At 43.8% G+C, this 62,194-nt stretch overlaps 4 protein-coding genes across 4 annotated transcripts in view; all 4 read left to right on the forward strand.

The window, feature by feature from the left end:
* Window positions 1-508, forward strand: part of WFDC9 (WAP four-disulfide core domain 9) — a 1,433-nt gene extending 925 nt beyond the window's left edge. The window contains exon 2 of the mRNA XM_049650688.1: window positions 127-508. Coding sequence (XP_049506645.1) covers window positions 127-278 — 152 coding nt within the window. The 3' untranslated portion in view covers window positions 279-508. The remainder of the gene's footprint in view (window positions 1-126) is intronic.
* A 20,180-nt stretch (window positions 509-20,688) lies between these two features.
* On the forward strand, window positions 20,689-29,027 carry WFDC8 (WAP four-disulfide core domain 8). Its single transcript, XM_049650391.1, has 6 exons — window positions 20,689-20,723; window positions 21,677-21,873; window positions 24,138-24,278; window positions 25,566-25,733; window positions 27,708-27,848; window positions 28,829-29,027. The coding sequence occupies exons 1-6, from the start codon at window positions 20,689-20,691 to the stop codon at window positions 28,966-28,968; spliced, it is 822 nt and encodes a 273-aa protein (XP_049506348.1). The 3' UTR covers window positions 28,969-29,027.
* A 7,700-nt stretch (window positions 29,028-36,727) lies between these two features.
* LOC125936540 (eppin-like) lies at window positions 36,728-43,873 on the forward strand. The gene is made up of 4 exons (XM_049650689.1): window positions 36,728-37,010; window positions 38,703-38,834; window positions 42,902-43,069; window positions 43,553-43,873. The coding sequence occupies exons 1-4, from the start codon at window positions 36,926-36,928 to the stop codon at window positions 43,558-43,560; spliced, it is 393 nt and encodes a 130-aa protein (XP_049506646.1). The 5' UTR covers window positions 36,728-36,925; the 3' UTR covers window positions 43,561-43,873.
* Window positions 43,874-45,797: 1,924 nt separating this feature from the next.
* LOC125936541 (WAP four-disulfide core domain protein 6B-like) lies at window positions 45,798-50,327 on the forward strand. Its single transcript, XM_049650690.1, has 4 exons — window positions 45,798-46,235; window positions 47,427-47,558; window positions 49,193-49,360; window positions 50,011-50,327. Coding segments are annotated over exons 1-4 (393 nt in total). The 5' UTR covers window positions 45,798-46,144; the 3' UTR covers window positions 50,013-50,327.
* Window positions 50,328-62,194: the final 11,867 nt, after the last annotated feature.

Raw genomic sequence — 62,194 nt, forward strand, 5'->3', positions numbered from 1 at the left:
AAACGCAGAGAAATGTTTTGTTTGTGACTTCAAGCTCAGGTTCCAGAGCTTGGGGATAGTTAAGCTTGAGAAGGGTTTCTTCTCTAAGTTGTGGGTGGATGGATCTGCCAACATCTATCGTCTCAGTTTCAGTTGGAAGAACAGTGGTCGAGCAGTGCTGGATACAGCCTCTGTTACAGTACTGTGAGAAGAGGTGCACTAAATTACATGAGTGTTTATCTCCCAATCATACATGCTGCTGGACCTTCTGTGGAAACATCTGCTTGGACAATGAGTGAGTTGTTTGGGGTGGCAAGGTCGGGCCTAGATATGCTTCCTCACTACTGGTCACCCTCGTTCAGAAGGTGGGACCTGGAACAGAAGTCACCCAAGTCCCGGACAAAGAAACAGGCAGCATAAGTCGATGCCCTACTATCTCTGTACCTAGGCTGACATTCAGGGCAAAATAAATCAAGACACAAACATGGGGGGCTCCACTTTTCTCCCTTCTCATTCAGTTCCCCCAAAAGGTCACCCATCAGTTATTCATCCCTCCTTTGTCCAAGGCCCCGATTATGGACTCCTTAGTCCGGCCTCTGTGTGGGCCCCTTGTCTCAGGCAGGCCCACGAGGCCCAGCCTCCACCTGTGTGATGAATTGGCAAACTTCTTGGGAGAAATTGCTTAAAAGTGGGTAACCCCTGAATTACAGAACAAATTCCTTTTCCCATTAACTGGGGCCAGGGGTGTTGTTAAGTTTGGGAATGGGTGTTCCCTGACTTTTAACCACCTGACTTTTCTCTTCCAGAGAACCCTTTAAATCCATGCTAAACCTCTAGGCTCTAGCTGCCCCACCACTGATGTGGGCTAGAGGACGCCTATGTAGTCTAAGAAGAGTGCTGCCTGGCTACCTGTTGAGTTATTCCCTTGCCCTGGCTGAGGACCATTCTATTCTCCCCTTGATCTCTCTGTCCTGAGAAGGTTCAAGTCTCAGCCAAATAAACTGACAACCAACCCGAGGGCTCTGCAGTGTGTTTTACTCCATTCCTGTGGTTCCATTTGTCTCTTCACAGTGATCGAACTGTTCTTCCCACCCCACGACGGGTTATAGACAACCCAGTTAGTCTGCCTTCCCACTTATTCAGTAGACTCACGGCTGTAGCAACAATGCAGAGATTTAGAAAAATGTCAGTAAACACAAAGCTTATTCTCATTCACAATAGATTTCACTGCGGGTGGTTGGCGAACACCCCCATGCCATGCATGATTCAAGCACCATACATCTTTCTATCTATAGCTCCATCATCTCGCAGAGCCTCCTCTGCATCCAGCCAACAGATGGGAGAAGGTTGCGTGGAAGCTCCTGCAGAAGGTTTTTAAGAGCCAGGCCTAGAAGTGGAGCTCTGCTCCATCCACATGCTATTTGCCATAATGTGGTCATGCGGTCCCTTATTTGCAAAGGAGACTGGGAAATATAGTCTCGCTGTATGCCCAAGGAGAACAGAAAGCAGGAGTTGGTGAACACAGGGTGGTCTCCGACCTGTCTACTTAGGCAAAGCCAAACTCCTCAAGCAAGACCCAAGACCTTGGCCTCCACATCACTGCAAAATGGAACAAGCGCCCCCTGGAAAGCTGGTGGCTCCTCTCATTAGAGAAGGTGGTCCTGCCCTCAAGGCGGGCACTCAGCTTCCAGAATCGTCCCTCCTTCTGCCTCCTTACATCCTCTTATTCCTGCCTGTTGTGTCTGCATGGTAGTTTTACGTGGGTAATATGAGTCATATCCTGACATGTCTGGTAATGCCAGGCAGGCTTCCGGCCCATAGTGTTCCCTTAGATTAAATTCGAATATAATATATGTCATATTATATTCTGCCATTAGTATCTTGAAGACCATTTTAATGTTTATTTATTTATTTCAGGGTCGGAGAGGGACAGAGAGAGAGAGAGAGACAATTCCAAGCAGGCTCCCCATTGCCAGCAAAGAGCCCAAGGCAGGGCTCGATCTCACGAACCACAAACTCATGACCTGAGCCAAATCAAGAGTCGGACGCTTAAACGACTGAGCCATCCAAGCTCCCCTTGAAGATCGTTTAGAGATATAACTTCCCTTGGATGAGGGGATTATAAAGTCCCTAGGATGTATTCATATCTGTGCCTCTTCCTGATCCAGAGGACAGTATATATTCATTTAGAGGGGCTGAGTCAGCAGATCACACTTATCAGCGGTGGAGCCCAAGGAAAGGTTCCACGATGTGATACAGCAAAGACCGAGGCCAGCAAGGATTAAGGCCTAACAGAACACTGGTTAGTGCCTTAGAGCTCAGAGTAAGGAAAAGGTACAAGGACTCAGCGGCTCAGGCAAACATCCTTCAGAAGTGGGGCTTTGTCTTGACGTTCAGGGATAAGGGTGACCTGGAGCTCGATTGAGTCAAAGTGGTTATTCCTTCAGGACAAAAGAAGTCAAGAAAAACAAGAGGTTAGGGACACCCAACAGAAGGATGAGGGAAGGAAGAAGGTATTGTCCTCTTGGGTATCCAGGATAGTATAGGGAGAAAAAGTGCCTTTTCCTCTCCCCTTCTGGGTTCTTGTCTGAGACCCCCCACAACCCCCCCGCCACTGCAATCAAAGACAGATTAGCAGGAGAAAAACAAACTGAAGTTTCCCAACATGTATACCTCCAGTATACCTGGGAGAGACCAGGAAAACTTAGGGCCCCAAGTGGCCCAAGCCATCTCCTCCAATGACATCTTCAGCTGAAGACAAAAGATGTGGAAAGGAAAGGGAAGGCCCGTTATGGGAAGTCACCAGGAAAGGCACAGTGGACAAAGGCATGGTCGTTATGCAGATTTCTGCTGCAGGCTCCCTTGATAAAGACTTTCTAGGGGCTGAAAGTCATCCTTCTCTTCCACATCCAGAGAGGAGGACAGGCTTACAAATGGAGACTTCCCTCATGCGTGTAAATGTCTCTTCTGAAGGGGAGAAATTTTTGCCAACTGAAAGATCTGCCTCTATGGCATATTCGTTATTTTAAACTGGTTCTTTTTAAGAAACAGCAGACACAGGTGAAGCTCTGAAAACTGAATAGAAGTTACCTTTTTGCAAGAGATTGCTTAATGCAATCCTGAGTCGTGGAGAGGCGGAAGGGAGAGAAGATGTGTTGCCCCAGGCGAGCAGTTGCTTACATTTGGAGCTTTGGCTTTCATCTCCTATTTTCCTCCCTTTGACTACTGGAAGGGATTTCATTCAGTTCATCTGGGGCATTCCAAAAAGGAAATCCTTTTAAGAGGGACAGTTAGCTCCTTGACAGTCAGAATACCAGAACTGTATACTTTTTGTCACCTTTTCCTCTTTCTACTTGGGACAGAATGGGAGCACATCGGGCGGTACAAGGGTAGAGCCAAAGAATGCACCCGCGGCTGAAGCCACTCGTCCTAAGCATCCTGGAAGTAGCAGCTTTTCCTCCGTGGAAACTCCGAAAGTCTTCAGCCTCTGCACCAGCATGCTGTGCTCCAGGGCCATACACAGCAGCACTGGGGACTTCTCTTCACCAGCACGGTGGCACTTCAGTTCCTCCAAGATCAGAGCACCCAGTTCCTAGATCCGACCCCTCCCTCTTTCTTAACGACCTCATTTTGGTAACATACAACTCACCAGGCTTCCTGAGAGAGCACGTGAGAAATAAAAAAGATAGAGACTTCTTAAGCCACCATTCTCCATTAATATGCACTTCGGCTGGTGTTTCAGTTCGGATTCGTTTCGAATGCATGATGACAGCAACAACAAAGAAAATAGCGGCTTAAAGTAGGACGGGTCAATATTTGTTCATGTGGAAGACTGAGGATTAGGTGTCCCGAACCAGTGTAGGGACACCACAAACCATAGGAGATCCAGGCCGCTTCACCTCTTTGCTCCATTGTCCTTGACATGAAGTTTCCACTTCCAAGATCACCTCACGACCCACAAGGACTAAGCAAGATATGAAACACCCCCCTCCCCCAAGAATAAAATTCAGACAGTTACTTCAAATGTCAAATCCAAGTAAGAACATTCGAACCATAGCCAAACTAGAGGAAAATGGAATGCTGTATTGCTCAAAACTGGACGAGGAAAGACTTTGTGGCCTTAATAATAAAATGGTGCTGTGGTGCAGCATTTTAAAAAATATTAACCAAGTCGCAATTTTTCTTCCTCTGCAGTTCCTTGTTTTTCCATCAAGCCCTTTGACCATGAAACCAGAACATGCAGGTGAGGTTTGCTTCCCCAGGGAAAAGAGGTCACAAAATTAACCAGCAAGTACAGAGTCACGCTCAGGAATCTGAGGGCTGGAGTATTTTGAAAGCCATTACTGGTCATTGAGAGAGAAAAGTTGTTTCTCCGAGTTTGTCTTGTGTTTGGGATGACAAAGCTTCTGCTTTGGCTCTCACGAGTGTGGAGTTCATTCCACAACCTCAGAATTAGGAATAAAGGTAAATATGTAAGAAGGGCTCTCGTCCACTGCGAACGTATAAACACTTGGAGGGCAAGGTGAGCGCTGGAGGAGTGGGTTAGGATAGAAACAGAAACATCCAGATAGGCCGGATATCCCAAATATCCGAATTGGGCCTGCCAGTTAAACAGGGTATTTGAATATGAATATCTGTTTCCCGTTGCTGCTGTAATAAGTCATCACGAATTTAGGGGCTTAAACCACACAAATCATTACCTTACAGCTCTGTAGGTCGCAAGTGCCCCACGGGTCTCTTCCAATGACAATCAAGATGTCAGCAGGGCAGTGCTCCTTTTTGCGTTTCCTCTCTAGACGGAAGGACCCATGTCTGCGTTCGTTCAGATTGTCGGCAGAATTCAGGTCCTTGAAGTTATGAGCCTGAGGTCTCCATTCCCTTGCCAGCTGTCAGCTGAGGGCTGTTTTCAGCCTCTAGAGGCCACTCACATTCCGTGGCGTGGGCCGCGTTCTTCCATCTGCAGAGCCAGCAAAGGCCAACTGGGTCCTCATGCTTCGCGTCTCACCTCGTTCTGTGGGTCTCTAGCCCACTGCAGTCAGGAAACATCCGTGCTTTCATCCACTCATGGTCACACTGGACCCACCAGCCTCCCCATCTCAAGGTCACTACCCTTCATCTCATTTGCAAAGCCCCTTCACCGCTCCAGGTCAGCTAGTTCCGGTTCTTGGAACTAAGACATAGGCATATCTAGAGGGACCTTTATCCTTTTTCTCTCTGCTTACACTTAAAACCTCACTAGAATGACATAAAAGAAAAAACTCACCCTAATATGCAAGGTTGAAGAGAATAGGAGAGGAAATGGGGAATAAGCATTTTCAAGAAATTGAAAGCTGGAAAGCCACGGCTTAACTAGTAAGTATCTTAATTCATTAGAAAAGATAAACCCAAACTGCCTGGAGGATTTGTATGGATTCCTGAGAATTTGGGCGGGGCTGGGTGAGGAATGTAAATAGAGCTGATTTAGCCAAAGAACCCAAAAGAGAACTGAAGCCATTTTGCCAGCATTCAAAAATATCATGCCATGCTCCGGTGACTCACCTAGCTTTCTAGAGCCTACAAAGCTTTCATAATTTATTTTCTTGTGCACAGAAGAATCATGTGGTCTCTTATGTGCTCATCATTCTCAAGTGCTGAACACTTAGCAACTTTTCTCCTAATACGGTGGGCTTTTCCAGTCCCCCTTGGCTCATGCCAACCTCATTCATAAGGTTTAATTTGTGTAGAAGATGTCTTCACTTAGTAACGTGCGGAAGATGAGTCGATAATGCACAATATGTGTAAATAATGTGAGCGTGGAACAAGCAGAAGTGTGCCGCAGGGACTGTATTATACTTCCTCTTGCCTGGGTTCACGGAGGACATTTCAACATTCTTGCAGGCACAATTCCTTAGAGGATTTTTTTAAAAAATCTGGATGGATGTGATGCAGGTAAAGTCAAACTGTGACTTGTAACCTCTCCAATGTGTCCACACTTGGATTGCTTTTTCTCTCCAACAGTGTGATGGGACATCTCTGTTTCACGCCTGGATTTCCACAAAGCTTGTCATGTGTGGGTGATGGTCTAAATGAGGCTTCTCCCCTGGCTCCTGGACTGTGGCTGAGGAGGGAATACAGCCAGTCCACAGGCCACTTCAGAGTCCCCGGTAACAAGACTGAGTTACCTATGGCCTATGACCCAACGCGTGGGGGATATTCCTCCCAGGTCCCCTGGTGCAAGGAGCTGGATCCTGAAGCTTCCACAGGGGTACTTTTGTGTGTGGGTGGATGCCAAATTGTCGTAGAGGGAGGATTCAAGCAGGGGGCTCTTATTCAGCCATCTTGCTGCTCTCACTCCCCAAAATCACTGTAATGGAATCGAGTGATAGAAAGTTAGTGCATCTACAAAAATTGTAAATTAATTATGCTTTAAATAGGAAATATGCTGGTATCATTAGGACCTAATTCTTATGAAAGACAGGAAATATTCGGGAAATTCAGGCTTAGGAAAAGTTGTTCCACTTCAAATTTTGTGATCAATTTATAAGTCTGGAGATTAAAAAATTTTTTTACTAATATTTACTGATTTGTTTTTGTTGTAATTTTTATGGAGGGGGGTGGGGGGGGAGGGGGAGGGAGAGAGAGATGATATTAAGTGGCTCCATGCCCAGGGTGGGGACTGACTCCCAGCTCAGCCCCACAACCCTGAGATCATGACCTGAGCTGAAATCATGAGTGGGACGCTTAACCAACTGAGCCTCCAAGGCATTTCCATGTGCTTATGTTCTTAAATGGCTTTTTTTCCCCAGTCCTTTTATTTATTTATTTTTTTAAATATGAAATTTATTGTCAAATTGGTTTCCATACAACACCCCAGTGATCATCCCAACAGGTGCCCTCCTCAGTGCCCATCACCCACCCTCCCCTCCCTCCCACCCCGCATCAACCCTCTTAAAAATTGAGAACAAACTGGTGAAATCCTGGGTCTCCTGCCAGGCTCACACTCAGACATCCCGAGTTCACATCATGAAGGGGTTTTTCTCCAGATGTTCACACTGTATTGTGTGGTGATCATCATGTCAGTGGCAGGAACACTGAGAGAAAAATCTGAGACTCAGTCTCCTTATTCAGGTAGGTATTCTGGTTGAGCTTCAAAACGAAGAAGGGGTATAAAACAAAAGGAACAAAGGGACTGGCTGGCATCTATAAAAGCATTGGTTCCTTTTTAAAGCCAGGATACGAGGAAAGTTGAATGTGCACTTCTCAAGTTTGAGGGTCTCCTGATGTTACAAGTAATGATGTTTTTATGTGTGTTGTGGGGACAGTGGTGGCTACGTGGCATTTTTTTTAAAAGAGGATCTTAGCAGTGGAAACCTCCACAGGTTTCAAAACCCAGGTGGAAGGTGCTTAGGCTGAGCCACTAGGAGTTTATGACTCCAGTTAGGAGTTCCAAGCATGAGCACCAAATTGGGAATGGGGTACTAATCATTTCTTGAAATATGCCCTTTGTCAAGGGCATTGGGTATTTTAGACCATTGGGCATGTAGAGGAGAAGTTAAATGTGTGCTTGACCAAGAGAAGTTTGGAATCACTGGGGTAAAAAATTGAAATCAGCAGAATTGAGGGGGGAGTTGTGGGTCCATAACTGGTGGCAGAGGTTTCTGGGGAGCAGCTAGGTTTGGAGGGCTGTCTCAATGAGACAGGGAAAAGTACAAGACAGTTCTTCCTCTTCTCTGTGATCCATTCCCCCTACCCTGTAAATGAGGGCAAGAGACAAGAGGATCTCTTGGGACTCTTTGTTCTGGGAATTGGGTTGCAGGACTCAGGTCCTGTGATGTTAAGTTGCATGCAGGTGATTTTATGGTTGCTGGATTTGTTAGGGGTGGGAGCTGGATTTTGACTCCAGGAACAAAAAAGCCCACCCAGATCCCTAGACACAGAGAAGAAGAAGAAAAACCAATGGAGTGAGTCCTGTGTCTTTAAAGGGGTGGATAATAGTGAGAAAAAGTGGTCTTGGAGCCACTGCTCATGTGTTCCTTCTCAGTTGTAGTAGAACTGAAACTGAGACACTGCCCGAGGCTTCCCAGTAACTACGGGTGCGGCAGAAGGTGCAAGTATGCCTGGCAATGCGGTGCGGGCTACGAATGCTGCTGCTATTCTCTCTGTGGTCCTATCTGCATGACCGTCAGAAAACATGGTAGGACCTCAGAAGCACCCCTCTCTTGCCGTTTGGTTTTTAAGACCGTGGACTCCCTACTGAGGGGACAGACAGAATATGTCTTCCTAGTCCTGGTACCCAGTCCAACTTGAGGTACCCCCCCCCTTCCTCCCATCCCAAATCCCTGTCCTCCCTCCATTCCAAGTCACTTGCAGGCCCACCTGATTTACCCAAACCCCATAGGTCTGACATTTATGTGTCTTTACTCATTGGGCTTAAAACATCTATAGTGTGCCTGGGTAGCTCATTTGTTTAAACATCTAACTTTTAATCTCATCTCAGGTCTTGATCTCAGGGTCGTGAGTTCAAGACCCACATAGGGCTCTGTGCTGAGCATGAGGCTTGCTTAAAGCAAACAAGCAAACAAAAAACATCTTGAGAGAAGCGTGGTGTGTGAATATCCTAAATCACAGAAAATATGCCTACCACCAGAGTTTGGGAGGATCTGTTATACTTAAAGAAATGTTTTTCACCAGACTGTGTGGCCACTGAATACCTACCCATTCTCTCTTCCAGAGGCTGACACTGAGGACTATACACCCGTCACTACCACCACCACGCCAGCGTTTACTTTTTCCATGACCACCACCCTGACTGGTTAATAAATGGATATGGGGCATCAGAATAATACTACTTGATGTCCAGTGGGACCATCATCTTGTCCCAGCTGGAAAGGAGGGGGAGGGAGGAAGAGGGGTCCCAGGGCAATTTCTCCTACCTGACAGCCCTCTTCCCTGAACCATTATATTATCAATCTCAATTCCTTGACAAATAAACTGTGGAAGTAATTCAGAAGCTCTGTCTCTTCTTCTATAATCCCAGGACCATTCACTGTCTCCACCTTTCCCTAAGCCCCCAAACCCTGTCTCCCAGTGCATTTCCCTGATTTCTCAATGTTTGGAAGTTTGTTCTTCTTAGCCAAGACTCCTGGACTCTCTTGGTTCACTGACTAACATACCTGGGGAAAACTGCTTATGTGTGGGATGTTCTTATGGTTACAGGAAACACCATCTCTCTGGGTTCCCCATACCTTGGTGCAGCCTTTCTTTTCTTATTTCTGGCCTGTGATTCTAGCAGGTTCCCACAAGTGGCCTCCCTTTTAACTAATCCAGGGAAGTACAATCTTCCTTAAAGGTGGCAGCACCCATGGTCTACAACTGGAAAGAAATGCCATTGACCTCTCCAAGCTGTCCTCTCAGACAATGCCTCTTTTGTTATCATTATTTACTCAGTCACTTGGAATCTGGAGGAATTTTCTCAAATATAAATACTCCTAGAAAGAATAGGCAAGCTTTAGAGGGTTATAGAGCCTACACTGTGCTCAGGCTGTGGCAAGGGCCACTCCTCATGAGTGCAGGTGTGGCTAACTCTATCTTTTGGCAGATAGTCCAAAGAAGGGTTAAGTCTTATGATCCAAGCAAACAGAAACCAGATGGGAAAAGGCAAGAAGGGATGAATGAGACAGTGCCTTAAGTTATAAATATAGAGGGGTTGCTACATGTCCGTGTCATGGTATCATTTTTCTGGAAGAAGAGATGCTTGGTCCTTGAGGGATAGAGAGGAATTGGGATAGCTCAGAAGGAAAGTTAGTTTTCCTCCATGATGGAATTAAATACAGACTGGGGGAAAAAGAATGAGAACTTGAAGGAAATAAAAGGCTGATATCCTACCTTCTACTATCCCAACACCAACAGATGAAGTTGCAGACAAGGTTGGGTTATCAATTTGGTATTAAGCTCTATGACCCTCGCATATTCTAATTTGCCAACTCTTCCTTTTGGGTCCCTGTTGTTATACCCATAAAACCTGCAGAGCACAAGTATTGTTTACTAAAATTAACAAAGGAAAACGAACAGGCACAGACAGGTGGCTGAAACTACCATAGTCCACTCAGCAGGTTATTACAAATAGATATGTAGACTTCATTGTCTAAAAGCCCCTGTGCCAATTTCCTGAAATACATACAAGTTAAGGGCCAGAGATATACTTAAATAGGGGTTCTAGTAGGGAATAGGGTTGGGAGGGGTGCTTTGCAGAAAGAGTATTAGCTGAGATGGATGAAGGAGGACAGGTCTGTAGTTTTCTTCTGGACTAGCAGGGGGTGATTGTCTTAGGACAAAACCAGTGAACTGTTTCCTGCTAAGAAATTAGCATAAAAAAGGGGTTGAGAAAAACTCTGGAACCACCAAGCAATAGGACACTCTTAACCTGCAGGTGCATTAAGGAACATGATGAGCTTTTGCTTGTGGGTGTCTCACTTCAAAGCCCAGAGCTAACCTACTCTGAAAGCAGAAGCGGGAGGTGATTTGTATCCCAAATGTTGCTGGACAATCCTCAAGGAATGGTATTTTGCTTTCCTGGAAGGATCTCAAGGTCCCAAGTAAACTGGTCTGCCATTGCCAGAAGCATTATGGACCAAGAGACAATTTGAACATACTTCCCAGTAACTTATAGAATAGGAAGAAAAAACAAAACAAAATACAGCAAACCCAGTAACGATCTAAAAGATTTGAACAACACAAATAATAAGTGACTAATGTCTATCAAAAAGAATTCAGAATTACTGTGGAACATACATTCTTAACAAGAGCAAATGGAACATTTTTTTTTTTAATTCTCAACAAATGTCAAGAAATTGAAATCAAACTGACCACGGTGGAATTAAGCTAGAAATAAATAAACTAAAACGGCTAGAAAGATTTTACATATGATTAAAAATTAAGCAAAGCAATTCTGAGGGATCGTGGGTCAAAATGAAATCATGATAGAAAATAGAAAATATTTTGAACCAAAAATGAAAATATGACATTTCAAAACATATGCATACAGAGGGATGTTCACCAAATGACAACATATGAGACCCCAGCCTCTGTCCCACAACAAAGATCAACAATTACACAGGTGTAATTGGGCAAGCTCTGGAGTCCACATAGAAACTTCAGCAAAATGGAACATACACCTGAGAATAATTGCATACGAAGAGAAGAAAGGGCAGCTACATTCGCCTGCATCATCCCATCCCTGCATGCTCCATGCCAAAGGGAAGTCTCCCATTAAAGTCCCCTCACCATGGAAGGAGAGAGCAGGATGGGTCAGTGCCCCACCAGCTTTCTGGGGTATCACACAAAGGGTGGGCTTCTGTTTCACCCCACACAGACCAACTAAGCTGAAACATATAGAGACAACTACTAACAGGAAATAAAAACAGTAGCAGCCACACAGTGGCATTGATTGTGGCAAACAGTGACCTGCTCTAATGTACAGCATGTTGATTATAGTCAATAATAGTGTAGTGCATACTTACAAGCTGCTGAGTCAATCTTACATGTTCATCACAAGCTTTTTGAGTCTATAGGCTTGTGTCTTCCAACATCCTTGGAAATTTCAAGTCATTATTTCCTCAAATGTTTTTTCAGCCTTGTACCGTTCTCTTCTCTTTCCATGACTGTGACAGATGTCAGGACTTTGGTTATTGTCCCTGAGGCTCTGTGTATCTTTTTTAAGTATATTTTTTGTTGCTGTTGTTCAAATTAGATAATTTCCATGGGTCAGTCTTCAAGGTCACTGCTCCTCTTTCTGTCATGTGCATTCTGATATCAAGCCAATCCAGTGAGTGTTTAATTTCAGTTGTTATGTTCTTACCAAATTTCCTTTTCCTTCTTCTTTATGTCTTCTGTTTCTTTGCCAAGACATTCTATTTTTCCATCAGTTTCAAGGGTGTTCATGATAACTTGCTTCAGAATTGTTATATGGGCACCTGGGTGCTCAGTTGGTTAAGCATCCAACTCCGGCTCAGGTCATGACCTCACAGTTTTTGAGTTCGAGCCCTGTGTCAGGCTCTGTGTTAACAGCTCACAGCCTGGAGCCTGCTTCAGGTTCTGTGTCTCCTTCTCTCTGCCCCTCCCCAGCTCACACTCTGTCTCTCTGTCTCTCTCTCTCTCACAAAAATAAATATTAAAAAAAAAAGAATTGTTATAATAGTTGCTTTAACAACTTTGAAAGATAATTCCAACATGTATTTCATCTCAAAACTGAAGTCTGTTGGTAGCTTTTTGCCATAGGTTGATATTTTGCCATAGGAGTTGATGTTTTCCTTTTCCTTCATAGGCTACATAATTTTGGATTATATCCTGGACACTATGAAACTTACAAGACTCTAGGTCTTGCTTACACCGAATGGAGAAGGTTGATACTGTGTTTTGAAAAGTAGTTTAAATGATTAGGTTCAGGCTGAAAAGTTCAATCTGTCTTGGGTGGGTTGTGTTCCAATGTCAGTTTAGCTTTTCAAAGCCTCTGTTTGCAGTTCATTTGGTGCCTCCTTGCATATGCACCACCAAGTGACTAGTCTGGGACCTAGGTCATGGTGTATCTGTTAGTTCATTTCTCGATGCATGTCAGCATGCACAGCTTGGAGGTGAACCCAGGAATAACCCAGTTGCTTTCTCAACTCCTTCCCTTGGTGATCTCCCCAGTGCCTTCTGTTTCCCCAAGTCTCCAAACAACTTAGGCTTTGTTTACCCTGCATTGCCAGGCCCTTCCGCAACTTCAGCTCCATATCCAGAGCCAAGTGGCGGAGAACAAACCAAAGAGAGAAAAGAGAAACAAGGACAACAGGGGTCCACCGACTCTCTTAGAATTACAGTTGACCCCCTGGATGGCTCGGTCAGTGAAGGGTCCGACTTTGGCTCAGGTCATGATATCATCGCTCTTGGGTTCAAGCCCTGCATCGGGCTCTGTGTTGACAGCTCAGAACCTGGAGCCTGCTTCAGATTCTGTGTCTCCCCCTCTCTCTACCCCACCACAACTTGTGCTCTGTCTCTCAAAAATGAATAAACGTGAAAAAATAAAAAATAAAAAAAAGAATTACAGCTGACCCAACGGAGGAAGATTTCACTTCTCTCAGAGTTTTGGCTCCTTCCAATCTTATTCCAGCTGCTGCCCATCACTACTAGAGATTTTGTTAGGGACTAGGAAGCAGAAGAATTTAAGAGGCACCTGGCTGGCTCAGTTGGTAGAAAGTATGACTCTTGATCTTGAGGTTGTGAGTTCAAGCCCCATGTCGGGTGTAGAGATTACTTAAAAATAAAATCTAAAAAAAAAAAAAAAATCACCAGAATATTGAAAAAGTACCAAGTAGAATAGCTAGAAACACAACATATACCTGATGTAAAAAGCAAAAAGAAAGAGATTGTTTGATTCACCGAGGATTACTCAAGAGTAGCACCAGAAGCATAGAGAGAGTAGAAATAAATTTTTAGGGGTGCTTGGGTGACTCAGTTGGTTAAGTGTCTGACTTCAGCTCAGGTCATGATCTCACAGTTTGTGAGTTCAAGGCCCGTGTTGGGCTCTGTGTTGACAGCTCAGTACCTGGAGCCTGCTTCGTATTCTGTGTCTCCCTCTCTCTCTCTGCCCCTCCCTTGCTCATACTCTGTCTCTCTCTCTCAAAAACAAACAAACATTTAAAAAAAATTTTTCAACATGCTGGCTTAAAGCAATTAATCTAGTTCTGAATACCCTTTGGAACCTTCTTTGTATTTAAAAAAAATCTCTAAGCTTTTATTGAGGTACATTGATGTGTAAAAATTGTGTATATTGAAGGTGAGTATAATAAATTTTGATATAGGTACATATTGTGAAATGATCAACATAATCAAGCTAGTTAGCATATTTATCACCTCAAATAGTCCCCCCCCCTTTTTATGTGTGGTGAGAACACTTAAGGCCTACTCCCTTAGAAAATTTCAAGTACGCAACACAGTATTATTAATTATAGTCACCATGCTATCCATTGGATCCCCAGAACTTACCCATCTTTCAACAGAAGGCTTGTCCCCTTAGACATCCCCTAGTCTCTGGCAACCACTATTCTACTCTCTGCTGCTATGAGTTCCACTTTTTGAGGTCTTGCAGTAGTTGCCTTTCTGTGTCTGGCTTCTTTCACTTAGCATAATATCCTCCAGATTCATCCATGTTGTTGCAAATGGCAGGATTTTTTTTTAAGGCTGAATCATATTCATGTATATCACATTTTCTTTATCCGTTCATCCATCCATGGACACTTAGATGGTTTCCATATCTTGGCTATTGTGAATAATGGTACAGTGAACATGGGGGTGCAGATATCTCTTCAGTATTGCTTTCATTTCCTTTGGATATAGTATACCCAGAAGTGGGATTGCTTGATCATATAGTAGTTTTGTTTCTTATTTTTTTGAGGAACCTCCAGACTGTTTTCCACAGTGGCTGCACCAATTTAAATTTCCACCGAACACACACAAGACTCCTCATTCTCCACATCCTTGCCAACACTTGTTATCTTATGACTTTTGGATGATAGGCATTCTAAGAAGACACGAGGTGATATCTCATTGTAGTTTTGGTGTTTACTTCCCTGATGATTAGTGGTGTTGACATCTTTTCATATATGGTTGGTAATTTGTATGTTTTCTTTTGAGAAAAGTCCACTCAAGTCCTTTGTTCATTTATTAATCAGGTTATTTGTTTTCTTGTTATTGAGTTGTTTGACAAACACACAAAACCAATTTGCAAATACAGAATCTGCAAATAATAAGGATAGATAATAGAAAACTCAAAATAAGATTGTAGAAATGAACCCACATGTCATTAAATCCCATAAATATCAATTAATAGGTAAAGATTGTAGATTTTTAAATGTAGATTTTTAAAATGTAGATTTACACTGTTTCAAAAATGAAACACAAGTGCATGGAAAGGTTGAAGCAAACTGAGGGGGAAAAGTCGAGGCAAATGCAAACAAAAAAAGAGATGGTATAGTTAGATCAACATCAGGAAATACAGAACCGTAAGAGGAGTTTATTCTCAGGATGGAGGAGGAGTCACTGTATAACGATAAAAGATTCCATTCACCAGGAATGTTTGCATTTACCTAAATCAATAGAATCAAGATCTATTAAACAAACACCGATGCAATTGCAGACATAAATTGAGAAATCTTTGTAGTGAGAGCCCTCCACACACCGTTCCGAATTATTGACAAAGAGACAAAAAATTCCAAAGATTTAAGATATTTAAACAACACACTGTGGAGATAGGCAGTGCTCTGCATGCCACACTTAGCAAGATTCAGTATCGGAATGTAGATCACTGGATAGGAGTTATGTAGAAGATCACATCTTTGGAGGAAGCATCTGCTTACTGTGCCCAAGCGTGGGACAGGGTGTATGAAGGAGATCCATGGAGCTAATCGTCCTCCTCAAGGTCTGCCAAGTGACTGAGGCAAAAGGCACATTGTTGGTTGAGTAGCCAAGCAGGAGACGTGCCGTGCCATTGAGAGGAGGAAGATGTGAGGAAGGAGCTCTGGGCCATGGAAGTGGGACCTGAGGCTGGGTGTACTCCCGGCATGGGTTGGGAGTGGGGGGAGCAATAGCGGGTTATGGGATGTGATAGAATCATAGTGAGGCCTTACCTGTAGTTTCTGGAAATGGTAACCTGGAAATTCAACTGTTCCCCTAGCTGCTGACCACCTGTGGACCTTTCGGTTGCAAAACGCTCCTCCATTCGCTGCAAAGAGCAACCTCTGCCATGTGGGGAAGCTGGGCAAAGAGGTAGGTTCGACGATGGGGTTCTGGGGAAGCTTCTGACTACCCAGGCTCAAGAAAGGAGGAGCCCACTGGGTTTGGAACATTGTCAAAGGGACAGCTGGGAAATAGGGAAAATATCCCCACCATCGTTTTAAGTGACTTAGAATCTTATGGTCCCAGAAATTCAAGCAAATTGCCTTAATCTCTTAAAATTTCTCACAGTTGCACCACTACGCACGTGTTAGAACGACTAAAGTAAAACATCTGCGATCTTAAATGCTAGCAAGTAAGTGAGGCAAGCGGAGCTCTCCTGCACCACTAGTGGAGATGCAAGGTGGCACAGACACTTTGCAAAGCATTTTGGTGGCTTCTTGCAAACATATACTTATCACACAACCTAACAATCCTACCCCCTGGTACTTTCCCAAGAGACATGGCGACTTATGTTCATGCAAAAACCTGTATGAAACTGTTTGTAGGGAGTTAATTCATAATCACCACAAACTGGAAACAACCCAAGTGCGCGTTAACTAGTGAACGGATAAACAACCCGTGGTGCCTCCATACGATGAAACATAACTCAGCAACAAGAAGGTCCAGACAACACACAACAGCATGAGGGAATCTCGAATGCATTATGAAAACATGTTGTGAACGTTAATATTTTAAACACTGCAACATTTTATTTTATTTTAATTTTTTTTAATGTTTATTTATTTTTGAGACAGAGAAAGACAGAGCATGAACGGGGGAGGGGCAGAGAGAGAGGGAGACACAGAATCGGAAGCAGGCTCCAGGCTCTGAGCCGTCAGCCCAGAGCCCGACGTGGGGCTCAAACTCACGGACCGCGAGATCGTGACCTGAGCTGAAGTCGGACGCTTAACCGACTGAGCCACCCAGGCGCCCCTGCAACATAACTTTTAAAACAAATCCTTTGGAGCCAAAATACCATCCTAATTTGATACCCACAATCATCCACTTAAAAAGTATATGGGGGAGGGGCGCCTGGGTGGCTCAGTCGGTTAAGCGGCCGACTTCGGCTCAGGTCATGATCTCCTGAGCCATGGGTTTGAGCCCCGCGTCGGGCTCTGTGCTGGCAGCTCAGAGCCTGGAGCCTATTTCGGATTCTATGTCTCCCTCTCTCTGACCCTCCCCTGTTCATGCTCTGTCTCTCCCTGTCTCAAAAATAAATAAAACATTAAAAATTTAAAAAATATATATATATATATGGGGGAGGGGAAGGGAAATAAAAGCTAGAGAGAGAGGGAGCCAAACTATAAGAGACTCTCAAAAACTGAGAATAAACTGAGGGTTAATGGGGGGTGGGAGGGAGGGGAAAGTGGGTGACGGGTATTGAGGAGGGCAACTGTTGGGATGAGCACTGGGTGTTGTATGGAAACCAATTTGACAATAAATTTCATATCAAATATATATATATATATATATATATATATAATCTCCTGAAATCATTGTTGTACTATATGATAACTAATTTGGATGTAAATTTAAAAAAATAAAATTTTAAAAATTTAAAAAACAAAGAGGAAAAAAATATGGAAAGCATTTCTTTAAGAGTTGGACATTTCAAAACACTTCTCCTTCTCGTAGAACTCATATTTCCATTCTTATTGCCCCACAGACTCACAATCTAATGTAATATAATCTTATGCTCAAAAGCCTTTTAATCACGACCTTTTCATACTGCTATGCCATAAACACATGTATATAGATTAAAATGTAAAGTTTTCAATTCCTGGGACCATAAGACTCTAGGAATAAAATGTTTTCTTACGGACTGATTTTTCATTCCATTTGTTACTTCGATAACATTATAATAGTGACCATATAAGTAAATACATTGAAATTATCGATTGGCAAAATTTTATTGATAAACAAAATTCTATAGGTAATGCATCTCTTGGTGATATGTAAGTGCATGGGAACAAAAGGAGTTTTAGTATACGTATGTCACGTGGTTCTTCAAACTTCCAGATCATTGCCCCCCAATCATGTAATATTCTATAATAAAAAACTATTTTTAATGATCTAATCTAAATATTCATATAAGCTTACTTAAATCCCCTTTCTATGTTTACAAGGCATAGAACTGGAAACCTTATACTTGAAAAGAATTTGTTTCCTAGGAATTAGGATACTGATCACAAATCACACGTGACTTTCTCCATTTCTGGAAAGTTTACCAAAAAGGCTTTACCAGTATTTACCAAATGATCAATAATGTTATTAATTAGACTTGTTACTCTTTTATGTAGACATATTGTTTAATCTGATACACTGTAAGCACTGGAAAGTTTGAATACTACTAGCTTCCATAGACCTTCCATAATATATATTTTATAAAATGCTTTTATCTTATTGCATGCTTTAAATACATTTTAAAACTTGGGGGGGGGCACCTAGATGGCTCAGTTAAGCATCCCACTCTTGATTCTGTCTCAGGCCATGGTCTCGTGGGATTGAGTCCCACGTCAGGCTCCAAGCTATAAGTGCAGAGCCTGTCTGGGATTCTCTCTGTCTCCTCTCTCTGCACCCCACCCCTGGCCCTCTCTCTCTCTCACTCTCTCTCTCTGTCTCTTAAAATAAACAAATAAGCATTAAAAAAAAATTTATGCCACAGATTTAACTCACTTTATTTATGGAAAATGTTAAACAAATCAACTAATTGACAAAGTCAGTCCTCAATCGGCCAAATCAGGCCACTTTCTCCCACAATACAGCTGACTTCATTTTTCAACTGAAATTAATGTTTTCATACACATCCCTGTGGATATGTGCCATCACTCTTGGGGTTTCTAACTCTAGAAGAGGGAGCTAAAGGCACAGTGACATACTATGACTTTGTCACCTGAGTGAAACAGGGTACCGACCAACCTCTTAGTATTTCCTACCCACACATTTTTGCTTTGCTCTTTGGGAAGCGTCCTCAGGAAAATGCACTCTCAAAGTGTTCCTTTGTTTGTAACTCAGTTTTTACACTTTGGACACATGCAAGAGATAGGTAAGGAGTATGGTCCCTACCCCTCCTTTTTTGGAAGCAGCACGGGGCTTTGTGCGAGACAGAGAAGGAGAAAGGCAGACTGCAGGCTCTTCCTCAGGCAGACCAACTTCAGGAAGAAGTAAATGCGGAATTTGAGAAGCAGGACATCATGTCCTTAAATCTGTCCGTGCCTGTGTACCCTCTGGAAAACCTTCCTGTGCCCTCAGGGGTACGTGTGCGCCAGCATGATCAGGACTGACTGAGTCGAATCTCGTCATTTTCACATGGGTAGACTGACATAGGAGGAGCCCCAAATGGCATGGCTTCAAAGTCTCTTCGTTCCTGGTTCGTTGCTGTTGCTACAGCACCCTAGTGCCCATGTCTCCCACGTCTGTCCCGCTGCCTAGGGCCACTGGGCAAGTCCCCCACACGCATTTGCTCATTCCCCATAGGACCCATGTTTTGTAGTCTCTTGCCCAAACAGATCCTCCTCAAATCAAAATGAATCCACTGTTTTAAAGTTGCCAGATTTAGGGGCGCCTGGGTGGCTCGGTTGGTTAAGCGGCCGACTTGGGCCCAGGTCATGATCTCATGGTCCGTGAGTTCGAGCCCCGCGTCGGGCTCTGTGCTGACAGCCAGAGCCTGGAGCCTGTTTCAGATTCTGTGTCTCCCTCTCTCTCTGATCCTCCCCCATTCATGCTCTGTCTCTCTCTGTCTCAAAAATAAATAAACTAAAAAAAAATTAAAAAAAAATAAAGTTGCCAGATTTAGCAAATAACAATATAAGCTGACCGACTAAATTTGAATGATAAACACCAAATAATTTTTAGTATAACGATGGTCCTTGTATTTCATGGGATATACTTCTATGAAAAATTCTAACCGGACGTGCTGTATTTTATTTGGCACCCTTTGTCTGCATCCCCCCCCCCCCCCCCCCCCCCCCCCCCCCATCCCCGGGATGCTCTGATTCCTACTAACTGACTACAGGCTAATCTAACCAATGAATTCCCAAGACTGGGTTAACAGGTGTAAGACTTCACACCAAAAGGGTGATTTGATTACGAGAATTTAAGGCACCCGAGGGCCTTGGCTAATCTTTTGGGGGAATAAAAGCAATGATATACACAGTGTTACAGGACACTCAAAAGCTGAAAAGGTAATAACTTTTTTTTTCATTCAGTGAATAATTTTTTTATTGACTAAAATATATTAAGCACTATATGCCAGTCACCATGCTTTCCACATACTTCAATTTGTTCTAATGTGTATGAAGTAGTTGTGTTACTATTTCCTTTAAAGAAAACCAAGGCTTGGGGGAGCATGGCTGGTTTGGTCAGCAGAATGAGTGACTCTTGATTTCAGGCTTGTGAGTTCAAGCCCAGCATTGGGTGAGACTTAAAAATAAAATCAAGAAAGAAAGAAAGAAAGAAAGAAAGAAAGAGAGAGAGAAAGAAAGAGAGAGAGAGAGAAAGAAAGAAAGAAAAAGAAAGAAAGAAAGAAAGAAAGAAAGAAAGAAAGAAAGAAAGAAAGAAAAGTAAAACTGAGGCTCAGTGAGGTTCAGTGGCTGAGCCAAGGCCACATAGCTGGCAAGTGGGAGATCCACAATGTGAACTCGGGTCCAACCTCCAGCACTGCTTTTGACCACTCCATACCACTCAGGAGTAATCTCACACAATCTCATCTAACTCTCACAGTGACAACAAAGCTGCCAGGTAGGTGTATCATTTCCATTTCCTCGATGAGGAAACTGAGGATCCGCATACAGCTACACTTGTAAGTTACCAAGCCAGGACCAAAAACCAGTTGTCACTGAGTTTGGGGCCATAATTGCCATTCCGAACAGTCCAGGCATTGGCTGTAACATTCAGAGAGGATACAGGATTAGAATTCCGGTGGCGGGGGTGGGAAACGATAAATTGCTACAAGTCTTTCCTCTTAGGCAGCCACGTAACATGGTTCAGGAGATCTGGAAAGGACTCCTGGCAAGGTCTGAAGTTCCACCAATAATATAGGTGCATTCTGAGCATAATGACGTTCTCTGTCTCTCTCTTTCTCTCTTCCTGTCTGCCTCCCTCCTCTCTTGCAGTTTTCAAATTGCATTTATGTATTTATTAATTTAATGTGTTTAAGTTTATTTATTTATTTTCAGAGAGACAGAGAGAGAGAAAGAGTGAGCACCCACGAGTGGGGGAGGGGCAGAGAGGCGGGGAGAGGGAGAATCCCAAGCAGGATACTCTCCGCAGACAGCGGGGGACCAATCTCACAAACAGTGAAATCAGGACCTGAGCCAAAATCAAGAGTCAGATGCTCAACCAACTAAGCCAGACAAGTGCCCCTCAAAACGCATCTTAGTTTGAGAGGTAACACTGTATGGCCTTATCAGTTCTTCACATCACAAAATGAAAAAGTATATAAGGACCAGGAAGAGACATATGGAAATGGGATTGAGTGAGTGGGGGAGGGTCGTCTATTCATGAGGTGCTCTAGGAGTATCAGAAGCTAGGCTTGGATAACAACAGAAAGGAAATGAGGGATCCTTTGGTTAACCCTCGGTCATCTGGGACTTTCTTGCTCCTGGACCCAATGGGACATCTCAGGCCCTCCTGAAAGTCTCCTACCATCAGTGTCTTGCCATCAGTGGAGCAAGAAAAAGGTGTTCTCTCGTGTCTGGGGTTGCCCTGGGAATGACAGTGGGCAAACCAGCCCTGCAACTGTTCCAGACAAATCCCTGTGATCACTGATATGTGACCTCTCATGTAGGAGTGACACAATGGGCGACGGTCCCGGTGGGACATGGCCCAGTGCCGGGACAGAGGGACAGAGTGTGGGGCCAACAGGAGGGTCCTGGGCTTGAAGGGCCTGCCGTACTCTCCACGTGACCTCTGACAACCCCCTTCCCCACCGTGTATCTTGATTTCCTCATCTGTGAACTGAGGGAAGTGTGGACCATCTGCATGGTTCTCAGCACACCCTCTGTATCTCTGTCTGGCTTGTGCCTAATCCCCCGCCTCTTGTCACCCCACACAGGCACCTTCCTGTCCACAGTTCCACCTTCTCCCCAAGGAATGTAGTGCTCCTGCTGCTTCTCTCTCTCTCTTTGGAGGAGACATCTTCATCGCCAATGAAAAGAGTCAAAGGTGGGTCGAGGGAAGCTACGGCTGCCCCTTCTTCAGGAGGCCTTCCTGGGACTGAGGGTCAGACAGCAGGCAAGGACTCACGTCGGATGAAGGAACTTCTACTGTGGCTTCAGAGGACTAGCCCTGCTCACCTACCCTGGGACCTTTGAATCCTTCTCTGACTGGAGCCCCCAAATTATTTCCTTAACTTTGCCTCATTTGTATCTTTTCCAAGTTAATTTTTTGGAGGTGAATCAGACACTGGGGAGGACCTGAGGTGAGAGGACAGTGAGGAGGAGGTGGCACAAGTGGAAGAGAGACATGGGCGGAGGTCGGGAGCTGTCTTGGAAGTGGTGGCCAAGAGGGGAAGCCATGGGACTTGGAGAGAGATTAGGAGGAGGAACTGACCCGAGTCCATGTCTGACAGGATGCTGGGGTGACAGAGAGGGAGGAGTGAATCTCAGGGTTCTCTCGATAGCCTGGGGGCATATTGATGCCAATATAAAGATGGGAGCAGAGAGAAGGAGGCACTGCTAAGGCATAGGGAGATGCTAGTTCAGTTTCGTACATGTGGGAAAAGAGGTCTTATGAGATGCCCAGGTGTATGTTGCCAGGTGCTTGGATATGTGTCTTAGCTGGGAAGTGGGGATAGGTCAGGAGGGAGGCATAGGAACCACAGATAGCATCGTGGGAATGGATGTGGTCTGTGGGAAGTATGTGTCAAGTAATGACAGCAGAGAGCAAGACCCAAACTTTGGGGAGCATTCCCAGTAGCTGCAGAGGAATCCCCAGTTTGTGTGCTTCAGGGGAGACCACATGGACAAGCTAAGTGGCTGGAGAAGGCTGGCTGGGAGGGAGGAGGATTCTAAGTGGGAGCTGAAGCTGACAGAGGGGGAAGGAGCTAAAGTGTAGAACCCAAAAAAGGTTTAATGCCCCCAGAAGCAGGAGAGAGGTGGGCCTGGGTAAAGTCAACACTAGTGAGGAGACATTTGTCTCTGGCTGTGTAACACACTACCTGTAGTTCAGAGGTCTGGTGTGGTGCGTCTGGCTCAGGTTCTGTCTCTGTTCGGGCTGTCACCAGGCTGACATCCAGGTGTCAGCCAGAGCTGCAGTTTCCATCTGGGACCCAGGGTCCTCGTCCATGCTTACTAGCTGTAGCATTTGCACTACTGAGGTCGCTTCCAGAGGCCACCCTTAGTCCAGGGCAATTAGCTTCTTCCATCCTCAAAGCTACTAATAGCCTGTTGGATTCCTCTCACCCTTCGAATCTCTCTTACCTCTTCTCTGTTAATCAGGGGAAAACCCCTCCTTTTTAAAGGACTCGACAGCTTCGGTCTGGCCCACTCAGATAATCTCTGTATTTTAAGGTCAATTAACTTGGGACTTTGCTCCCATCTATGAAATTTCTCCACAGCAGTACCTAAATTCATGTTTAATTCAATAACCAGAGGATGGGAATCTGGGGGGGTGCGACTTTAAGATGCTGCCTCCTACCGGGACGGATATGAGGCAGCCATGTTTAACCCTACAGAGGGAGGAAGCAATCCCATATCTGCCACGCTGTTCCCATGAGCCAGGTACTGTGATGAGTGCATTACAGACATCATCTTCCTTAATGCTTATAAGCAGACTGTAAGGAAGAGATTGAAATTCTCATTTTATAGGTGGAAAGCTTAGGACTCAGAAGGAAGACTTTTTTCTCCAAGATAACTTAGCTAGTCGTGTTGGAGTCAGGCTCCCACGCCAGGTCTGTCTTATAGTGCTCCTCTCGCTGCACCATTCCTGCCCACTTTAAAGATAACTGTGAAGTTACATAGTGGAACTCAGGTTGTTCTCGAGCTCACAAGGAGTCGGGGGCCCAAATCGGGTATCGCGACCACAATATTCCTATTTCCATGATATTTACACCACTCCTCACTAATTTCCCTGTCAACTGAGATACTGGAGGCAGAGGGATTAGACATTAAAATATTAAGCTTTAAGAGGAGAGAGGAGTTCCCAAACTTAAGGTAAGGCTCCTGGTCCCTATTTAACTCCCTGCTGTAGAATCTGAGATGCTTCCCTTCCCTTTCCTTCTTCCAGGAAACACAGTTTCCTGATTCAGATCAATCTGAATGAGCTACAAGTGGTGAGAGGCAGACCCAGCCCATAAGATAAGCAAAGCAAGCACTGAGGATGGAAGGTAGAGGAGAGGGCTGAGAGAATGTCACTATTCCCCTTTGCCATGGCGGGGGGGAGAGCTGAAACTCTCAAGGGATGTGAATGTGGACACTGTTCTCTTGCAGAGAAACCAGGAGTGTGCCCCCATGAGAGGATCACCTGTGAAACTAAAGTTCCAGATTGGTGCCAAACTGATGGGCACTGCGCGGAACAGATGAAGTGCTGCTCATTTGCCTGTGGGAAGAAGTGCATGGATCCACTCCAAGGTAGTGGCACCAGGGCTGAGGGCACAGGTGCCTTTTGAGGTGTCTTACTTCCTGCCCCGTCTAGAACTTGCTGAATGATTCCCTTGAATGGTAGGACAAAGAGGCCAGGGCTCATGATTTTCTCTTTTTCTAATTATATTCCAACCCTCAAGTACAAACAATGAGTCTAAGCATGGTGGATGGCAACTGGATAATATTGATGTTAGTCTTCTTGGTTCAACATTCAAGCATTCACAAATAACTAATACTTGTCGTATGCTTCCTATGTGTCAAGAGGCTATTGTTGCCACTGTGGTAAATGTAAACCCCAGTCAGCTTAGATGCTGGTCTTATTTTTGGACTCTTTGGCCTTCAAAGAGGTTTTCTGGTAACTCAAAGTATAGAGCATCTCATAAGAGGAAATTGTGCATTATAGATATAGATATCCATTTATTCACTCAAAAAATATCTACTGTTAGTGTCCTTTGGCCAAAGACCACCAGGAACACATATGTATTTGAACAAGTTGGATTTACTACTCATTGCAGTGAGGGAGAATGTTCACCATAGACAACCTGAGAGATCTCAGTAAGAAGCTGTTGGAAAGAATCTACTATGGGATTGAGGCTTTGACTGAGTAATTTGCAGGGGTGGATTTGGTCTATATGGGGTGTTGTCAGAAAGTGGGGCAATTTTATGATTATCTCATGTTATCTTATCTACAGAGAAGGGAGGCTAGACTGAGGATAAAGCCATAATGTAGAGAAACATAAATCACTCATAGATGTTGGGTATTCTGTGGCTTTCACAATTACTGTTTTTGGTCTCCCTTTATCATGGTCCCAGAGTGACCTTGTTTGATGTAGCTGTCTGGTGAGCTGGTTAATATCTGACAGGGGCACACCATGGCTCAGCTGTGAGCTCTGATCAATTTCCAAACATGAGAGATTGGTTTTTTTTTTTTCCTTCTTGATGTTTCATTCTATCTATGTGCCAGGCACTTTGTTAGGCACTTTGGATAGAGTCATTGAACAAGTCTTGTCCTCCCAAAGCTCAGGCAGTAGAGAAGAAAGATCAGCTCCAAAGCACCTCATATGCTTTTCACTATGTCTTTTGAAAGGTGTGAATGATGCTCAGAGATTCAATGCAACATAGAGTATTTGTAGTAGAGCTAGGCTAGAAATTTTATTGATGATGGTCTCCTAATCACTTGGATCTAATACCAAGAACTGCACAAAGGTGAGGGCCTGAACCCTTCTTTGTTTTTGCTACCCTTTATGTTCTTCCCTCTTTGTTTCCTGCCCTCAGAACCCTGCATGCTACCCTCAGAGCAAGGAAACTGTAACAGTAATATCATGCACTGGTATTTTGACAATAAACATCACCTCTGCAAACCCTTTACCTATGGAGGCTGCTATGGGAATGCTAACAACTTCATCAGCAAGGAACACTGCATAATGGCTTGCACATTAATTGGTAAGACTTATATGCCTGGCCATCTGAGGGCCTAGTGTAACTGGAAATAGTACGTCAGAATATTCATATGCTCAGGCTTTAAGGTTAAAATGTTTTGTTCAACTCTTAGCTCAATCATTCACTGAACAGGTGGTCTTGGGTCAGTTTCCTATTTCCATGAGCTTCAGTTTTCTTGTCTACAAAATGGGGGGGTCATGATAGTATTGACCTGATGGAGTTGTTGTGCCAGGAAACAGATAGTGCACATACCTATTGAGTGTTACCTAAGTACTTACTCAAAAATGAAACATAAGCAGGTCAGCTCTGGTTTCCCAAGAAGTAGGGATAGAGCACGGAGTAGGTGAAGAATAGGGTGGAGTGAAGGTGAGGGCTGTGGATTAATTCCTTACTATAATGACCATTAGCATTAATGTTGGGAGACAATGTCTTACAGAGCTTAAGTGACAAATGATGTAGATAAAAATCCCCCTTTTCCCACTTACTGCAAATTTCTTCACCTGTTTGAGTTTCAGTTCCCTCCCCCATAATACTGGAATAACAAAAGTCATTGCTGAGTTGTTGGTATGATTATATGTGATCAGGACACAAATATTTGACATGATGGCTGTTCAATAGTGCCGGTTTGCTAAATGGTAATAATTGAGGTGGTGGCCATTGATGTTCAAAATGCACAGCACTGTGTGACTTTACAAAGCAGCACTAGAACTTTGACCTCAGATTCTGCAATGCAGGCTGAAATGTATACCATCACCTCCATTTTACAGACAAGAAAACAGAGAGGTAAATTTAGTTGCCCAAGGATTCACAATGGGTCAGGGGTAGATCTGAAATTTTAATTCTATAGGCCTAGTGAGCCTGAATGGCCAAGGCAACCTTGTGGCCTGACCCTTTGTGGGAGGCTGTAAGGAATTATGGCACTATAAACTAGACCTTGGCTCTCTCTCAGAAACCAGAAGAAGAGGCCAGGGAAATTGGTTTGAGCTGGTTTGGGGGAAATTTATGTTTAGACCTCAGAAAGAACCTAACAATAGTTTTGAGAGTCAAACACACCATGGTCTGTTAGAATCTGATCTGAGAAAGAAGAAGAAGGACGAGGAGGAGGAGGAGGAAAAAGGGGAGAAGGAGGAGAAGAAGAAGAAGGAGAAAGAGAAGAAAGAGGAGGAGGAGGAAGATAAGCAGTAGGAGGAAGAAGAGGAAGAGGGAGGAGAAGGAGAACAGGAAGAGGAAGAAGAGGTAGAAAGAGAAGGAAAGAGAAGAAGAAGGTGGAGGGGAAGGAGAAAGGAAGCACCTCTTACCCTCATAGAATTTGCAATCAGATAAGGACAACAGAAAACATGAACAAAATTCTAAAGAATTCATTTCAATACCATCTCTACCCTAGTGACTCACACAGTTGTATCTCCAGCCTGAATCTGACTCCCAAACTCCAACTGCCTTGTCTTCTCCTCCATCAGGATCTCAAAAACATCTCACACTTCATTTGTTTGAGAACCACTCATCTTTGCTCTCCCATCTCAAACCTGCTCTGTCCATACTTCTCTCCAGCTTGGTTGAAAAAACAAAACAAAACAAAACAACACAAACTTCTAAGTAACTCTTGATGAATCAGCATTGCGCTTTCTCAATCCACATCCATTGCATTAGGAAATCATTTTAGATCTACCTTGAAAATAGATCCAGAATCTGACCACTTCTTACCACATCAACAGCTGCCTTCTTACCACATCAACAGCTGCCACCCTGGTCTGGGGAGTCATCTTCTCACCTGGGGCTTCAAACACCCAGCCTTACTCTCTTTCTACTACATCCCATGAGATGGTGAGGCATTACATTCCTTCACAGCCTACCAGAGGTCATCAGGGTAGAGTGAACCAAGTGACAGAAAGAGATACTAGTTTGGAGGGGAAGGGAAAGCTGTTTAAAACAGTGAGATGGGCTGGGGTTTGAGAGAACTCACATCTGCTCTTGTTTTAGTCAAGAAAGGACATTGCCCACTCTTCCCTTTCAAGAACCGTATGGAATGTTCATCTCTGTGTAAGAGTGACATCGATTGCCCCCAAAGGGACAAATGTTGTGAATCCATGTGTGGCTTTGTTTGTGCCATGGCCTGGACAGGTGAGGACTGGGGGTATACCTCCCAAAGTCTCCGGGGCATATGCTAAGGATGTCATGTTGTCCCATGGAATAGGAGATACCCCTTCAGTTGACCTTAGGCGTCTCTTGGGAACTTTTCCTTTTTTAATGCCCAATAACTGCTCTTGTGTTGTCGTGCTGATCTCAGGAAAATTATTTGCTAGGCTTCAAAGACAATCATGCATAGTATCACTTCCTATTTTTCCCCATGAGAACTTATTTATTCTAAGTCTCATCTTCAATGGCTGACAGGTGACAATACCCACTTATTTGTACACAAAAAAAATGATAACCATTAGGTACATTCCTAATAAGCCCTTATGTCTGCACAGAACTTCAGAGCACGTAGAGCATATCCACATCCTGTAGGTGTGCTGGAGTAATGATTGGCAGCAAAATGTTGTTGGGGCAGAAGTGAACTCTGTAGTTTCTGAGGTTAGGTCTCACTCCTTCATGTAGTGCTGAGTTAGTATAGTCTTGTCCCAGAGATTGTTAGTATTTTGAGGTACAGCACAGTATGGTGGAAGAAATCCAAGTCCTTTCAACTGACTTCAACTCTTCTACTCATTTTCATTATGGCCGTAGACAACTCATTTTCCCTACATGATCCTCAATTTGTACAGTTTATATTTAAAAAGGAAGTTCTGGGTGCTCTCCCATATTCCTTTTATCTCTGGTAATCTGGAATCAGATAACCCAAATAAATCCATTAGCTCTTTGAGGGCCAGCAGGAATCCTATCAGATTTTGTAACTCAGAGATGTCAAGCCTTTTTGATACTCCTCAAATTATTAGCCATAGAAAGTTGATACTCTGCCTTGTACAATCTATTGTTACTCTAGGGGGAAGGGTAAGAGACTTCATCAGAAGAAAGCCCTGTTTAGGGTTCTCCAAATCTCCCAACTTTGTCTGAAACTATAATCAAGTATTTCAAGATCAAGTGTCTTATTTTATCCCATAAAGCCAAATCAGGTTTCTGCCCACACAAGCCTGTGGTGTGTTCCATATTTGATAGACCCAAGTGCCTTCAGGATAATGATTGCCCAGTGTCACAGAAGTGCTGTTCACATTGTGGACTGAAGTGCCTGGAACCTCAAAAATGAATAGTAAGTGGAAACCTTGCCAAGCTGTCTTAAGAAGTATAACAATATTTTATTCCATTGATCTATGTGTCTGTTTTTGTGCCAGTACCATACTGTCTTGATGATTACAGCTTTGTAATACAGCTTGAAGTCTGGAACTGCGATGCCTCCAGCTTTGGTTTTCTTCAATAATACTTTGGATATTTGGGGTCTTTTCTTGTTCCATACAAATTTTAGAATTGTTTGTTCTACCTCTGTGAAGAATGCTGATGTTATTTTGATAGAGATTGCATTGAATATGTTGATTGCTTTGGGTAGTATTGACAATTTAATAATATCTGTTCTTCCAACTCAAGAGCATGGAATGTTTTCCTATTTATTTTGCATCTTCAATTTCTTTCATAAGCTTTCTAGTTTTTCATGTATAGATCTTTTACCTCTTAGGTTTATTCCTAGGTATTTTATGGGTTTTGGTGCAACTGTAAATGGGATTGATTCCTAGATTTCTCTTTCTGCTGCTTCATTATTGGTGTATATAAATGCAACTGATTTTTGTGTGTTGATTTTATATCCTACAACTTTGCTGAATTCATGTAATCAGTTCTACCAGTTTTTTGGTGGAGTCTTTTGGGTTTTCCATGTTAGAGTATCATGTTGTCTGTGAAAAATGAAGGTTTGACTTCCTCCTTGCTAATTTGGATGCCTTTTGTTTCTTTTTGTTGTTTGATTGCTGAGGCTAGGACTTCCAACACTATGTTGAATAACAGTGGTGGGAATGGACATCCTCGTCATGTTCCTGATCTTAGGGGAAAGCTCTCCCTTTCCCCCCATTGAGGGTGATATTAGCTGTGGGTCTTTCATTTATGGCCTTTATGATCTTGATGTATGTTCCTTCTATCCCTACTTTCTTGAGGGTTTTTATCAAGAAAGGATGCTCTATCTTGTCAAATGCTTTTTCTGTATCTATTGAGAGGATCATGTAGTCCTTATCCTTTCTTTTATTAATGTGATGTATCACATTGATTGATTTGTGGATACTGCACCAGCCCTGAATCCCAGGAATAAATCCCACTTTATTGTGGTGAATAATTCTTTTAATGTATTATTGGACATGGTTTGGTAATATCTTGTTGGGAATTTTTGCATCCAGAAATGGACCCACAAATATCTGGCCAACTAATCTTTGACAAAACAGGAAAGAATATCCAATGGAAAAAAGTCTCTTCAGCAAATGGTGTTGGGACAACTGGACAGACGTGCAGAAGAATGAACCTGGACCACTTTCTTATACCATACACAAAAATAAACTCAAATGGATGAAAGACCTAAATTTAAGACAGGAAACCATCAAAATCCTAGAGGAGAACACAGGCAGCAAATTCTTTGACCTCAGCCACAGCAACTTCTTACTTGAAATGTCTTCAGAGGCAAGGGAAACAAAAGCAAAAATGAACTATTGGTGCCTCATCAAGATAAAAAGCTTCTGCACAGTGAAGGAAACAATCAGCAAAACTATAAGGCAACTGACAGAATGGGAGAAGCTATTTGCAAAAGACATATCAGGTAAAGGGTTAGTATCCAAAATCTATAAAGAAATTACCAAACTCAACACCCCTCCCCCCAAAAAAACAAATAATCCAGTTAAGACATGGGCAGAAGACATGAGTAGACACTTTTCCAAACAAGACATTCAGGGGCGCTTGGGTGGCTTGGTCGGTTGAGCGTCCGACTTCGGCTCAGGTTATGATCTCACAGCTCTTGAGTTCGAGTCCCGCGTCAGGCTCTGTGCTGACAGCTCAGAGCCTGGAGCCTGCTTCTGCTTCTGTGTCTCCCTCTCTCTCTGCCCCTAACCCACTCGCATTCTGTCTCTGTCTCTCTCAAAAATAAATCAACGTTAAAAAATGTTTTAAGAAGACATTCAAATGGCTAACAGACACATGAAAAGATGCTCAACATCACTCATCACCAGAGAAATACAAATCAAAACCACAATGAGATGCCACCTCACACCAGTCAGAATGGCTAACATTAACAACTCAGAAAACAACCAATGTTGGTGAGAATGTTAAGAAAGGGGAACTCTTTTGCACTGCTGATGGGAATGCAAACTGGTGCAGCCACTCTGGAAAATAATATGGGGGTTCCTCAAAAAGTTGAAAATAGAACTACCCTACAGCCTAACAATTGCACTGCTAGGTATTTATCCAAAGGATACAAAAGTGCTGATTCTAAGGAGCACATGCACCCGAATGTTTATAGCAGCACTATCAACAATAGCCAAATTATGAAAAGAGCCCAAATGTCCACCAACTGATGAATGGATAAAGAAGATGTGGTATACATAGATACACATACAAGTGGTGTGTGTACACACACACACACACTGTAATATTACTTGGTGATCAAAAAGAATGAAATCTTGCCATTTGCAACAATGTGATGGAACTAGAGTGCATTAAATCTAAGTGAAATAAGTCAGAAAAAGATATCATATGATTTCACTCATATGTGGAATTTAAGAAACAAAAGGGATGAACATAGAGGAAGGGAAGCAAAAATAAAATTAAAAAAAAGAGAGGGGAAACAAACCATAAGAGACTCTTAAATACAGAAAACAAACTGAGGGTTGCTGGAGGGATGTTGGGTAGGCGGATGGGCTAAATGGGTGATGGACTCTAAGGAGAGCACTTGCTGGGATGAGCTCTGGGTGTTACATGTAAGTGATGAATCACTAAATTCTATTCATGAAATCATTATTAGACTACATGTTAACTAACTTGGACTTAAATAAAAAATAAAAACAAATAAATAAATGAGGTTGGATTAAAATATGAAGAATGGATTCAGAAATATCATTTGTGAAGCAAAAGCAATAGTATATTTAGAAGCAATGAAATGGAAAAAAACACGACAGGTTCTAAGAAGATATTCTTGATTAAAACAAAGCATTTGAGATAATTTTAAAAATTGTTGTTGGGAAAAAAAAAAGAAGTATAACAATATTTAATGAGTTTACTTATATTTTATATATAATCATATCTGAAAATGATGAGTAATTTGACTCTGTTTCCCAATGTCGTGACTTTGTTTTCTTGCCTTTTTGTATCATGTAGAGCCTCTGAAATAATGTTGAAAATAAAGGTAATGACATCTATCCCTGTCTGGTTCTTTATCTTAAAATCAGTGTCTCCTGCAGTATGAAATGTCATTTGTTGTGGGCTTTGGGATAAATAGATTTTACTGCACTTGGATGGTTTTCTTTTTATACATTTACTATTGTTATTGGATATTACTGTGGAATTTTATCAAATACACTTTAAGCATCTAATCATGTAATAATTTTCTCTTCTAATTTGTTAGTATAAGAACTTATATTATTAAATTTCCATATGTTGAACCATCCTTGCATTCCAGGACTGACCTTAATCATATTGAGGGTATACTTCTATTAATACACCGAAGGTACTTTAAGCAAATAGTTTATTCAGAAATTTCACATCAACAATCAAGAGAAAAATAGGCCTATTACTTTTGTATGTTTTGCTATTGGAATCATATTACTTTCAACAAACTAGCATGGAAAACTAATTGGGAGGTTACTTATTTTTCCTATGATTTGTAATATTTTAATATCTCAATTTATTTTTATTTTCTTTTAAGTAATATATATGCCCAACATGTGGGGCATGAATTCATGACCCTGAAATCAAGAGTTGCACACTCTACCTACTGAGCAGCCAGGCACCACCTATGGTCTGTAATATTTTAAATAAAAATTTCCATAATAATATTTTAATAATATTCTCTATTTTTTAGGGCTACACAAAATTGAGCTCCAAAAGCAACTAGGTAAGGTTTCTTCTATAGTGGTATATTTGAAATAATTTTTTATAAATTTTTAATGTTCATTTCTTTATTTTGAGAGAGAGAGCGAGCACGAGCAGGGGAAAGTCAGAGAGAGAGAGAGGGAGAGAGAGAGAGGAAGAGAGAGAGAGGGAGAATCCCTAGCAGGCTCCACACTCAGCCTGGAGCCCAACACAGGGCTTGATCCCACAAACTGTGAGATCATGACCTGAACCAAAATCAAGAGTCAGGTGTTGAACCAACTGAGCCACCTGGGCAACCCTATTTTTACTAATTTTTTTCTTGTACTTTACCTTACAGTGTACATAGGCTCTCTACCTCCTCCTCTGTAAATTTCGGCCTTTTATACGTTGCTAAAATTGATCCATTTTCTCTCTATTTTCAAATGTATTACCTTAAAGTAGTATAACTGATTTTGTACATAATTCTTTGTCTTTAACTTTGTATAATGTTTTCTTCAATATACTCATGTTTCCACCCCACCCACACTATCCACCAATCATTCAAAGCATTTACCACCTATCCATCCGCTCACCTAGCTTGCATTGAAATACCTTTAAACTTATTGATCTTTCCACCCATTCTCTCACTCATATATCCACCCACTTACCCTTCTCACCCACCTTCTTTCTACATATCCAGCTGCCTGTTTTATATCTAGCCTTTACTCATCTTTCATACAAACACATTCTCTCATACCTGTCAACATAGGTCTCCATCATTTCTACACCCATCTCCCCTCCATCCACCTAACAATTCACTCATTTACCTGCCATTCAGAGTTTCCATCAATTACCCGTTTGTCCCATTACTAACCTATCCATCCTTATGTTCAATCCAATCCATTTATTCACCCAGCCATTCATCCCCCCAGCCATGTTCAGGCATTCATGCACCCAAATATCCATGATACCCTCACCCATCCTTTGTATTCTTCCAACTATATTCCCATTCATCATACTATGAGCCATCCATCTATCCACATAGCTACCTTGCTCATCCAGTAGTTTGCACCGAGTGTTTATTCTGGCCCTATTAATGTTCTAAACACTAGGTCCTAGACACAGACCTGTTCAATGGAGCTCAGGGTTTATTTGAGGAAACAAACACGAAACTCAGTAACACACTTAGAGGCACAGAAAACAACACAGAAAGCCAAGCACAGGAAGCTTGATCAACGTCTTGGCCTAATTAACAAGCAGAAATCTCCAGGTAGAGGCCATCTACCTTGGTACCCCTTGGAGTCCCTCATTCTGACCAGCAGATTGGTGCTAGAATAGAAGTGTGGCTGAGGTAGAGGGAGGGCACCATGACTGACCATCGGTGAGAGGAGATAAGGGAAGGAGGGCAAAGATCCACATGGATCCTTACTCAGCCTTCTTCAAGAAATTGAGTAAGGGAAGGGGCAAAAGAGGTCACTCATCCTAGGCCCCCAAGACATAAATTTCATCTCATCTGCTTGAAAAGTGAGACCCTTGGGTGGGACTTGAAATTAGGCAAGGCAGAATTGATAGAACAACTAGAAATTCTGAGTTTTTTTTTTTTAAATTTTTTTTTCAACGTTTTTTAATTTATTTTTGGGACAGAGAGAGACAGAGCATGAACGGGGGAGGGGCAGAGAGAGGGAGACACAGAATCGGAAACAGGCTCCAGGCTCCGAGCTATCAGCCCAGATGCCTGACGCGGGGCTCGAACTCACAGACCGCGAGATCGTGACCTGGCTGAAGTCGGACGCTTAACCGACTGCGCCACCCAGGCGCCCCGAAATTCTGAGTTTTCATTTACTTTCAAGAAAATTTAGAGAAGAATTCAGCCTTCCCTGGGGCACTGGGAACCATTTGGACATTTACAGTCTCTGTGGGTCCCTAGCTTCTGTCCCCACTATGGACATCACCTTCATCCCCTTTGTGTGCACTATTCCTCCCTACCTGCAACTCCATAGTAAGATATTATATTCACACCAATATCAGAAGGTTCCACAGTGACCTCTGACAAGAACTCAGATACTCCTTTCCCTTTTACCTTTATCTCAGACACTCACTCGGTGACATGGAGTCATAATCTGCACTCCTCTGGGCCTTATGACCCCTCTAAGATGAAGAAATGGACGTGTGCCCTCAGAGTCCTTGCACCAGGTGGTTCAGCTTTGTATTCTCTCCTGGCCTGAGTATGGGAGGGACATAGAATAAGAGGGGAGGGACAGCACTGCTCAAGACATCTTGGTGGTTCGTTAGAAATTCTATTCCCTGCTCCCTTTGTGGGGTTCAGTGGGATCCAGAAACTGATGGGATTGGACTGTGTGGTATAAGTGCCTGATATGCAGCTTTTTTATTTTAATGTAAGTGCCTGACACTAAGCTTTTGAGTGCTGAGGCATCCATTTCGAAGACATCCATATCGAATAAATGCAGCGCCAGCTGTATAACACAGATATTAACAACACAGCTAGATAAGGAACCAGGCTGTCCTCACCCATGAAGTTCCCCCTTTGGAAAGGCCTCGAGGATCCCAGATAACAGACCACCCGAGTGACCCTGCTTCTCCCTCCCCACACCCTGATTCCCACTTTTATATGCTTTAAATTCGCCAATAAAAAGTGAATCCATGAAACCCTAGACATTCCACCCTTGGACCCTAATAAAGGCAGAGAGTCCCAGGTCCACACTTCCTACCCTTCTCTTTGTCCACAACCTTCTGTGTGGCCTTCTGGCATGCCATATACCCTCCAGGGCTTGTGAGTAATAATAAATTGTGTGCTCTGAAGTTCCCTGATGGTGTGGCAGAGGTAAGTCCTGTGATAACAATAAGAACCACAAAGGCTGGTCCAACCACAATGCTTCCCCGTGGTGGTGGAGGCATGTCTGTCAAGGGAATGTCTGTGGGCCTCACTTTGAGTAAATATGCCCCCAAGAGTGTCTCGGGCCTTCCTAGCTGAGAATATCACTGTCAATAGGCTGAGACACACACCACAGATTCCCACAGGGGGCTCTGTCTGTGATCCTAAATTCTGTGACCATATAGTCACTCACTGATGATACAGCTGGCTTTGTCTGGCTTCTGCCCATCATGTAGGACAAATGGAGAACAACTTGACCCAAAGTGCAACAGCTAGTTGAAGAAAGAAACAGGGACCCTACAGACAACATTTACTCTCTAAGGAGAGTCTCTCCCTCTACCGGGACTGACTGGCTGGCTGGCAGGCATCGTGGAGTCCATGTAGGAATGCTGCCAAATTCTCCAGCACTCTCTCCAGGGCCCTTTCACCAGTCCAGTCAGAAGCCAGCAACTCTACTGTCTATGCCCTTCAACTGGGGTGTGGTCTCTCAGGCAGGCCTCCCCATTTTACAGTTCCTCCTCAGACAACAAGATGGATGGAGGACACTCACTAGAAGCCCTGCTGACATTCTCCACTGCTCTCAAAGCAATATGACCTTGACAAACAGTATCTGAAAACTCTGCTGACAGGCTCCTCCTCCCTCACACTCCACTCTGTGGTAACATATTTACTCTTTGGCCTTTGTCAAAGAATATGAACTACCCAAAGAGAAAAGGGAGAAGTTTGGGTGAAATGGTGGGAGAGGGAGAAAGAGACACAGAGACCATGAGAAGCCCACAGAAAAAGAGAATAAGGCAGACACCAACACGGAGAAGCGCATCTAAACAAAGAGATACCAAGACATCCATAGAGATACATTGTCAGAGATAAACAAAAGGGGCATAGCAGTTAGTGTGCAGATAAAGTGGAAAGTGAATGGAGAATGAGGACATTCCATAACTCTCAAAGTTATCAAGACCCCTGATGGTGGCATGTACTCCTAAGTTCACATGGAAAGTGAGATAAGCTTTGCCCACACCCCACGGTGGACCAGAGGGCCTAGCCTAGCCCAGGCTGTTGAACATCATGAACCATCCAAGAAAAGACTCTTCCCCAGAGCTGTGGGCTGTAGATGCCAGCTGGCCACATTGACGATCTCAGGAACTTGGCGTTCCCGGCAGGATAAGAGGTGTCTGGCTTCACTCCAGTTCTCACATCCAAGATACTGACTACTGAAGAAATAGGCTGGCCAGACATTTTCATATTCTGGAGCCACTGAACAGGCCAGCTCTTCTTCAGAATGGCATCTTCTAGACTTTTGAGCATCCTGGTCTTATCCGCCTTTCTAGTGAATGTCCAGGGTTTCGGTGACTGGATCTTTCCCAGTAAGTAGTGGGGCCTCAGCCTTCGCGCTGAAGAGAGGGAGGGTGCTGGGAGAATGAAACAAGGAACAGGTGCTAAGACTTGAGTTGCTTCCCACCATGTTAGCCCTGGTCCAAGGTTGGGAGGTATTTGGAATATTTCTTCCAACTTCCCCCTTTATGGAAATGCCCTCTCTGAATGCAAGAATCTGGACCTGAGGCAACCCCCAATTTCAGCCCCTTTGAAGTGGAGGGTCAATTGGGGGTGGAAGGAAGAGTCACAGGATCTTGCATTTATGGGAGGGGCTTTAAGAATCTGGGAAGTCTAGGGGATCTTCCCCTTACCCCACAAAAAATAGCCCCCTTTCTCAGGATATTATCTCTATCAACTCCTGATTCTTTCAAATGTAGTCTTATGAAGTATTCCTGCATCCCCAGGGGTTCCCTACCTTTGGGATAAAAGACAGTATCCAGAAGTTTCTTTGAACTGAAGACAGTAATCCTCCATGACTATAGAGTAATAATGACAATTGGTTACCATTTAGTCAACAGTCAGAAAGTAGGGAGTTAGAGAGATCTGGAGTCAGACATGGTGGGTCCAAACTCTGGTTTCACTGTTCAGTAGCCATAAACTAGGGCAAGTTAGTTAGATTCCATGTGCTTCAGTCTCCTCCTGCACAAAATGTGGATGTCAGTAGAACTGACCTCTTAGAGGTATTAGGAGGATTATGGGAGATAGCATTTAAATTTTTTTTTTAAGTTTATTTTTGAGAGAGAAAGTGTGAACAGGAGTAGGGGAGGGACAGAGAGAGAGGGAGAGACAGAATCCCAAGCAGACTCTGCACTGTCAGAACAGAGCCCGATGCAGGGCTCGAACTCACCAACTGTGAGATCATGACCTAAGCTGAAATCAAAAGTTGGACACTTAACACCCAAGCGCCCTGAGATAGCATTTAAAATGCACAGAAAAGTCCTTGGCGTATGGTAAACAGTGGATAAACGTTAGTTAACATTGCTATGCATCAGTTCCTATGATTGTAACTTTACGCACTTTGTCTCATTTCCTCCTCAACAACTTTGTAAGGCTAAAACAAGTTTACAAGTGAAGAAACCAAGGTTCAGAGAGGTGAGTGGTAAACCAAGATGTAGAATTTAAAAACCCAACTCTCTGACGCCAGGGTGAGCGTTATTAATCATTGTGCAATAGCGCCCCTGGGAGGAACTCCAAAACACTGACTCCTCAACCAGGCCAAAATGACCAGATTAATTTAGACCAGTGGATTTCAATGGGCGATTTTGCCTTCCAGGGGACATTTGCAATATCTGCAGATATTTTTGATTGTTAAACTGGAGAGTGCTATTGGCTTCTGGTGGATAGGGGCCCGAGACGCTGAACACCCTACCGTGCACAGGACAGCCCTCCTCCTCCCATAAATAATGATCATAAAGAGTGGCAAGTTTGAGAAATCCTGCATTAGAGGGGATGGGGCTAAGGGGTGGAACTAGGGATGGGGTAAGAAGGTAGAGAGCGGTCAGAAGGGAAGTCAGTGTAGGCAGTGCTTGGAAATACATGAGAGCACCCTAAGGAAAAGGACTCCTGTGGATGAGCAAAGAGAAAGCAAACATCCCTGACTCTACAGAGTTGCCTTGGGTTGGGAGAAGAGTGGACACTGTGCCCTCTAAGATTCACGGTTGTAAAACTGTCCTTTCCTTTAGGGAGATGCCCCAGAATCCAAGAGAAATGTGAATTCAAAGAAAGGGATGAATGTACGAAGGACAGACAATGTCTGGACAACAAGAAGTGTTGCATCTTCAGCTGTGGAAAAAAGTGTTTAGACCTCAACCAAGGTAATACTAGGAGCCTCAGAATAACCAGCCCCTCTGCCCACACCCTCACCTTCTGTCCACCTGTGTAGCATCATCCCTGCTTTACTAAGGGCTGGTCTTTCAGCAAGATTGCTGGACGGGGAGACCTGTAATTTACATCCATCACTGCCCCTAATATTATGTGTGACATTAGGTAGTATCTTCATCCAATCTGGTCTTTGATTTCCCCAAACAGAATGTGAGTGTAGGATTGAAGCAGATAGTCTCTTGGCTGCTTTCACTCTTATGGTTTTCTTTTTTTGTTTATTTCTAACTCATGATTTTCTTAGTCTCCATGTGGCCATTGTTGGCACATTGTTGCTGCAAGTGATAAGTAAGCTATTGGTATTTACCAGCTTTTTGTTGCTGAGGGGCTGTCTGTCTGCTTCTCTAAGTTCAATTTAGCACCAGGAAACATCCCTTGACTACTGCAGACCAGAGGGTTTTTCCTTTGTTCCTGCAATCTTAACTCCATGCCCATCTTCTTGGGCTCCAAAAAGACTATCAAAGATTCTTTACTCATTTATTTAACAAATATGTATTGAGTGTCTCTGAGAGTCATAATGGGATTTGACTCGTGTGGTCAGGGAGGTAAGGAAGCCTTCCCTGAGAAAGCAAACCTGAAGTTGAGTTCAGAAGGATGGGTAGGAAATTTAGGCAAAGAGTGGATGGGAGGGATTTCAAAGCACAGGGAATAACATGCACAAAGGCTCAATGGTGGGGCTTAGAGAGGCCAGACAGCAAGAGTGTGTATGAGCACAGCATGAGGGAAAGGATCTGGTGAGATAGGGTCTGGTGGGCTAGCATCTCACTTTGATCCCAAGAGCAATGAAAATCCACTGAGGTGGACAGTGATGCGATCAGGGTTTTATCACTAACAGAGGAGAAACAGAAGGATTTCAGGAAAAGAGGATATGGTAGCTTGGACCAGAGAGGTAGCTGAGGGGATGGAGAAGAGTGGGCTGTGTTTGAAAGATGTCTAGGCAGTAAAGTAAGCAGGACTTGACAATGGACAATGGGGCAGAGTGGGCAAGAGGATGGTGAGTTGTTCCTTTGCCTAAAGGTGAGTGTTTTCAACTGATGAATGGATAAAGAAATTGTGGTTTATATACACAATGGAGTACTACATGGCAATGAGAAAGAACGAAATATGGCCCTTTGTAGCAACGTGGATGGAACTGGAGAGTGTGATGCTAAGTGAAATAAGCCATACAGAGAAAGACAGATACCATATGTTTTCACTCTTATGTGGATCCTGAGAAACTTAACAGAAACCCATGGGGGAGGGGAAGGAAAAAAAAAAAAGAGGTTAGAGTGGGAGAGAGCCAAAGCATAAGAGACTGTTAAAAACTGAGAACAAACTGAGGGTTGATGAGGGGTGGGAGGGAGAGGAGGGTGGGTGATGGGTATTGAGGAGGGCACCTTTTGGGATGAGCACTGGGTGTTGTATGGAAACAAATTTGACAATAAATTTCATATATTGAAAATAAATAAATAAATAAAAGCATGCCATTAAAAAATAAAATAAAATAAAATAAAGGTGAGTGTTTTTGAATCTAGGTTTTCTGAGTTCAAGTCTTAGTCTGTCACCAGCCTGGGCAAATTAACAACTTTCCCCTGTTGTTCCTCACTTTCCCCAGATAAGAAAAGAACCAATGTTAAAGGCTATTTGGAGGACCAAACAAGATGATGCACAGGAAGTGCTTAGAGCAATTCCTGGACGCAATTTAGCCAAGTGACACATATTAGCTTAAGTTATTTGTTTAGGGAGTTCCTAAAAAGCAGAGGCCATGCCTTTTGTCTCTTAAAGCATCTTGATGGGCACATGAGTGGCTCAGTGAGTTGAGTGTCACACTCTTGGTTTCAGCTCAGGTCATGATCTCAAGGTTTGTGAGTTCGAGCCCCACATGGGGTTCTGTGCTGATGGTGTGGAGCCTGCTTAGGATTCTCTGTCTCCTTCTTTCTCTGCCCTTCCCCTGCTCATGTTGGCACTTTCTGTCTGTCTCTCTCTCTCAAAGATAAATATTTATTTTAAAAAGCATCTTGCACATAGTAGGTGCTCAATGAATGGCTTATTCGGTTCAGGTCAGGGTGCGTTTTGTTTTACCCTCAACGTTCTGCAAGATCCTATTCTATGCCAGACCACCTGCTAGGAATGGGGCTCCAAGATGAAATCAGACACAATCTCTGCTCCCTTGGAAGCTCATGACCTCATGGAGAAGACTGAGGAGGGAATCCATTGACAACCATGCACAAGAGATTCAGAAGCATGGTGGAACAATGAAGGATCGGTCCGGGAAGCTATGGGGGTGTGGGGTTTAGACTGGAGTCAGTGACATCACAGAGGAGCTGATGTCTGAGGAAGGTTTTGAAGGGAGAGTGGGACTGTCGCTAATGAACAACAGCGGGGTGGACAGAGGAAATGAAAGCGAAAGGTGTGGAGGTGTGGGATACCATGGGGTGTTGAAGGCTGCAGGAGCATGTACCTCAAATGGTACTGTGGTGTCAGGTGGTGGTGCAGACCCACAAGCGGGATCCAGACTACAAAAGGCTTGTGGGTCAGTGGAAGACTTTGCCATGAAGTAAAGGTCCTAGCTGTGGAATGACATGATCAGCTTTGTTTCAGGTCCAGTAGGTGCTTCCCTCTGGCAGGCAGAATGAAGGACTGATTAGAAGGGCCAGAGACAGGGCCAGGAAGATCAGTTCCAGGCTATCCCAACAGCCCAGGCATGAGACACCAAGATTTAAAGAGAGTGTCAGAGAGGTGAGCTAAGAGGAGGATAAGAATCAGCAGGACTTGCCTGTTCAGCTATGGGAAGTTTTCCCTCATGGAACTCAGAGTTGAGTTCAGATCTACATTCATTTTCTAGGGCTGCAGCAACAAAGGACCACACACTGGGTGGCTTAAACAACAATATATTGTCTCACAGTTCTACAGGCTACAAGTCCAAGGTCAAGTGTTGGCAAAGCAGGTTCTTTCTCAGGTTGTGAGGGGGAGAATCTGTTCCATGCTTTTCCTCTAATTCCTGATGGTTTGCTGGCAATATTTGGCAATCCTGGGCTTGTAGACTTCTGCCTTCAGCTTCACATCTCTCTCTCTCTCTCTCTCTCTCTCTGTGTGTGTGTGTGTGTGTGTGTGTGTGTGTGTGTGTCCAAATTTCCCCTTTCTATAAAGAAACCAGCCCTGTTGGATTAGGGATGCATCCTACTCCAGTATAACTCATCTGAACTAATTACATTTGCCACAACTCTATTTCCAAATAGGGTCACATTCTGAAATCCTGAGGATTAAGATTCAACATACAAATGGGGGCGGGGTGAGTAGGGAGAGACACAATCCAACCCATAACAGGACTGAAGCTAACTGAGGGAAGAAAGGTGCTGGGCCATCTAAAATACTAGTCCCTGGCTTCCCTGAGTGGACTTCCCCTTTACTCATGAATTCATATTCTCTCTTCCTGGCATGGTTTAGGGGGCAGAGTATGTGGTTTATAATTTGCCATTTCCAAGGCACTTCCATATCTTTAATCCATTCAGGATGTATTTACTGAGCAGCTACTCTATGCCAGGCACTGCTAGAAGCTGCACATTCAGATATAATCAAGGAGTTCACAACCTCGAGTGCCATGAAGGCAGTCTCACTTGTACCTCAGGATGGCTCTGTGCCACAAGCAGGGTGAGATTTTGCATTCCCATTGTACAGAAGAGGAAGTCAAGGACAAGACAGGTAATGTGGGAGGTCAATACACACACTGATTTGGGAGCAGAGCCTTCAAATTAGTCTCCTCACTCTCAGGAAGATAACAGGGACAGTGACCAGAAGGAATGGGAGAGACCAATGTTCTCCGGGGATGCAGACACCCAAACAGCTCCACTCTGGGGTCTCCCTACAATGTGCACAATATACCAATGGGTCTGGGCTCCTGAGGTGTGAAAAGGTGAAAGGAGCCTGCTCAGTTTCATCTCTGGTGGTGTCCAGGGGTAACAATAACAGCTCCTTTTTTGAGGGGTGGGCACTCTTATTTCTCAACTCTGGGGTCTCTCTACAGACATATGTGATATGCCCAAAGAAACTGGCCCCTGCATGGCCTTTTTTCATCGTTGGTGGTATGACAAGGAAAAGGGTACCTGCTCCAGGTTCATCTATGGTGGCTGCAAAGGAAACAATAACAACTTCCAAACCAAAGACATGTGCCAGAACATGTGCTCCAAAAAACGTGAGTCCCTGGGGCTTCCCAACCTCATTAGGGCCACGCTGAAAGGTCTGGGTGTTGGTTGCTTTGTTCAGGGTTGGCTACGTCCTTGGCAGACCAGTGCTGGCAGAGCCAGCTCCACTTGGGGGGTAAGTATGCACCTGGCAGAGTGTTGGATAGCAGCTTTCTGGGAATTGAGTTTGGGAAGGGACATGGTCATGAATCAAAGCTGGCAAGTATGAGGGATGGAAGGAGGATGCAGACATGATGAAATCCCAGAGACCAACTTCAGAGAGGTCACAAGACGTCCAGATTAGTGCTGGATTGCCAGCAATCTGCTCCCAACCACATCCAATTCCGCTTTTAAGGAGGAAGCCATAGCTCCCCAAAGCAAACCCACTTTGTTTTAATCTGCTGTGCAAAGACATACGAGCATAACTTCAAGACTTGTTCTGAAGATAAACTGAGCTCAAGTGCTTAACTGATCCTGTCCTACATTCTCTCCAGGCTTATAATCCTCATTGCATTAAGGATGTACCTGAACAACCACCAGGATTTGGCTCATGATCCAAGGCTCTGTCTGTGTGCCTGACCAATGGTCCACGCTGGTTTCCACTGTTCTACTCTCACATTCCAAGACCTCAGCTCTTCCCCTTACGGAGCCCCAGGATCTGCATTCGCCTTCCTCTATCTCAGACTCTTAAACATGGTATCATTCTGTTTTGACCCATCTCTGTGCTTCTTTTCTTTATGTCCAATGTCTAGAGCCCCCTGCATAGCTCCCAATTTACCCCAATAAAGTACTTTGTGTAGTCTTGTGCCTCTGAAGCTGAATAATTCACATCTGTTGGTACATTACACTTTGCAGAGAATAAAGGGTCACTGAGGCCTCTTGTGACACAATGAAAGGGAGGGGAAACAGTCAGCTCTCGAGAGCTGAGAGCTGCAGGGACATTGTCCTCCTCTGTTTCTTCAAAAAATTGTAAGACCCTTTTAAGGCAAAGGTCTTTGGGCATTGCCTTAGTTTGGATCCCCCAGAAACTAATCCTGGGACAAGGACATGCGTGAAAGCAGTTTACTTGGGAGATCTCTCAAGACACACAAGGTGGGGATCGGGTAAATGATACAGGCAAGAGAGGAGTCGACTATAAGCTGGTTACCGTGGGGGGAAACTGCAGCTTATTCTCCCAGGGGCCTTCTAAGGAATGCTGTAAAACATGTGTCCAAATGTCTGCATTCATCTCCAGTGACGGGGCAGTTGAGTCATTTAGTCATTGATTCCCATTCCTTCCTGGATGCCTGGGGGTATTAAAGCCCTTGCTCTTCCAGACTTTTCCACATGCAAGCTTAGCAAGATGTCAGGGAGCCAGAGAAAACCCATAGCACAGAAGTAGAGACTCTGACACTTGAAGTTGGAAACTGTCTCTAAGCACTGGGTGTCATTCGGCCACAAAAGGAGCAAAACACTAACATGTGCCACAAAAACCGAAAACGTTACTCTAAGCAAAAAAAAGTCATACACAAAAGGTCACCTACAGTATGAATCCATTTTTATGAAGTACCCAGAATAGGTAGATCCATAGCAATAGAAAGTATGTTAGTGGTTGCCAGGGATGGGATTGGGCTGGGGAGAAATAGCAACTGCTAGTAGGTATAAGGTTTTCTTTTGTTTTTGCTTTCGTTTTTTAAGTTTTATTTATTTAAGTAATATTTACACCTGACGTGGGGCTTGAACTCACAACCCCGAGATCAAGAGTCACATGCTCTTCCAATTGAGGCAGCAAGGTCGCTTCTTTTGGAGTGATAAAAATATTTTGGAACTAACAACGGTGGTGGTTACAGAACATTGTGAAGGTACTAAAAAGCCACTGGTCTGTCCTCTTAAAAATGGTTAATCTTATCTGATGTGAATCCCACCTCAATTTTTCTAAAAGTGGGTTAGGAAAAACAAAAATGTGCACCAGGTCTGTCTCCTGTAGCTACAGGTGAAATCAGAGGCGAGCCAAGAACATGCCTTATTAAACCTTCAAACCTTAAGTTGGAGAACCCAATGGAAGAATCTTCATGCCCCATAGCTGCTGGTTCTGATGTCATAACTGATAGTTATTATTTCCCTCCTGCATCAACCGTTCCAAATTGCACCCAATAATAGAGGCTTTCTGTTAGTGCTGGCATCCTCTCCTGCTCTCAAAGCAGCATGATCTTGACAAATACTTTCTGAAGATTTGGTCCAACCTGAGATAAACCTGTCTCCTTCCCCACATGCTACACATGGTAATACCTTTACTTTTTGACGATGGTTAAAGAAAAGGGATGGCCCAAAAAGAAGAAAAAGGAGAAGGACAGAAGGGAAATGAAGGGCAGGCAGAAAGAGACCCGGAAGAAGACTCACAGGAAAAGAGAAAAAGGCAGGCACACAGCAAAAGGAGGAAGCACAGAAAGAAGAAAAATAGGAGCGCCTGGGTGGCTCAGTTGGTTGAGTGTCCAACTTCAGCTTAGGTCATGATCTCGTGGTTTGTGAGTTCGAGCCCTGCGTCGGGCTCTGTGCTGACAACCTGGAGCCTGCTTCAGATTCTGTGTCTCCTTCTCTTTCTGCCCATCCCCCGCTTGCGCTCTGTCTCTGTCTCTCAAAAATAAATAAATAAATGTAAGGAAAATTAAAAAAAAAAGAAAGAAGAAAAATAAAGTGTGAGAAAAATAAGGAGACAAATAGACATGTCAGGAGAAGGGTAAGACTGGAAAGAAAGCTGGAATATTCTTGATCTCTAAACTCCACTGGAAAATGGAAGATGCTGGAATTGAACTTCCCTTTCTCCAAGGGAGTCTAGAAGTCCCAGACAGGCTTTGCCTCTCTCCCTGGTTGACCAGAGAGCCAGAGAGCTGCAGCGAGCTGAGGAGTAGGAGCTGCTTTTCAAGAGCTCCTTCCCCCAGGGTTGGTGCTGTGGGTGCCAGCTACTCCCACCGGTGGCCTCGGGGACTTGGCGTTCCCTGGCACAGGAAGTGTGGCTCCTGTGCCAGGACAGCCAAAGATCAGAAGCAGGAGCTACTGCGGAGCAGTTCCTAATTTTCCTGCCAGCAGCCAGGCCAGTAGCTCTTAAAATGGGGCCCTTGGGACTTGTGCCAGTCCTGGCACTATTCATCCTCCTGGGGAGAGTTCAGGAGCCTGAGCTGGTTGAGGGGTTGCTTGGCAGTAAGTATCAGGGACTAGCCCTCCCGGTGGAAAAACAGAAGTTTCTGGGAGGGGGAAACAAAGAATTCTACAGAGGAGGAACACTTCCACCTTCAGCCTGGGACCCTGGGCAGGAGAAATGGGAGATATTCTCAGTCTTTTTCTCAGACCCCAAACTCCTGGTCAGATGCATTCCACGAGCACAGGGACCTGAGTCTGTAGCAATGGACTCCCCAATGTCATTATGAGAGGGATTCCTTCTAGACCAGGGGGCCATAAGATGGACTAAAACGGTGCTGGAACCTTATGGACCTTTCCTATAAGAAAGATCCCCCCCGCCCAGCACCACCCTTAGCACTTTTAAATCTCCCAGTTGCAGCCCCAAAAGTCTCCCCATACCCACACCCCCAGAAGGTCCTTGCTTTTGGAGTAAAGAATGGTCTCTGGAAGTCCCTTGAAATGCGGAAGTATGAAGATCCCTTAAGTAGCAGCTAAAATACACTGAGCACTCAGCAGTGAAGCCATACATTCATTGCAGGTTCAAATCCTGGTTCCTCTCCTCGGTAGCTGTGTGTGACCTTGGAAAGGTTCACATAACCTGCCTGTGCTGCAGATTCCTCTGTTTATAAAATGTGGATATTGATAGGACTCACCCACAGAGGTGTCATGAGAATTAAGGAGAAAAGGACAAGGGCACAGTAAGCATCTCGTTAATATTAGTTATCATTATTACGCCCCAGGCCGCTTGACGATGGCTTACAAGATTTGTCGCCTAATCCTCAAACCAACTCTATAGGCAGATGAAAGAGGCAAGGTCCAGAGATGATGCCTGTCATACTAAGGGTTGCACAGAATTCAAAGTCCAGCCACTTGACTCCACAAATGGAGATCTCAGTCACCTGGAGGAGCTACAGCACTCTTGCCCCCACCCAGGGAACATCCAAATACAAGAAAGCCAAGTGACCAGAGCAGTCCTAGTGGAGAGCATCCTATGAGTGGTGGGGCTGGGGGTAGGGCTGGGTGTAGGTACTACATGGTGAGTCGTTATCGGGTTGGGAGTGGGGACAGTGGTGTGAAAATCCTGTGCCATCTAAAGGTCACTACCTTCTGGGGACGATGAAGTGAAAAAAGGCTTCTCTAACTCTGCAGTGGTGCTCTGGGCCTGGCATTGGAGGGTTCTGGCCTCCCTTCTTCCCTTGTTTTCTCCCTCAGAGAAGTGTCCTGAAAACAAACCACCATGCAGTTTCAAAGAAATCGACCACTGTGGGAGGAAAAAACGTTGTTCGGGGAAGATGAAGTGTTGCAAATTTAACTGTGCAAAGAAATGTGTAGACCCAGATGAAGGTAACACACAAACTCCCTGAACTATCCAGTGCCCTCACTCCTGACCCGCACTCTCTGCCCATCAGCACTGGCATTGCTGGACCCCTCCCCTTGAATGATGGCTGGTCTCTGACCAAGAGTCTGGATGCATCTTCTGCCTGACACAAATCCTAGCAGTGCTGGACTGGGATGGAGTTTATTTCTTTTCTCCCCTATTTAGGTGTGTGGTGTGAGTAACAGAGATTTTCCTTTATGGGCCTTAGTCTCCCCATGTGTAAGAAAGATATAGGCATTAGACCACATGGTCTCTTGGCTATTCTTCCGCGATCCTCTGAGATGTCAAGGAACCACGGAGGTCCTATCAAATGCCAACATGGCATCAGGAGATATGATAGCTCTAAGAAACAAGTATCTTTCCAGGCCTCTTTGTCTGTATAAATCCAGGATGCCTTCCCTAACCATTTTTGACCTCCTACACTCTTTCTGCTGTGCCCATATGATTGAGCTCTAAAGAGGACCATCAAGGACTATTCATTCATTCATTCTTTCTTTCAACAAGTATTTCCTGGTGCCTCTTACACCCATGATGGTCTCTGCTTACTCAATATAATCCAGGGAAGCAAGAAGGTTTTCGTGGGAAAAGATCCAAGATATAAGATCAGAAAGATGGGTTGTAAGTAGGCAAAAATTGGAGGGAACAGCTTTCAGGCACAGGTAATAGTATGTGCGAAGGTCCCGTGTGAGGAGATAGCCTGCTCAAGTCTAGAAAGTCTAGAGACCAGAGAGCAAGCGTGCCCATGATAAGAGAGAGAAATATGAGGATGGTAAAGCCAGGCTAGGTAGGTAAGACTCTGACAACGTTGGTTTTTGCCAGCCAGAGTAAGGGATCTTGTCTTGATCCCACAAGCAATAGAGTATTTATGTTCAAATCCCTATGTCATCTTCCTTAGGGAAGTTACTTAGCCTCTATGAGCCTCAGTTTCCTCATCTGCAAAATGAGGACCATAAGAGGACCTACCTCATAAGGTCATAGGTTAATATGTGTCAAGTGCTAAGAACTTTAATAAATACTGTTGTTGTTATGCTTTAGACTATGAGGTTCTAAAGAACTCTATTTGTACTTTATAGTATTGTGAACAAAATGGTTACTCGATAAGTATTTCTTGAAGTGCAAGATATATATTCCTAAAGCATCCTCTCAGTGCCAAATTATCTGCTAGGAACTGGTGTACCAAAATAACATAAGGTGCAAACCTCACATTCTGATGGAGGAGTCAGAAAATATGAACAAATAATTACACAGAAGTGATCAATATGTGTGCAAGATTGAAAACAAGAAGAGCAAAAATTTAAATTTAAAAAAAGCAATAAAGAAAAGCAAAGAGTGAGGAATAGGGCCAGGAAAGACATCAAAGAGTTTGATGTCTAGGGATGGTTTTGAGGACTGAATAAGATTGCACCTAGTAAGCAGAAGAGGGATGGACACTCCAGGCATGTGCAAAAGCATGGAGGAGTAGAGCAGCATAATATTTTTTAGCATGTTCACGTAGCTCTAAAAATATCATGCCTTACATTGTTCCAAGCCTATCCACAAGCCTGGAATATTCTCTAGCAAGGCAGAACCCAAAGAGTACTGCTCTGCAATCTCCCTGCAGACGTATGCAGTTTGCCCAAGGAAGTTGGCCTCTGCCTGGCCGTCATTCCACGCTGGTGGTACAACAAGGAAACCAAAAGTTGCTCCAAATTCACCTACGGTGGTTGTGCTGGAAACAACAACAACTTCCAGTCTGAAGCTGTCTGCAGGTCCTTCTGCCCAGATATGTGTAAGTCCCAGGGGTCCCATCTCCCAAGCTCACTTGCACCCGTGGGAGGTCTGGGTGTTAACTGGTCCATTCCAGGAAGTTGGCGGGCCTGGAGCTGACAGAATCAGTCCAATCATGAGATAAGAATGCACCTTGCAAAGGGTAAATAGAGGACGTTTTGGGAAAGAGAAGGTGGGAATAGAAGCAGTAGTCAAAGGGAAGTTGGCAAGTAGGAGATGGAAACGGGGTGCAGAAAGTGGCAGCACAAGTGGTGGAGTGCCCAAGACCATGTCAGAAGGAGGCCCAGTGAACCAGCCCAGAGCCCAGGGCTGGCCACCATGCACCATCACCCGTCCTCTTCATTTTCCTTTTTAAGGTGATTATAGCTAGGACAACCACATGCTTTATTGACCAAACAGAGAAATTTGACAGTGAAAGGGGATGCCATTCGTTACTACATTGGGATAACAGCCTTAAACTGGGTCTTGACAGGAAAAGACGGAGCACATGATCACCCTATGAGCCCCCAAAATCACTCCACTTCTGTTTTCTCTTCCTGTGCAAAGATATAAATATGACCCCATCTCCTTCTTTCCATTAACTATAGGATTTGGTTCCTAAGGTGAGTATGGCCCAAGCATCTCATCCTTTTCTATTCTGTTATCTTGCAGAGTCACCAACTCCCTGGGCAGGATAAAGAGAAGTAGAACAACCTCCAGAACTTGGTTGTAATCCAGGGCTCTCTCCATGTGTGCCTGACTGATGCTTCTTATTGGCTTCCTCAGCTGCCAAGACATTGGCTGCTCCAAAACCGAACCCCCGCATTTGCTTACTCTCTTTCCTCCAGCTCAGCTTCTTTCCAAACATAATGCCCTTTACCCTTTGGCCCTTTCTCAGTGTGAGATCCTATCTCTTCAACTCTCGGGGTCCCCATGTATCCTTTGGAAGCCACCAGTTTCCCTAATAAAGTTTTCTGTGAGGTCTGGTATCTGTGAGAATGAATAATTCACATCTACTCCTGTGCAGTGTTCGGAGAACAAGAAGTCATTGGGTCCTCCAGGAACACCAAAAGAAAGAGAGAGGAGTATGGAAATCCTGCAAAATGGGAACTCTGGTGACCCTGTGGCCCTGGGAAAATTGTCATAAGATGCTTAGGAACGGAAGTAGGTTTGCTCAGATGAGGGATCCTGAGCCTTGAGCTCCATCAACTTCATGGTAGATCCATCTCCAAAAAGGCTCATAGACTTGTTCCCTGAGCTTTCAATAAAGGATACACTTCCAGAGTCCAGCACAGTCACTACAAATAGAAGGTAACTGGGGAGAGGCACGAGAGGAAGACTTAGGGAAAGCAAAGAAAAGATGCAGAGGAAGGAGGAAGAGAGGAGGGGTGAAGGAGGGAAAGACACAGTTTGAAAGCAGGGACTCACAATTCTTTCACATACTTCAGTCTAGAGGTAGAGTCCACATCCTGTCCCTTTGAGTCCAGGCAAATGCTGGGACTGTTTTGACCAGGAGAGTAAAGCCAGATGATGCTGTGTGACTTCCAAGGATAGGCCAGGAAAAGTGCTCTCGATCCTCTCTGGATGCTTGTTGGGGGTGTGTGTGAAGCAGCTTCCATGTAAGAGGTTCAGCTACTCTGAGACAACCATGCTGGGGAGGCCCAATCATACACTCTGGCCAAAAGAAAGCCCCAGAAAAGCTCTACCTGAGAATCAGTGTCATGTCCCAGCCACATGAATGAGCTTCCACCAAGCAGAGCTTCAGGTGATTGTGGTCCCAGCAGATATCTGGCTGCAACCAGGTGAACATCCCAGGAGAGCACCACTGGGCTGATTCCCTCCCAAAGTACCCACCCACAAAATAGTGAGAAATAGAAAATGTTTTGGGAAATTTCGTTCGCTGCAATAGGTAGATAACAGGAACATATGGAAAGGAAGTAGAAGGAGGAGGAAGGATAAGGAGGGGAGGGATGGGAGAGAGAAAAGGCATGGGGAAGAATGACAGGGGTCCCCAAAGGACTGGGCAAGATAAGAAGGTGCCAGGCTTGAGGATTGAGCCCCACAGCAGGAGGTTTGGCCACCACCGCACACCAAAACCTGGATGTATCTTTTGAGTAAGTGCATTGTTTTGTACAACTTGAATCAAGAAGCTCTAATGAAAGTCTGGGGTCCACTTACTGTTCAGTAATTCCTTTCCTCTCCACTTCGCTCAGTTTCACCCTCTTTAAAAAGGGCTGGTTAAACTGTTGGGTATTTCTGAAAATGCTATTGACAAACACTTACATTAGGTCATTTGGGGTGGGCAGGAGCTGTCTAAAATACATGTCCTTCAGGCCTTGCAGACACCATCCAGCCACAATTGACCCCACCGTGTTCTTCGATATCAAGGTGGGATGCAACCCTTTGGGCCACATCTCCTTCCAGCTGTTTGCAGACACAGTACCAAAGATAGCAGAGAACTTTTGTGCTCTGAACACTGGGGAGGAAAAAAATAGGTGATAAAGTTTTCTTCTTTCACTGGATTATTTTGGGACTATTGGCCAGGGTGGAGACTTTACTTCACATGCCATAATGGCACTGGCAGCTAGTCTGTCTATAAGGGGAGAAATCTGATGGTTAGAATTTCATCCTGAAGCACACAGGTCCTGGCATCTCATCCGTGGCAAATGCTGGACCCAACACAAACAATACCCAGTTTTCCATCTGCACTGCCAAGACTGAGTGGTTAGATGGCAAGCATGTGATCTTTGGCAAGGTGAAAGAAGGCATGAATATTGTGAAAGCCATGGGGCGCTTTAGGCCCAGGAATGGCACAAACAGCAAGAAGGTCACTGTTGCTGACTGTGGACAAATCTAATAAATTTGACTTGTGTTTTATCTTAACTACCAGACCATTCCTTCTTTAGATCAGGAGAGCATCCCCTCACCCCCATCTTCTTGAAATATCCTATAAGCTTTTTTTTCTTTTGTTGCAGTTCTATGGGTTTCGTATTTTCCTTACTCTCCTCCAAGTCTAGCTGGATTGCAGAGTTAACTTTATGATTATGAAATAAAAACTAAACAACAACAACAACAACAAAATAAAAATTGGGTCCTCAAGACACCATAAATATGCATTTTTAACAAGTAGTGCCAAGTGATTTTAAAGTTTCAGAATTTGTGGATTAGATGATAGTTAAGGGCCAATCCACTGATAGGGGGCGGGAAAAAGGCTTAAGAAGTATCTTGGTGCTTGCTCCTTTTACAGAAGGAGATCAGGAGAAAATATTAAAATCATTAGATGAATGCTAGAATCATTAAAAGTGGGAGCACTGGGGAAAGATTGTCTGGAAGACCCTCAAAGCCCTGCTAATCTGGCAGTTTTGCAGAGTGACCATCTAGCCAAATGGCTCCTGTGTGTGGCATCTCCCACATTTACGTGGCCCTTGCCTGCACACATCTGTGAGAGTTAGTCTCCTTTCCTGGGAAACCCATCTTTGTACATCTTTATGATTCAGACCAAATTTTCAAGTCATCACTGGTCAACATCCTGTGGGAAGAACACTTATCTTGGAATAAAAATATCCAAATACAAATCCCAACTTTGCCCCCGGTTGAATGTATGACCTGGTTGAGACAGGGTAGGGTGGAGGGATGCTCCTCTCAGGACCTCAGTTTCCTGTCCATGAGTCGAGGGTGATGGATTAATAATGTCAAAGAGTACTTCTCAATTTGAAGAACTATGGCTGTTCAGGTACCCAGCCAAATCTGATAAGGACCTGAAGTTTGTCCATCCCATTAGTACCTCTCAGTTCTTGATTACGTTTACATACATGAATGACTGGAACAAAATAATTCTGCCCTAGAAGGTCCATGGACCAGAGCAGCCCTTGGAAATGGCCAGAGTGTGCTTTGCAGTTGACAGTGTCTTCTCACCTGCTGTCCTCAGTAATGAACTCAAAGCCCTCAGGGGCTGAGTGGAGGGAACACTCTACCTTACAAGGTCCTCAGTGGAAGATGCTGTGTTTTTTTTGTTATCAACTATTTTCTCATTACTCTGCCCATTAGAACCCAGAGGACACCTCAAAATAGAATCTTCGAGTGTTTCTCATGGTGTCATGCAGACCCAGGACCCCTTATCTTCCCTCTCTTTATTCTCTCTTGGAAGCTGTCTCCAGAGCCAGAGATGCCCAGAGGAAGCTGGAAATGATTTGGAAACTCAGGAAATGTTGAGTTCCTCAGCCCCAATAACTTTCCTTTTTATTTTTACACGTGTACAAATGGAAGCTTCTAGTAGGAAATAGACTTGTCCAAGACCTCACAGCAAATCAATAGCAAAACTGAAGTTAAAATCCAGGTTTGAAGAGTGACAAGGTGTTGCCAGATTTTACGGCCTAGTTGGAAATCAGGATGTGTATAATGGCTCTTTGTCAGCCATTCCTACATCTTAATCCCATTCCTACAGTTGAAGAAGTCCCTACAGGGAGTCTTGATATGAGGTAAAACCAGAATTCCACTATAAAAGTTGAAAGAGCTAGACTCCCTATCAGTCAAGGTTCAGTAAAGGTCACAGAAACTATACTCAGTATCTCAAACAGAGAGGATTTAATGCTGAGAATTGGTTATATGAGCACTGGCAGTCCATGACTCCAAGATTTGAGAGAATAAATTATTTGGGAATCTCAGACCTAGGCGCTCATAAATGGGGCCCAGGCACAGCTGGAGCTCACGCCTCTGGCAGGACAGAGAGATGGGGGCTGTGTGGCTGGGACTCAGTCTTCTAAAATGCACTTGTGACTGGCGTTCAGACCTCTGAGGGGAACCTGGCTCAGATAGTGCTGGGCCCACTGGGTTGGGAGGTGCATCCAGCTGGTGCTGGTGTGTCTGGGGAGGTGCAATACATGTGGCTTGAAAACTGCCAAAAGGATCCAGAAGCTGGAGGTGTAACTGTTTTTTGCTGTTGGAGACATGCTGACTGGAGCCAGAAACAGGAAGAAAAATCCCATTTCCCCTCATTTCTTTCTTTCTTTCTTTTTTTAAAACCAGGTAAAATTTATTTGTTTGTTTGTTTGTTTGTTTAAAAAATTTATTTTCAAGTTAGCTAACATACAGTGTACTCGTGACTTCAGGAGTAGAACCCAGTGATTCATCTCCTACATATGACACCCAGTGCTCATCCCAAAAAGTGCCCTCTTTAATGCCCATCACCCAGTTAATCCAGGCCCCCACCCCAGAAACCCTCACTTTATTCTCTGTATTTAAGAGTCTCTTATGGTTTGCCTTATCTCTATTTTTATCTTATTTTTCCTTCCCTTCCCTTATACTCATCTGCTGAGTTTCTCAAATTCCACATATGAGGGAAATCACATGATAACTGTTTCTCTGATTGGCTTATTTCATTTAGAATAATACACTCCAGTTCCATCCACATCATTGCAAATGGCAAGATTTCATTATTTTTGATCGCTGAGTAGTATTCTATTGTGTGTATATATACCACTTCTTTTGTATCCATTCATCAGTCAATGGACATTTGGGTTCTTTCCATAATGTGGCTCTTGTGGATAGCACTGCTATAAACATTGGAATGCATATGCCCCTTCAGGTCTGCATCTTTGCATCCTTTGGATAGATACCTAGTAGTACAATGGCTGGTTCTTAGGGTAGTTCTATTTTCAATTGTGATTGAGTCTTTGATGTCTCTTTCTGTTGCCTCATCTCCCCTCATTTTACTTTTTCCCCTCAGTTTCTTCTATGTGTCTCCCACGCAGAGTATAACTAGACGCAACTGGCAAAAGAATGAGGGAAAACTCAGTTTTCACAGTCCCACTGGCTGCATCACAGAGAAGAGTGTGAATGTGATGGGCTTACAGCTGAGAGACAGTAGGTAGTTACTAGCATAGACACTCTCCCTCGAAGCCTCTCTTGCAGCTACGAAGTAGGTACTTATCGTGGGCTCAGCCAATCAGACACTCCCACATTGAGCAGACACTGAACTAGGAGCCAGTAGGCAAGGAAGCAAGGCCAATGGAGAATTCATTCTGATGGCAACAGTGACAACAGACAGCCTCATCCTTTTTCTGGGAACAGTACTGGCAGGGATGATGGTGATGGCATTGATGGGGCAAGACAGTACAAGTGCCCAGTGTTCTGTTCACTGTGGCTTCAACTTTGCAGCCTTCCTTGTTCCCAGCCGTTCTCCTAGTCTTATTTTCCAGTCCTGATGGTGATCCTGTGAACTACCCAAATTTTTTAAAAATAAATTTCTTTCCTGCTCAAAATAACCAGAGTTGCATTTGCAATTAGAAATGCTGATGGATATGGTGGAAGATGGTACCTGAAGGGGACTTTGAGCCTAAAAGTCTGAATGAGCACAAGAGACCTTTTTTATTGCCAGAGAGTTTGTCACCCTTATGTGATGTGTCCAATGGAGTCCTTCCCCATTATTGGTTCCTGAAGCTTGTCATCATATGCTGTGGACCCCATATTCCTCTGAGTTACATTTTACCTTGGAAGATGTGCCCTTTAGAACATGGATGTCCAGAAGTGTGCAACACCGAGGTCATTTACTATCTTACTTTCTCATTGGAAGGATCTAATTATCAGAAAGAATTGGAGCTTGGGTGAGAAACAGAGAGAACATTCTCTCCAAAATAACAGGGTAAAGTTAGACTAGTTCCATAAACAGTAGAAAAGTTTTGGGCTTGAGGAACTCTTCTTTAAAGCTGACCCCAGCCCTTATTTTCTGTGCAATAATGAGCCAATCAGTCTCTTCTCTGGGCCCCAGTTACCACACCTGAACCACTGGGAAAGACAAAGAAAGGATTTCCCCCGTAGACTCACCTGAGGATCTCATCCTTCCCACCTCCAGTGATGTTCAAAAACATATTAGTGGTGGTATTGATGGGAGAAGGGTGGATCTGTGCAGAGCCACAGAGGATTCAGTAAAACATACTGTAGACCACACACCTCCCAGGAAGACCTGAGGCTCCAAGCCCTTGTTCTACGTCTTCCTCTCACCAAATGAGTTGCACTCCGTGGGGATAACATATCGGGAAGGATCAACAGAGTCCATATAACTGTCATTGTCTCCTAAATCTTCCTCTTGGATTTCTTAAGACATAAATTGACTCTAAAAGTGATTAACCTTATTTTTGCCCTCTGGACATTTATTTGGGACATAAATAAGGTAAAAATAGAAATCAACTCATTTGGTATGTGCATGCTTATGATAAATGTATTCATTATATGTACAAGCATGTCTTCTCTCTAAGCCTTGGTTCCCCTGTTCTATAAAATGAGTATGGCAATAAAATCTATTCCAAGGACTTTTTATGAGAATGTGATAAGACAAGGTAGACATATAGTTAGTGCTCAAGTGTTGTTAGTCTCCTTTCCTTTCTAGATAAGAGAAAGGTTATATGGAGGTTAGAATATAAATGGGGAAACTTCATTCTTCTAAAATTCCATCCAGTTTACTTCCCCTATCCCCATACCACCTAAATCAAATGGGTCTCAGTCAAAAGCGATTTAATTAATTATTTACACACATACAGACATACATATACACACATGCATACATGCACATATCGTTGATGTGGGGTTAGTAAGAGTCCTTTGATAAGAGGTGGATAACCAGCAAGAACCTGCCAGCTTCTCTAATGTGCACTTAATAAATCTTAAACTTGCCCTCCATCTTCTGGAATCACAGTAACCCTGCACCCAATCACCTGAGAAAGGGCCAAGTTACTGAGTCATGGTCAAAGATCCCCCAGGACAAGCAGGTACAGTGTGCCTGGTTTTCAAAGTCCAGTGCCTCCCACACCCACCCACAAAGGCTGTACAGCAAAAAAAATTACAGGTACACCTTGTCAAGTACTGCCCTCACTGCATGCAATTCTTATCATGCTGCTAACGTTAGAAATGTTTTTTAATTTAAAAAGTACTTACGTCCATAATTCTTCTGCAAGTTTCCTAACCTTGGCAGTACTGATATTGGGGCACAGACAATTCTGTGTGGTAGGGCTGTTCTGTACATTGGATGATGTTTAGTAGCATGCCTGGCCTTTACCAGTAGGTCCCTTCCCACCCCGGAGTTGTGTCAATCAAAAGTCTCTAGACATTGCCAAGTGTCCCTGGAGGGAACAGAATTGCCCCTCCCCAGATGAAAACTGCTCTTCTATATAGTATGTTAAAAGACCAATTCTTACTTCTAGGCCAGCTACTCTAGAAGCGGGAGCACCCTGGTAAGTTCTCACAAAGGAGCAATCCTGCCTTTCCTCTGCCTGAATGGCGAATGCCAGTCTGTGCACTCCCTGGGCGCCTCCTTCTGCCATTATTTTGGTTTCTGATGAACTGATTTAACCACCTGAGAGAGCGAAGGAAAGAGATCCCAGGAAGAATGCTGGCGAACCACCAAAGTACAAAAGAAGATGAATCCCAGAGATGTTGATATGTAGATATGCGTCTCCTCTGAAGAGGAGATAAATAGGAAATAAAGGTAGAGGAAGCAGTGAAAATCGGCAGGTGGAGGGAGTTTACCAACCATTTTGTAAACTACAGTTGGGAGAAGCAGTGTCCAAAGGATGAGTATCATAGCTTCAGCGCGTTTCAAGAGAAGGAAGAGCTACCAGTGATAAGAAAAATGTGTAACACTTGTCTTTAGGGACCAAGCATGGTCCTGATCTGGTTAGCACCTCATTTCCAGAAAGGCTTCATGACCCCACACACACACCTGCAAATGGCATGTGCCTTTGTGTGCACTTACAATGAATGATGCAATTACATTTTCATGTTCATTGAACACTTGTGCCAGATTCTGGGAAGCAAGCCAAACCAGCATAATCCACTTCAATTTATATGTGAGAAAACTGAGGGTCAGAGAGGTTAAATAGTTTGCCCAAGTTCAAGAGCCTCTGGACTCAAAAGCACAACCTCAGACTTCAAATCCAAGGCTCATTAAATCCCACTAAAGCATGCCAGCTTTGTCTTCTGAAAAATCAAATCTCTGGAGGATCCAGGAAAGGAGTTGGGTGGGGAATGTGCTGGACTCTGGTGATTGGACATGTGGTTAGACAAATGATTCTCTAACCCAAACAAAGTTGGGCCCTCTTTGCACACTGTGCTTTTGATATTTCTGTTTAGATATACTGAGTCTGCATCTTCTCCAAGTAGGTGATTGTTTCTGACCTCTGGACAATGTATGTGTTGTTCCAACAATTCCTTGACATCCCCAGAGGGAAGGGAGAGAGTACCTAAGACTATCCCTGGCACATTATGGGAGCTCAATAGGTGTCTGTTGAATGAATGATACAAGAACATTGGAGCTAGACAGGCCAGGGTCCCAGTCCTGACTGTGAAACCTGCTATCCATGTGACAACAAAGTAGTTTAACCTCTCCTTGTGTATAAGATGGGTTTTAAGCTTTGTGGGAATCCTATGCTGATTCAAGAGAGGTAACGTGTGAAAAGTATTCTATATGGTCCCTGGAAAGATAAGGCACTCAACAAATGGTAGCAGTTGTTTTATTGTTGTTAAAGGGGCTTCCACCCTGAAGTGTAGTAAAGTGACCTTAGATAAAATCGGATCAGATAAGGCCTAAGGAGAAAGGCAGAGCTGTGCTTTGGCTGGACACTATGTTCTAGGGGTGGCCCAACCTTGTAAATAGCAGAAGTTAGGGGTAAATTAGCTGAACATGGAGCTAGGCTACTCCCATTTGGTCCCCTTTCCCCTTAAAATGCCAGTCCCCGGTAGGGCCACAGGCTGGGTGGCAGCTTGCAGCTCCAGGTCTCTCTCCCATTCCTCCTGCTTCTCACCCTCTGCCAAGAACCTCGATCAGCATTAGGACAAAGTTGGTATGGAATGTTAGAGCTTCAAGAATAGCCTCAGAAGGGGGTTGGGGAAAATGAGTGATGGGCATTAGAGGGCATGTGTTGGGATGAGCACTGGGTGTTATATGTAAGTGATGAATCACTGGAATCTACTCCCGAAGCCAAGACTACACTGTATGTCAGCGAACTTGAGGAAAAAAAAAAAAATAATAGCCTGGGAATAGGGCAGGGGTCCAGCATCACAGAGAGAGTCCATTTCTTAACTTATAGGATAGGGAGTCAATTCAATTCACTTCATCAAATATATGTTCATCAAATATATGTGCCAGGCACTGTCCTAGGTGCTGAGGCTAAAGCAATGAGCAAAACAAAGACCCTGCCTTTGTGGAATTCCTATTTCAGTGGGAGAGAAACAGACAATACATAATACACATAATAGATGGTAAATGTGCTATAGAGAAAAGAACAAGTAGAATAGGGTGAGGGGTATTCAAGTCCGGAATGGGGTTGGTGGCAAGCAAGATGAGATGAAGAAGGGGGAGATAGGAGTCAAAATCTGAAGGTGAGGGGCTTAGCCAAGTCAGACCTACTTGTAGCAGAATGCTCCTTTCTGGACTTTCAGAATGCTTCTTTGCTGAATCTTAAAATCTGCAAATGGAACTGAGGGAGATGAAATGCACTCTATCCAAGATTACTGGAAATGAGGACAGTTAGCAGTAGCTTCCAAGATTTTTGAGCAGCCAGTAAGATTCCCTTTAAAAACTCTTATAATGTTTACAGCAGCACTATCAACAGTAGCCAAAGTATGGAAAGAGCCCAAATGTCCATCGATGGATGAATGGATAAAGAAGATGTGGTATACATATACAATGGAATATTACTCGGCAATCAAAAAGAATGAAATCTTGCCATTTGCAATTACATGGATGGAACTGGAGGGTATTATGCTAAGTAAATTAGTCAGAGAAAGACAAAAATCCTATGACTTCACTCATATGAGGACTTTAAGAGACAAAACAGATGAACACAGGGAAGGGAAATAAAAATAATATAAAAACAGGGAGGGGGACAAAACAGAAGAGACTCATAAATATGGAGAACAAACTGAGGGTAATTGGAGGGGTTGTGGGAGGGGGGAAGGGCTAAATGGGTCAGGGGCACTAAGGAATCTACTCCTGAAATCATTGTTGCACTATATGCTAACTAATTTAGATGTAAATTTTAAAAAATAAAAAAAATAAAAAAATCTTATTATAATAAATCATTATAAAAGTAATGCCTACATTTTATAGAAAAGTCAAACATACAAAACTCTAAGGGAGAACATTAAAAATTCAAAGTCAAAATATTATCTTCCAGGAGAGGAGCCAAGATGGCGGAACAGCATGGAAGTTTTTTGTGTGTCTCGTGTTCCTGAAATACAGCCAGACCAACACTAAACCATCCTACACACCTAGAAAACTGATTGGCGGATTAACACAACAATCTGCACAACCTGAACCACAGAATTCAGCAGGTACGCAGCACGGAGAGGTGCATTTGGGGAGCGAGAAGCTGCAAAAGGTAGGAAACGCTTTTGCAGGCGGAGAGAGGACGGACACTGGGTGGGGGAGAATACGGGAAAAGCACCCTTCCCCAAAAGCAGCTGGAGAGAAAGTGGAAAATTAGAAACAGCCGCAGGGACTAAACTAAAAAAGGGAGAAAGGAGAGGGTTTAAATTCCATTAAGACTGTAAACAAGGGGAGCGCAAAGGCTGCAACTCCACAGCTCGATACCTGGCGGTGTTCTGGTGGGAAGGGCGAATTCCCAGGAAGAGAGTCGGGTCCGGGAGGTTCTCGGGCCACACGGGGAAAAGTGGTTCCACGGCTGGAAGGACATTTGGTAGAGACCGTTGAAGCCACTTGGTCCCAGCAGACCCCGGAAGGCAGCCACATTCTCTGGTGCTGGGGCAAGGTCGTTAAGGGTGAAGCCTGGTGCCAGATTTGTGTTGTGATTTTCCATAATCCCTGAAACGCTGGGGCTACACTGTCTTGCGAACTTTTTCTGGGCCGGGCTGGCACCTGGCCGCAGTCTCGGGGCACCGGCAGCAGCAGGGTCCAGCAAGCATTCCTGGGTGCAGCCGACATTCGGCCATTGCTCATTGGCCATTGCTCGGTAAGTCCCTCCCACAGAGGGGCAGAAGGGGTGAAAGCCGCAGTCCTTCAGAAGTAAGGGGCCAGGGAAAACAGCTGCATCTGAGACAAAACTCGGGAGAGAGGTACTGCCTGGGGCCTGGTCACGGACAGTGAAAAAGCGGGGAGTGGATGAGAGCTGGAGACAGAGGACGGGTGCGCGATTGTTGATCCGGGAGAACAGGAATTGCTGGGTGGCGCCATTTCACCACTTCCACGCATGCGCATACGCACCTCCAAGTGCGGCAACAATCCACCCCAGTAGGCTAGCAGCACCATCTAGTGGAGAGCGGAGCTGTTACACTGAGCCCCGCCCAACTGGGCCAACTTTGCTCTTCAAGAACACAAGTCTCACTGCGGCTTAGTTTATGGACTAAAAAGCGCTACATAGACTGACTTCTAGGGGAAAACAAAGCAATTTCAGTCCTACTTCAATCTGTTAGCAGGTCCACCTATTCAATTTCTTTCTTTCTTTTTTTCTTTTTCTCTTTTACACTTCTCTTTCTTGAATACAGAAAGAGAAAAAATTCATTTTTATTTTCAACTTTTATTAGAATATTTTTCTTTAATTTTTATTACTATATTTTTTACTTTTGTGTAAATTTTTTCAAATCCTATTTTACTTCCATCACTATTTTAGTCTACTTCATTGTATTCACCTTTTCAAATTTTCAAACAATTTCCTTTTTTTCCTTTCTTTTTCTTTTTTCTCTTTTTTGTTTCTTTTCTTTTTCTTGAATGCAGAAAGAGAAAAACTTCATTTTTACTTTCAATTTCTATTTAAAATATTTTTATTTAATTTTTTACTATATTTTTGCTTTTATATAAATTTTTTCAAATTCTATTTTACTTCCATCATTTTATTTTAGTCTACTT

Source organism: Panthera uncia, assembly GCF_023721935.1.
Source record: "Panthera uncia isolate 11264 chromosome A3 unlocalized genomic scaffold, Puncia_PCG_1.0 HiC_scaffold_11, whole genome shotgun sequence".
NCBI classification, from domain to species: domain Eukaryota; kingdom Metazoa; phylum Chordata; class Mammalia; order Carnivora; family Felidae; genus Panthera; species Panthera uncia.

Excerpts from the sequence above, each read along its gene's own strand:
- WFDC8 (XM_049650391.1), top strand. The coding sequence starts at position 20,689 with ATGGTTCAGGAGATCTGGAAAGGACTCCTGGCAAG. Across the intron at positions 24,279-25,565 it reads GTGCATGGATCCACTCCAAG|AACCCTGCATGCTACCCTCA; the intron begins GTAGTGGCACCA and ends TCCTGCCCTCAG. Across the intron at positions 27,849-28,828 it reads TTGTGCCATGGCCTGGACAG|CCAAATCAGGTTTCTGCCCA; the intron begins GTGAGGACTGGG and ends TATCCCATAAAG.
- LOC125936540 (XM_049650689.1), top strand. The coding sequence starts at position 36,926 with ATGGCATCTTCTAGACTTTTGAGCATCCTGGTCTTATCCGCCTTTCTA. Across the intron at positions 37,011-38,702 it reads CGGTGACTGGATCTTTCCCA|GGAGATGCCCCAGAATCCAA; the intron begins GTAAGTAGTGGG and ends CCTTTCCTTTAG. Across the intron at positions 38,835-42,901 it reads GTGTTTAGACCTCAACCAAG|ACATATGTGATATGCCCAAA; the intron begins GTAATACTAGGA and ends GTCTCTCTACAG.
- LOC125936541 (XM_049650690.1), top strand. The coding sequence starts at position 46,145 with ATGGGGCCCTTGGGACTTGTGCCAGTCCTGGCACTATTCATCCTCCTG. Across the intron at positions 46,236-47,426 it reads GGTTGAGGGGTTGCTTGGCA|AGAAGTGTCCTGAAAACAAA; the intron begins GTAAGTATCAGG and ends TTTCTCCCTCAG. Across the intron at positions 47,559-49,192 it reads ATGTGTAGACCCAGATGAAG|ACGTATGCAGTTTGCCCAAG; the intron begins GTAACACACAAA and ends ATCTCCCTGCAG.